The sequence below is a fragment of the Rhinolophus sinicus genome, chromosome 15, assembly GCF_057876585.1.
Source record: "Rhinolophus sinicus isolate RSI-liver-muscle chromosome 15, RSI-T2T, whole genome shotgun sequence".
Taxonomy (NCBI): Eukaryota; Metazoa; Chordata; class Mammalia; order Chiroptera; family Rhinolophidae; genus Rhinolophus; species Rhinolophus sinicus.
Genome location: NC_142515.1, coordinates 84,856,826 through 84,924,345, shown reverse-complemented (window position 1 = coordinate 84,924,345; position 67,520 = coordinate 84,856,826). Strand labels below are relative to the sequence as shown.

Below are 67,520 nucleotides of genomic sequence, written 5' to 3'. Positions count from 1 at the left end.
TAACCTGAGCCTCAGAAGAAAGTGGCCTTGGACGGGTAGCTCTCTTTTAGCCAAGCCCCCAAAGTCCAGGAACACTGGGGGTCTGAGTCCTTTAATCTTTCAGGGTATTTTTTGTGAGATAGTCTGAGAACTACTCTCTTGGGCAATGGGAAGCCATAGCATGTTCTAGGCAGGGGGAGGACAAACATACACTTGGAAAGGTTCTCTGGCTGCCAGTGTGTGTGTGGGGGGAGGGGCGCAGAACTAGAGGGGGATAGCCTGGGGGCAGAGGGATGGTCTAAGCCTAGAGTATGAGACTCCCCCCTTTTAGTTTAACCCAGATCACCGGGAGGCTGCGCCCCTGAAACTGGGATGCAAAACTGAATGTGTGTTTCTGAGAAACATGTCAGGACTCATTTCCCCAAAGCTGTGCCCTACTCCCCAAGAGTATTGGGGGACCTTCAGAAAAATAAGCACAGCTCGTCCCAGGACTATGTAAGGATGTGAAAACCATATTAACAGGTAGTAATTGAGTGGTGCAGTGTTGTTATTCCTGTCTTATAGGTGAGGAAACAGGCCGAGAGACAGAGGACCCCTGTGAATGCGGGGGGCGCCCCTGCACCACGAGGACGTGGCCTCCAGACTGACGCGTTCCCCCCCTCCCCCCGTATCCCCAGGTGGAGGAGGAGCTGACGCACCTCCAGAAGAAACTGAAGGGGACGGAGGATGAGCTGGACAAATACTCTGAGGACCTGAAGGACGCGCAGGAGAAGCTAGAGCTGACTGAGAAGAAGGCCTCAGACGTACGTGCGCTGGAATGCGGGAGCCCGCGGCGGGGTCCGGCAGAAGCCTCGGGGAGGGAGGGAGGAAGAGGAGAAGGAGGAGAAGGAGGCGGTGCCTCCCGGCGCTTTCTCCAAATAAGTCCCGAAAAGGGGCACTTTCCAGCAGCTGCGGCCAGCGGTGCCGACGTCAGGCCCTCCCCCAGCGGTGCTGACGTCGGCGGCCGGGCCCGGTGACCTCATCGCCCCGACGGCGGCCGGGCCGGGGGCGGGGAGGGGCGGGGGCGGCCCCGGCGCAGGCAAAGGCTCGGGGGCGGCCCCGGCGCAGGCAAAGGCTCGGGGGCCGGGGCGCGGCTGCTGCAGCTCTCGCCGGAGCCGAGTCCAGCCGAGCCCAGCGCCCGCTGCGTGCGCCCCCGCGCCTCTGCGCCATGGCCGGCCTCAACTCCCTGGAGGCGGTGAAACGCAAGATCCAGGCGCTGCAGCAGCAGGCGGACGAGGCGGAGGACCGCGCGCAGGGCCTGCAGCGGGAGCTGGACGGCGAGCGCGAGCGGCGCGAGAAAGTGAGAGCCGCGCCCTGGACCCTCGCCCTGGCCCCGCGCGCCCCTCCGGCCTGGCATGACCCCCGGGCCCGCGCGCCCCCGCCCTGCGCGCCCTCCTTTCTTTCCTTCTCTCCGCGCGGGTCGCTTCCCGCGCTCCCGCTCGCCGCCGCCGCTGTCCACCCCCCATTAGCCCGCCTTCGCGCCCTTGGGCCCTACCGCACCCGATCGCGGGCCCGCACCCCCCTCCGGCTCCGGGCCGGTTTCTGAGACCCCTTCCTCCACAGCTCTCCTCCTTCTCGGGTCTGGGACGGGGGAGGGGGTACCGCAGCCGGGTCGGGCGGGGCCAGCTGAGCGGGAAATGGGGGGATGGGGCAGAGGGGTTGGCGATTCCGGAGGGGGTATGGGGTAGGGGGCACCGCACAGCTACCGACTCGAGGCTGGCGCCGGGGTCCGGAGCCGGGAGGACCTGCGGCTGCACCTAGGAGCGGGGAGTGAGAGGTGGAAACGAGCATCCATTGTCTAGGGTTGAACTGGCCGACTTGACTTGGTGCGGGGGAGGGGGGTTGCGTCGCACTTTCTCGCCTCTTCTGCGGCTTCCCGGCTCGCTAAACTTTCCCAGCTGTTCCCAGGGGCGCGGCGGCGACGTGTCTGCTCCCGGCAAGGGGCGGAAGTTCAACCCTGCGCCGCCGGCCTTAAGCTTCCCAGCTGGTCCTACGGGAACCAGGGCCGCGAAAGGGACCCCGCCTTCCTCCAGGAGACCCTCGGAGTGTTAGCACGGGTCCCTCGATCCCCCCGGATCGCTGTGTGCCTCCTCTGCACGTCTCGGGGGCTGAATGAGAAGGGGGCCTCGTTGCCCTCTCTCCATTCCCTGACTGTCCGTGGGGATGGGACAGATGGTGGCAACCTCTGGGGCTGGGGAGAGATCTGGATTGGTACTTAACCCCTAGGAGGAGTCTCCCCATCTGTAAAGTAGGGGTGATAATAATGGCCACTCTAGGATAGCTAGGAGGCTTCCAGGAGTAATACCTCCCGTCATGGCATTTGGCAAATAGTAGTGTTCGATTTTATTTAATGGGGGTAAGGGGGACAAACACATAAGGCTGATTTGCATCCCAGGGGTCTCTGTTCTGGGAGCATGGCAGGGAAGCAGCCATCCAGTGGGGCTTCAAAATGGAGGTTGAGCAGAGTCTTATGGAATAAATTAGAGTTTTCTAGGACAGGACACTTGGTTGTACGAAGACTCAAAGGCAAGAAAGTTGGGGGAGAGGGTAGGAGCCTAGGGATCCTGAAAGCTGGGTGGGGACCCCAGAAATGAAGAAGATGCCCGGCCAGGTGGAATTGCCATGGGTATGGACAGGTCTGGCCCCACTTTGGGTTTGGCCCAAGTCACAGCCTTTAATTCTGTAAGGGCTGCTCTGACCCCCATGTAAGCCTCCAACAGTAGCTGGTTTGGCCTCTTTCGCGCACGTAACCCTCCCTCTGATCTCATCCCAAGTCATCTCACTGGAGGACAATTACTTCTGCTTAAAAATGGCCCTCAGCCGTGAGCCAAGACAGGAGTGGGATAATCCAGTTGGGAGGAGAGTGTTTTTGGAAAGTTGCAGACTTCTTAAAAAAAAGTTTGCTTTTCAAAGTATGCTTCTCTTGATTAGGAGGGAGAAAGCCTGAAGAAAGTTCCCGGGCAAAGGAATGGAGCCCAGAGGGGAGGAGGGAAACCCTTTCTCAGTCCCTTGTAGAGAAGGCCAAGAGCGGCGTGTGGCAGACTTCTGGGGCTGCCTCCGACAGCTGGTTTCATTTAGATTTTTGTGTGATTAACCGACATCTTCCTGTTCCTTTGCCACATGTATCTAGCAAGCCTCTTTTACCTTATAAGGGAAATCCTTTGTAGAGTGTAGAAGCTTTGATTGCAGGAAGGGGTGGAGCCCAGAATGACTAGCAGTGACTAGCAGTTTTTCAAAAGTATATATATATATATATATATATATATATGTCATAGATGAATGCATCTCAGAGCTCTTTCGATTCAAGATAGCTGAAAATGTGCCCAAAGAGTGGTTGTCAGGACTCAGACTCCCCCACATAAAAGCCGCTCACTTTCTTTTTCTTGAAAAAGCTATCTCCTAAATCAAGCACCTCTGTATGGTCTTAAAAATCAATTCCTTGACTGCTGACAGGTGTGGAGTTTCTTGTTGGGGTGATGAAAATATTCTGGAATTGGTGGTGTTGGTTGCACAATTTTGTGAATGTACTTTAAAAACATTGGGGAGAAATTCAGTTCCTGCCCCAGTTGCTGGAGTAGAGTTTAGATTCATGTAATTTAAAAAGAATAAAAGGCACTCATTGGAAGGAGTGGGTGATGTTTCTTAAAAGAGTTCGTCAGTGGTTTTTAGTGGATTTTTTCAAACTGGTGTTTCAGAGGAGGCTGCCATAAGAAACACTTGTGGGAGCTTCCCCATCTGCTGCTAGGATTCAAGCTGAGAAAAGTTGCCTGATTCTCTGTATTTTTCAGCAACTCTGACCTCATTCTATTCTTTTTTTTTTTTTTTTTTTTTTCTGTGTAAAGGAGCAGAAGGAGCAGTTTCCCACTTTTACAGCCTGCTCCCATTCAGAGATTTTTTTTTTTTTTGACTTGAAGAAGCCCGTGTAGTTTTACGTGGGCCTTCACTTCTCCCCTTGGTTCACCCATTCTCAATATGAATGTGCCTGGCCTCCAAGCCCTGCAGGATTCAGGGCGCAGGTTCAGCGAGGGAAGAGCCCTGGGCTGGGGCACAAGAGGCCATTCCTTACCAACTCTGACACTGAACAGGACTACTTCGCCTTACTGGGCCTCAGTTTGCCCATCTGTAAATGGGTGGGATATGAGAGGATTAAATGAGGCGAAATCCTGGCCATAAGAGCTGCTCTTTAGTGGGACTTCCACGTGCCAGGTGCAACACCTCACCCTTCAATGACAGTCCTCGCAGTGGTGTGGGTGTAAAATAACCAGGACAGGGAAGCTTAGCGTGGTGAAACAACCAGCCCAGCGTCACATGGCTACAAACTGACAAAGCAAGCCAGCTTTGATTCTGGAGTTTTTGCTTTTATGCACCACATTATCGTCCTGGAAAAGCCAGTAACACTGTTCAGACATCTCCTCCATGCCTGTAACCAAGATTTGTTTCTTATATCTTTCTGTCTCATCATCTCTTGGCCAAACTTTGTTAAGTATGGGGGTTCCATCTGGGCTGCTTCCTTCCCCCAGTGTACGGCCACCATTTCACTGAAGGTTCCATATTCTTGGCATTTAGCTTGCCAATGAGGTGACTGGGAGGAGACCTCATTATGTGACAGGGTAAGCCGGGTCACCGGTGGCCTTGTTCTCTAGGAATCCATGCAAGGAGAGGTCAGCACCGTCCTTTCAGCATACGGTGTACTTGTCTGTCTTCCATGTTGATTTGACTTCCCATCCTGTACTGGGACACATCATTGAGTGGCAGGTGTTCACTTGACGTTTTGGGGGATGATCATACAGAAATTCACATTCTCCAAAAAAGAGTGTGAATTTTTTACTGCCTAGATTCCTGGGTGGGCTCTGGCAGGGGAGTCGTGTTAGCTGAAGGGGAGGGCAGCGTGTGAATGGGGGACTTCCGCCACTGGCTGGCCTGTTACCTCCTAACCTGGTTTCACCTCTGACCTCCTCAGGCTGAAGGGGATGTGGCAGCTCTCAATCGACGCATCCAGCTTGTTGAGGAGGAGTTGGACAGGGCTCAAGAACGACTGGCCACAGCCCTGCAGAAGCTGGAGGAGGCAGAAAAGGCTGCTGATGAGAGCGAGAGGTAAGGATGCTTCGAACCTAGTGGTATTGGTGATGACTTCTGGGAAATGGGGCTCTAACTGGGTGGCTGACCTCGCATAGCTGTGGTGAGACGACGTGGAATGAACATGTACACATGCAGACAATGTGTGACAGCACCTTATAAACTGTCCCACTGTGTGTAGAGAGGTGTTTGTCGTTGTGGTGGTGATGGAGAAAAACTCCCACCAGGCAGAGGAAGGCAGAAAATATGGGCAAATAAAACTGCAAGTGTGACTTGCAGAGCCTGAAAGCCACTGTGCATCTCATCCATGTTTTCAAGACATCAACTTCCGGGGTGATGTGAGACGGGGGCAGATAAAAACTGGGAATGGGCCATCTGCGTAGATGATTGTTAACAGTGCTGTTGGGCAGGCTTTGGGCAACAGAACAGTGACAGCAGTATGTCAAGGACATGTGCAAACTGACCCCATTGATGTACTTGCAGCTGACGGTGCCCCTTACTTGTGTGGCATGAATGCTGCATTTTGGGCCTCCAGCAAGGTGCTCCATCCTCGGGAGCATGACAGTTCTCTGAAACAGTTCTCTCACATTGTGATTCACAGAAGCAGCCATCTCCATGTGGTGGAAATGGGTTCCTTGTGTGGCAACAGTGTGGGTCAGGCTGGTGGTCATTGCATGTCTGCCACACGATCCCACCGGCAATCTCACTTGACCCATCCCATCATGGTTGTCCAGGATGAACTCCAAAGGATTCATTCCTGATTGTGCTGTGGTGACTGCAAACCAGAGATTAAAAACCAACTGGGAAATCTTGGAGATTGACTCTGGGAGTTGCCCAAGCAGGAAATTTCTTCTCATGCAGTAGAACAGCCTGTGCCGAGGGCACAGACCCCAGGGCAGGCTCTTAGTAGAGGGAGAGAGGGCAGCCACAGGGGAGTGTGAAGGATCCCGTGACACGGTGCTTGTGGCGGGGTTAGCTGCTGCCCCTGTGCACTGTCAGACTAGCCTGGCCAGATGTCTCACTTCCAGGATGGCCCCAGGGCAAACCCCAAAAGCCTGGGAAGGCCCCTCACTGGTATAATGTCACCAGAAGCTTTTGGTGACACTGTTGTTGGCGGCTGATTATTATTATTATTATTATTTTTTTTTTTTGGTAAAAGGAATTCTATACCAAGGAGCTGGAGAATCTAGGTTCACGTGCTTCCACGTACTACGTGGCCTTGGGCAGATCACTGATTTCTCCAGGGCCACAGAGGGTTTTCTAAGCTTGCTCACCTGCTGATTTTGAGGACTTGTACAGGTGCACAGGGTGTTGTGACAGTCAGTTGAGAATGATAGTGACAGCCCGCATGGAAATATTTACTAGACGACAGAAGTATGTGGCCCTCTGCTCTGGGCAGGCACAACACACATCGATACGTTATCCTGGGTCAGCCTCTTCAGAGGTACTGATCCGACCTGGTCCTCTCCAAGCAGTGCAGGCCAGAGTGAGCGCATCTCATGGTCAGCCAGCTGAGTGGTGCCCGACTTCGGATGGATCCACTGCAGGGTCTCCTCCTCCCTCACCTTGTAGGTACCTGTGTCTTACCTGGGCTTTCCACAGCAATTCACATGGTTTTGGTGGTCACTCACTCCTGTTTTTGAAACTTTCCAGTGGTTCCCTGTCCCTTCAGCATAAAACCCTTAGCATGTTATTCAAGTACCTTGCCTGCGGTCTGGCCACCCTGACCTCCTGCCACGTTGTGTCATTCCTCTGGGGCTTTTTTTGTGTAGCTTCCTCACTGAAGAATAACTTTTCCCTTGTTCACTTGTGGCCTCTCTTTTGGAAAGTCTTCCGTGACACATGCACACCCCCTCCCCCACTGCAGCAGAATTCATCTTTCCCATAGCCAAGATGGCCCAGACCTCTAATCACATGGTAGTAACAATTGGAGTACAAGTACACCATTACTACCGTGTTTCCCCGAAAGTAAGACCTAGCCGGACGATTAGCTCTAATGCATCTTTTGGAGCAAAAGTTAACATAAGACCCAGTGTTATGTTATATTAGACCTGGTGTTATATTATAGTAAAATAAGACCGAGTCTTGTATTAATGTTTGCTCCAAAAGACGCATTAGAGCTGATTGTCCGGCTAGGTCTTATTTTCGGGGAAACACGGTCGTTAGCAGTGGTATAGAATGGAAACCGGGCTCTGGAGCCAGACCCCCAGGTTTGGGTCCCAGCTCTGCACTTACTGTGTATGTAACCTTGACCTGCTCACTCAGCCTGTCTGTGAAATGGGGTCCGTGTACCTACTAACTACTTCATGGGGCGTTTGTGAAGTGTGAGGCACTTAGAGCAGTGCATGTGGGCAGCTCCACACTTTCCTCTTTGGAGTCTGGTTCCCGGCAGATGTCCGGGACATTTTTTAGATGCGCAGGTGTGTGATGAGGCGATGCTGTGTACGTAACAACCAGGTTACTCCTTGTAGAGGAATGAAGGTGATAGAAAACCGGGCCATGAAAGATGAGGAGAAGATGGAGATCCAGGAGTTGCAGCTCAAAGAGGCTAAGCACATTGCAGAGGAGGCCGACCGAAAATACGAGGAGGTGAGTGGGCCTGTCAGATGGCGGCAGCAGCAGGAAGTGGGGAGGAAATGGACGTGTGATAGGGAGACCCCAGGGCCGCCCAAAGGAAGCTCCCGGTTAGGTCAGCTGGCCATCTGCATCCACATCTGTTTTTCCAGAGACGCCATTTGGCTGGGAACTTGATCTTCCACAATGCCAAAAGGTCCTGGGGAATTCTGTGACGCTTGTCTGACTTGGTGGGGAAACCAACTGACCAGATCGCTTTTTGTCCTGCAGCTGTGTGTTTCAGCGCAGTTTGGCTAAAATTGGGAATCGTGGTCCCCGGCCGTGGGTCTTGCCAATAAGAGCTCAGTCCCCCGCCTGCCTGCCTCCATAGTCTCAGCTCTTCCTTCCTCTCTCCTGTCTGCCTCACTCCTGGGGCCCAAGAGAGAGAGGTTAGGTGTCGTCCAGGACTGAGGGCAAGCAGCAGCAGAAAGCCCCACGCTGGTAGACAGTCTGAGCACGGCCTTGCTGTCTGTACCGGGAGGGCATCCAACTAGAGGTGGCTGTTGCGGGTCAGTCTCTGACCATCCTTTCTGTCTCTGCAGGTAGCTCGTAAGTTGGTCATCCTGGAGGGCGAGCTGGAGAGGGCGGAGGAGCGTGCCGAGGTGTCTGAACTGTGAGTGGCAGAACAAGACTGAGCGGCCCAGCTCAGCTCCTGGGGCGGGCGGGAGGCAGTTGGTTGACACCAACCAGGGCCTCTGTTCAAGCGGATGGGCATCTGGGACTCATTGCTCGGTCCCTCCTCTTGGCCTCTGGGGCTGACAAAGAGAGATGGTGACTGTCCTTGCTGCGCACATGTTGACTCTTCCCACCAAGGTATTGGGAAGTAAGAGGGAGACAGCTGGTAGCAGAGAAGCCCAGAAGTCTCATTCTCCCAGAGAGGGTATCTCAGGAGGCTGTGCCCTCTTAACAGAAAGCTGACCATGGAAGGCAGACTGCTCCCCACCCACATACCCCTCCCCCCCCAGTGTTTAAATGCTTTGCTCCTGATGTCATTATTTGGCCATGACACGTTTCTGGGGTAGGGGGTGGGGTGAGAAGCCTGACCAGAATCCCACAAGCTCCAGAAAAACAAAACTCCTCTCCCCTGGGCCCTCCAGTGCCATGGAGCATCCCGCATCCCACAGCACTGAGAGGCATCCAGTTTCGCAAATCCATTCGGAGCTTGCTTCCTGGAGTGTCCGGTGTAAACTCTGGTTGCAGTCTCCCAGCCTCCTGCTCTCCATTTCATTGCTGCACCTTCCGGAGTTCAGAGTCGGCCTCATCAATCATAGATTCCGCAAGTCCCTGTTGCCTCAGACTTGGCAGGAGCCCAGGAGCATTCTACAAACCTTCCAAATATCCTCAGCCCGCCTGCCGCGCCTTCGCCTGGCACGATAGGGTTTTGATAAGTACACAGCGCTCAGCTCAGAAAAGGCCATTAACATTCCCCCCCCACCCCACCCCCACCCCCGCATTCCTTGTGGGGGCCCCAGGCAGTGTCGTGCCCTTCTTTGGAAAACTGCTTTTAGGGGAATCGCCTGCTGTAAGGGAGGATAAGACACAAGCATCCTTTGTCTTTGTGCAGAAAATGTGGTGATCTGGAAGAAGAACTCAAGAATGTCACTAACAACCTGAAGTCGCTGGAGGCTGCCTCTGAAAAGGTTGGTTGGCTTGAGTTGGAGGGTGATTGGCTAGACTTGCTTCATTTCTTCCCCCAGGGTACACAGGAGCAGGCTGTGGTGTTCAGCCTCAGTAGCTTTGGTCCCCAGCAGCTGGGTTTTCCCCCACAGAAATAGGTATTCGGTGGATTTCCCTCTTCTGTGGGGTCTTAGCACCGTCTTTGATCTCCACTTCGTATGAGGGTGAAGGTGGAATGTGAGATTGGTGCCTAGTCAGGCTCCTCTTGGGGACATCTGAGCATAATACTAGAAGTACAGAGCCCTGCTCTCACTTGAATCCCCTGGTTCTGCCAGAAATACCTGCTTGAAGATCATGCAGCAGATATCAGAGGTGGACTCGGGCTTTTTAGTTTGAAACAGTACCCAGAGCAGTCACTACAGGATAGAGTCACATTAGGAGTCTTCCGTGGCTCACCCCGCCGAATTCTCCATCCTCATCGCTTCCTCACGCCCCCCCCCCAGTTGCATTGAACTTCGGTTTCCCAAACATTCCGTGTTCTCTCGTCACCTCCAGTTCTTTGAACCTGCTGTCCACTGTAGCCTGGAGTGACCTTTCCTTTTCTCTTTGTTTGATAAACTCCTATTCATGTTTTAGGCCTCAGCGTAACCCTTTTGCTGCAATGCGTGGATGTATCCGAATGAGTATATCTGAAATTTTTATACATAAAAATAATGTCATTTATGTACAAAGCAGCTCAAATCGTTGTTATTAAATGCATAAAATAGTCAAAATATCAACTTTTTGTTTTTTTGTGGATTTCTGACACATTTTGGGGAAAAAACTTTGAAATCAATTAACGCAACAAAATTCAATAGCACTTCTGCTGAGAAGCCTTCCCTGATTGCTCATCTAGGTTAGGCGTTTCTCGGCTGTGTAACCCCACCTATGTCTTTTCCTATCATGATGGTTGATGACATTTATCATGATTACTCAATTGCATGTCTTTCTTGCTAGATAGTACACTTTAAGGACAGGGTCCATATCTGACTGTTAAGAGATGTATCATTAATCCTAGCCTTGTGCCTGGCTTATATTTGATACTAGAATATTTGATGAATAAATACGGTCCAGGTGTTCCCACGGTACCATATGGCCTCTGCTCCTGTGAGAGCTCAGAGCTGAGTGGAAGAGACTGACAAGAGAACAAGGTGCTTTGGGACTTCAACAGGGGGACCTTGGAAAGCTGGGAAAGGTGTCACGAGGCAGTGACCTTTAAAAAGGCCTGATGATGGCCAGGAGCTCAAATTCCAGGGTCAAGTTCCAGCCGAGGCTGGGTCACTTGATAGCCATGTGACCCTAAACACGTTTCCTGACTCTTTACTCATCTGTAAAATGGGATTGAGGGTCTCTCTGGCAACATAGCGAGCAGTTGATAAATGTCAGCTCATATTAATCCAACGTAAGCCTTGAAAGACATACGTAATTTCTTTTTTAAATAACATTTATTAAAACAGTACGAAATCATTTTTTATTTCGTGAAGAAAAATTTTTTTATTAGTTCAGGTGACACGTAATCCTGACAGGGAGTAATGGGGAAAGGAACATTCTGTCTTGGAGGACCCCAACACAGACAAGGGCTGGGAGACCAGAGGGTACACAGAATCTATTGATGTGACTTGGGGAAGTTGGCAGGAAATGGGGTGGAAGCATGGATGGGGAGGACCTTGAGTAGCATGTATTTCCATTCAATCGGCCCACCTACCTCACACTTTTATCTCAAGTTATCCACTCAGGCCTTTGGATCAGTACCGTCTCAGAGGGATCACCCAAAGAGTCTGAGTTTTGCACACATTTCTTCTGCCTGGAAAGGTGCCTGCCTCTACTTTGCTTCTTAGGCGTGTTCAAGCACACGCTTTTCTCCAAGGAGCAGGGAACCGGTGTTCTTTGATGCTTTGCTTTTGTCTCCTTTTTCTAAAAGCAGTGTTTTGGTTTCTCCCACAGTATTCTGAAAAGGAGGATAAATATGAAGAAGAAATTAAACTTCTGTCTGACAAACTGAAAGAGGTGAGTGATCACACCCAGCTGGTCAGGTTTCTCCTGGGGCTGGTCTTGAAGCAATCACAGCGACTCCTGTCTTTTTCTTTAGGCTGAGACCCGTGCTGAATTTGCAGAGAGAACGGTTGCAAAACTGGAAAAGACGATTGACGACCTGGAAGGTATGAAATTACCATGAATTATGTTTGCTCTGCCTCCCCTGTCCGACACATCCACAGAGAGTTGCAGGAGATGTGTGTAGAGGCTGGGTTCGGCTTTGTTTGCCTTAGGATAGTAAAGTGCGTCGTGACGTCATACCTGGAAGTCTGGAGCACTGGAATTGGATAGTGCAAATCAGACTCAGACTTGGGTTGCTATTTTTTGAGAAGTAAACTGACTCTGGTTAATTAGCTCCACGTGTGAGTACAGAGACAAATATGGCTGATTTAAAAAAAAAATCTTTAGAATTGCCTTCTATTTTCCTCATTTCTGAGAGATGCCTTGCATTTTTTAGATGCCTTGCATTTTTTACAGAAGCTCTCTCCCAGAGACCTCAGAGCTTATCACCAGATGAGAAAACGGAAATATAGAGAATGTAGAGACTAAATAAAGACTCCAGTCTGCAAGCCTGGTGCCCACTGAGCCCAGAATTTCTTGTAGAGTTCCAACTTTTTATAAAAATTCTGTCCCGTTTATCTTCATAAAATAATTCGGGAATTGCAGATCTTGGGTTTCATACGGAATCTCTCAAGCTGCCTATTCCACCCAGAAAGGGTGCAAAACTCTCAGATGACTTGTCCCGTGTTTGGTTTGGGAAGTGAGGTTTCCATATAAGGGGAATGCCCCTGGTCCACAGTATGACCTTTGAACCAGGTGACATCATTGAAAATCCGAAACAACGCAGGGTAGGAAACTGGTTAGGAAAAGCTCTGTGCATTTCCTGCTGCCATTCCTAAAGGTTCATTATGGCTAATCCCCTGTAGAACCTCAAACCACTTAGAAATCACTGTCGATCTTTTGTTTTCTCATTTGTTTTCGATAGGATACAGCTTCCTCTTAGTTCATGCTTTGTTTTCTCACTTTCTTTTCTTCCTTTCATTGCTCATCTGTGGCACACCATTCCGACCCTCGTGTTCTGTCCCCTGTACCTCTTCTTCCGAACTCTCCCTGGGACCTCCGCCCTCTAGACGAGCTGTACGCTCAGAAGCTCAAGTACAAGGCTATCAGCGAAGAGCTAGACCATGCTCTCAACGACATGACCTCTCTCTGAGAGGCAGCAGGGGTGCTGCCCTCTGCCCTAGCAATACTGAAGTCTGCCTTCTCACTGTGGTGCCTACGTTCCCTGGGCTTCTAGAAGCTCCTGTTTCCTGCCTCCTGGTTCGATCCTTCCAGCTGCCTTCTGCTGTGTCTGTGACCAAAATAAAAACAGGCGGTCCTCATCTTCATGTCCTCTCATTCTCATTTTCCCCACTTGCCGCTTTTGAGCCCTAGTAGCAATGATGCCCTTGACAGTGGCTGCAATAGAAAGTGGGTGGTTCAAATGGAGAGCTCGTTTCAGAAAGAAAATTATGCCCACGTGATTCTTTTCTGATGATGTGAAAACAAAAGCTAATTTGGCACTAGCTCTCAGACGCAGGGCTAGCTAACTATATATGACACCAGTAGTGGGTTTTCCTTAAATAGGAATTGTTTTGAGTGCATACTCACTCACCTTCTTAAGCAGCTTCATAGCATTGGCAGAACTCGCAGAAACCAGCAGGCTTGTGTCAAAAGAAAGCTACCCTTGAATGGGGTTTGCTCTACGGATTCAAACAGCGGCAGTGGCATTTTGGTCTCTTGAGTCCTCTTTTTCTCCATTTGTTTCTTTGTGTTACACTCTGAGAATGGTGCCTGGGGTTCCCTATGTCTTCACTGTTCATGAAACATCTATCCACCTCTCAGTCCTGAGAGGACGTTCACTCATGAAGCTCATCTCTCTATACCGTGGCCTTAGAAAACTACCCTACACAGAATTAAAGAGCATTAGCTGGAAAGGGAGTGGAAGCTGCTGGAATGCCAGAGAAAGGAGGCGAGGTGATCCTTTCCTGAGTTCCAGTTGCCTGAGACGCTAAACGAACATTTACCTCCCCTCATACTTGAAATTAACTAGTACCGGGAGCCTTGCTTTGGTTGAGAAAAAGCCCATAAAGTTAGCCTGTGGGTGTTTAAAAGTCATGGTTATAGTGACCAAAAGCTCATAGGTTTTTCCAAGAGAGTCCAAATTTTAAACAGTCTATCCAGTCTTCCCCTGCGCCCCACCACGGCCACCCCAGATTGTCCCAGAAACACTGACATGTTGATGTCCAAGCCACGCCTTCCAGACTGCCCCTTAAACCTGAAAATGGCATGAAAATCTCCAGTTAGAATCATCAATTTTGGGTCCCTATAGCTTTTCATTCCTTATCCTGTAATTTTTTATTCAGGTGGGGACCTATGTCCCGATTCTTTTTTATATTCATTGCTCCAAAATACACCTCCTCTAAACCACCAAGACCCTTCCACACGCAGCCTCTCCCTGTTCCTAACCGCCACCCACTGGGAACTTTGCACACACCGCTCCCTTCACACATTGCCATGCATCCATCCCTGGAAATATTACAGACTGTGTGGGGGTGGATGTTTTCTGTTCACTCTATGTATTCGTTCCTGGTATTTTTCCAGACATTTGTATAGCCTCCACTCTTTGAAAAATAACTGTAGCCCTGCCGCTCCAGTCATTCTGCGTAACTAAGCACCTAAGTAGAACTTGATTGACAAGAGATTTGGGCAATGGGGATCTACTATGACCTCTTGACAGTCCATGGGTCTGTCACGATTCTCAAGGGCAAATAACACTTTCAGGGCAAGTTATTTTATCTCAGACCTAATAACAAAGTAGATGCCAGGAATCTAGTGGCAAGGTGAGGTCAGGATGTGTGGTTGGGATATCTGAGTTTAGATTCTAGCTCTTCCCCATAAGCTGTGTGTCCTTGAACAAGCCATTTAGCTGCAAAATAAAGGTGGCATCTCAGCTATTGCACAGATTAAATGAGATAGTGGAGAAATTGGCTCACACAGTAGTAGGCACTCAATGACCATATGTCTTTCCAGACTGAACAGGCCTGGGTCACTGTTCTCTCTGATGGAATCCTCCCAGATTAGAGTGGCTTGATTTTCTTTTTTTTTAAGTGCCTCATCAAATAAAAGGTTCAGTAGTTGGAGTCGAAAGGCTGCTCTCTTATGCAGTCACTTTTTTTCTTTCTGAAAATTTCCAAGCTGATCCTATCACATTTTATAAGACAATTTGCTTCCCTCCAGTATTTTAATGAGCCTTGGCCTAGTCTCTTATCGGCCATCACTCATGGCAAACCAGTTCTCCCTTGTGCTCTGTCATGCATAGCTCTGAATGGCATCTTACTTTTTTTGTTTGTTTGTTTCATCAGCTCAATCATTTAATAACATACCTATAGTCTGGCTTAAATCTCAGTCATGTTGCGTTTACCTGGGGTCTGACTACATTGCTATGGACACAGACACGGTAACACAATTACGCCTGAGATTTCAACAGCCATTCCCAGAAGCACCAAAGGAAAGATGGGTTACAGGATTATATTTTCCTCCCCAAAGCTCAGGGACTAATTAGCTGGCACTAAGGAGAAACTATATTAAGTCACCCATATCTAGGACTAAAATCTTATGTTTGTGTAGCACTTCATAAGTCCTGAAGCATTTCTCATTCTCATAATAACCCCCATACCACACGTTGGTATTGTTACTGCCATTTGACAGATGAGGAAACTGAGACCTAGAAAGGTTCAATGGCTTACTTCAGTAGCACAGCTGGGGCTTAAATCTAGGTGTTCTGTCTCTAAAACCAGTATTGCCAGATTTAGCAGATTAAAATATAGGACGCCTGCTTAAATTTGAATTTCAGATAGGCACTGAATAATTTTTTGGCTTATCTCATGCAGCGTTTGGGATATATCTACCATACTTAAATTTTATTTATCTGAAATTCAAATTTAATGAACACCCTGTATTTTATCCTGCTATCCTATCTGACTCCCAAATTTTATACTTGATCTCTAGTATTCCATCATGTTCTATTACAATTAAGATGCAAAGTACTTTCTCTGCTATGACTTTTGCTCTGGCAGTGAGGAGTTTAGAAAACTTTTTTGCCCTTTAACAAATGTGCTTATTAATTTATTTTTCTCCCACTCTTTTATTTAATTCTCACCAGAAAAACTTGCCCAGGCCAAAGAAGAGAATGTGGGCTTACATCAGACACTGGATCAGACACTAAATGAACTTAATTGTATATAACCAAAACAGAAGAGTTGTTCCAACAGAAGCTCCAGACCTCCGTGTCTTTCTCTTCTCTTGTAAGAAGTTTCTTTTGTTACTGCATCTGCGCTTTGCTGGAAATGTCAAGCAAATTATGAATACGTGACCAAATATTTTGTATCAGAGAAGCTTTGAGCACCAGTTAAATCTAATTCCTTTTTTTTTTTTTTTTTTTCCAAATGGCACCAGCTTTTTCAGCTCTATTTTTATTCTTAAATTGCATTTATCACTAAGGTAGGCAGGGTGTTTCCTATTGAACATAGTCTCTTAAGACTGAGGGCATTTGGTTCCTGGGAGATTAGACAACACCACAGTTTCAAAACACAGACTCCAATATCTAGTCACTGGTCAATTTAAAAGGTTAAAGAATAGAACCTCTGAGCCACCAGTGGACACACTACAGGAGGCCAGGGACCATCACATAAAAATGGGTGGGGGTTTTCCATCCAGAGCAAAAGGAGGGCGGTGCTATTGTGGGAAGTCATAAACCACAGATAGATTAACCTACTCACCCTGGCTTTTTTCCACATTCTACCATGCAGAACAAACATCTGAGCAGTCAGCATGAGAATGCTGGGGAAATAGTCATAATACTCTGATAAGAAGCCACCCACTCAGCAGGAATGAATATGGTAGAATTTAGTCCTGTTCATGGGAGCTATATCAAAAAGACTGGTCACCATCAATAATTTAGCAAAAGCATTTTTCTATTAATAAATATTGGTCAGAAAAGGCCTCTCTGGCAGCAGAGATAAAGTAACTGGCCTAACTTCATCTCCTCTGTACTTTAGGGAATGGTACATTGAAGATTTAGGTGTCTAAGATTTTAATTCCTTCTTAGGACCAAGTTAATAAAAGACCAGGAAACTCCTGATTAAACTGGATATGGAGTATTTTGTAGACAGGGCTGCACATGTTAGCTTTGTTATTTCTCGCTTTCTCGGTTAACATCTCAGAGCTGAAACATTCCATATTCCCCAGCAGTGGGTGGGGGGGGGGGGCCAGTTTACAATTTTGACTAAAAATCACCCTGCTTCTAGCTTATCCGACTCCTCTGCCCCTCACTCCTATTTATTACACATCACACTACCCAGGAGATACACTAGCAAATTGTGCAATTGAATAGAACCCACACTTTTCATTTAGATTCTTGCAGCTGTATCATATGTAATACGTAGTATCACTTTTTCTACATTTTGGTCAAATAAATTTTTACAGAAACTATAATTTGTGTGACTTTTAGAATGCGTGGAGACATAGAAGGCATTTTGGTTCATTGAATGAATGGGATGCGGAGATAACTGTGCCACAAACTTAGCAAATTTTATTTGGCTTTATACCACAACTTCATGATGTGAGGATTATGACCTCTTTATTACAGGTGAGAACACTTTGCCTCAGTAACTCAAAAGCTCCTGTCCTTTGTTATTCCCCGGTCCTGCTGAGCCAGGCTGTGAAGAATGAGTAAGGTTTTAATAGATGAGATAGGAGCAGGAAAGATGGTCCCTGTTGCTTGAGTCAGGAAAGCATAGGCCTGCCTGGGTAAGGTCTTCTGTGTGTTGTGTATATAAAGGAAAGAAATCCACGTTGATGAGAACCTAATTTGGTCAGGAGTAGAAAGCCCCTGACATTGGGAAAACCCACTTAGCATTCATTTTCAGGAAGGGCTCTTCATAGAATGGAGGAAACTAGTGGCAGGAAAACCAGTGAGGAAGATGTTTCCATTAATCCAGGGAAGCGTTGGCTGTGGAATCAGAAGGAAGAAGTGATCTGCAGGAAGTAATCTTAAGATTTAGCTGACTGGATGGTAGAGAACTTAAAAGTGTCAAAGGTGACTGCAGTTTCACTACCTGAATTGCTTTGGTATTTGCCTCAAGATCTGATATTGGGACAGGCGGGTAGGGAATCAAAAAGAGAAATGAAAACATTGATGAGAAATGAAAGCCTTGAAAACATTGCTGCATTATGCAAACAATTTTTTTGTTACCAAGTACAACTGAAAACATTTCCTGCTATTCAACATTTAGCTGACACTGAGCTCGTTTAGATGGCGGTTGAGAATGTCAAAATATAATTTAAGTGCCTTACCATCATTACTACGGTTGAAGTTCTTTCTCCCTCCTACCCACCTCCTTGGGCTGTAATCTAATCTCAGGAAATTGTTTTAGTCATCCTTGTGCCTCGGCTCTTAACACAAATATTCAGTGTTTATTTAACTGACCTGTCTGGGCTCTTTTGGAGTTCCCAGGCCCATGAAGTGTGGGTGGAACACCAGATGAGGTTAGGACTGGGTTGTGAGGACTTTATCCTGCCCATAGACCATGGATGGATAGTGGGTGTTTTAGAATGGGCACACTGCAGGGTAGAATCTGGATTAGAGAATGATCGGGGAGACCATTGGAGAGATGTGATGATCTCATGGGTGATGGAAATAGAAAAGCAAGATCCAAGAGCTATTTAGAACCTCCTTGAGAACCAGGATGTGAGGGATGAAAGAAAAGGCTCAAACTTATTATATTCAGTAAGAAGGTAATGCGGGACAAGCTAGTGTGAGTAGAAGACGTCAAGCTCAGTTGTGGATATGATGAATTTGAAGTCTCTTTTACAAATCCAAAGGCAGATGTCAAGAAAGTTAGACATTGAAGGATGGCTGGGCGGGCGATGGGTTCTCTAAGAAGTGAAAATCACCAGTGTGGTTTCACTAGAAGCCACAGGAAGTAAGATCACTCAGAAAGTGGGAACAGATAGGAAGAACCATGAGGAACATGAACATCTAGGGGACAAGCAGTAACCCCCCCCCCCAAAAAAAAAAGACTGCAAAGGAATCTGAGAAGCAGCACCCAGAGAAAGGGAAGTGGACGTAGCAGGTAAAGAAACAGGCAATTAAAATGGGGGGGGGGGGGGGTGCCAAGAAACAGAATTGCCAGGGAAGGTGGTCAATAGCATCAAATACGGGGGGTGGAGGGGGGGCGCTTACAAGGTGTTCATGGCTCTGGATGAAGCTTTTTGGAAACATTAATAGAATGAGCTGAAATGCAAGGTTGGAGAGCCCCCGGGGCCGCTCTGATGGCCCAGAATGAGGGTTTGGCCCATCTCTGAGAAGCAGGAAATCCTAGTGATCAAGAACTTGGCCTCTGAAGCTTCCCGGTCTGAATTCAAAACCCAACTTCCCACTTTGGGGTCCGAGAAAGTCACTTAGCCTCTGTGGCCTCGGTTTTCTCACCACAAATCGTGGTTAAACAGCAATACCTACCCCATAGTGGGTTGGGGTGGCGATGAAATATTTTGGTATTAAAGTGTTGACACCACTGGTGGACACAGAACCAGTGTTCCTCAATATACCTGTAATTCTCATTCTAAATCCCTCGGCGGGTTCTGGACCTCAGAGGGCTGACTGGGTTGGGGTGGGCAGGCTCCAGGAGAAGAACTGAAGGCAAAAAGCGGTCTGGACAACCTCTAATTAGGTCCGAGGGCATGTCGTGAGTTGTCTTAGCGCGCTCAGGTGGCGAAGGCCTGGGGATCTCTAAATAGGTCCCCTGGCCAGAGCCGGGATCCCGGAGCACGTCTCGGGGGCCCTCGCTTCGACTGTGACGATCTCTCTTCAATCCTTTCCTCTTCGGCTCACCCAGGCCTGACGTGGAGGCCCCCAGAAAACACCGCCAAAACCAACGCACCTTCCCCCTCTCGCCCTAGCGCCTACTGAGCCTGTGCGGGGCGAGAGGGCGGGAGCCAGAGACCAACCCCACGAGCGTGCGCCCTCTGCTGGCGCCTAACGGTCTCCCCGGCGCGCGTGCGCGCGAGCCCCAGGCCCCGCCCCCAGGCTGCGGGCGCGGAGAACCGTTGGTGCCGCTCCCCGCGCTTCCCCGCCCCTCGGGGGCGGGACGGGGCCTCCCCAGAATCGGTGAGAGAAGGCGGGGACCCAGGATGCCACGCCCCCTATCTGGTCTTCATTTGAAGCCCCTCGACTCCTCACCGCTGGCCAATCGTAGCCCGCCCTGTCCCGAGCGTCGGCCAATGAGCGGCGCTCTCGGGCTTCTTCCGGCTCCGTGCCCCGCTCGCCCCTTCCCCAGATCTCCCCGCGACGGGCGGAGCACTGTGGCGGGCGTCGGCCGCGGTGACGCGCGGCGGGCCGGGAGCCAATGGGAGGTGGGCTGGGTGCTGATGGACGGGGCCAGCAGCCAGTGGTGAGGCGCTGGCTGCACTTCCCGTCGGGGACAGAGTGTAATATGGCGAAGACCTACGATTACCTGTTCAAGCTGCTGCTGATCGGGGACTCGGGGGTGGGGAAGACCTGTGTCCTGTTCCGCTTCTCCGAGGACGCTTTCAACTCCACTTTCATCTCCACCATAGGTAGCGGGGCTGGGGAGCGGCCGGGGTCTCCGGAGGCCCGGGTTGGGCGCGCCCCTGAGGGGCAGGGGCTGAGGGAGGGGCCGAGCCGGACGGACCCAGGGATCTGAGGTGGTCGATGGGGTCTGAGGGGGGAAAGAGCAGCCGCCTCCGCTAGCATTCGGGCGTTCCCGGGTCATGTGGGGGAAACCAAGTGCCCATTTTGCAGATGAGGAGACTGAGGCCCCGATCCTCAGCCCGCTGTTAAGTGAGTGTATGTCCTGGGCTGGGGTCTTGGCGTGTGTCATTTCGTTCTGTCCTTACAGCAGCCCTTAAAGCAGTTCTTTTGGGGTCCCCGTCTTGCAGAAGTGAAACTCAGGCATGGGGAGTTGGCTGTGGGTAAAGACCCCTGACATCTGACTTTATTGAGAATTTACTGTGTGCCAGGCACTGTATGTGCATTATCACACTCTTCAGTTCTCTATATTAGGTCTGTTGTGAGCCCATCTCACAGATGGTGAATTTGAAGGTCAGGGAGGCGTGGGACTTACCTAAGGTCATACAGTCTTCAGGTGACAGCGATGGGATTTGAATCCATATGTGCCTGACCCCAAAACTCAAGGCTCAGCCATCCCAGAGAGTGGGAGCACAGGACAAGAACAGCTGATCCACCTTGGAGCCAGGACTCTAACCTAGACCTCTCCTGTTCCTTCTTCAGGAATAATCAGGGGTTAAGCCTCTAATCCCTGACCCTATGTCCCCCATAGGTGAATTTCCTCTAGAAGGAATGGTGAGGAGTCCAGAGCCTTTCCCTGCTCTGCCTCCCATCCCACTCAAGGGTCACAGCTTTGGCAGGTGACAGCTGCCTTCCCTGGGACCTGTCATCCCCAAGGAGATACCTGATAAAAAGCTTCAGTGAGAAACCAAAATCAGCCACTGCCACTGCCAGCCCGGACTTCCCTATCGTGAGGCCCAGGACACCGGTTGTCACTTTGCAGATCAGCCTTTCCCACAAAGCCAGCCCACATTGTGGATGAACAGAATTGGCTTGTTGCTTTTCAGTTCTGACGGCCACAAAAATGGAGCTGACTTCTCCTCATGCCACACAAATAGCTATTGCCCACGTGAAAAGGTTTGACCTGGGAGTAATACTGATCTATACAGCCTTGCTCCGCAGTGGAGAAGCTGGAGACTGTTGCCAAGCCCAGGAGTTGATTCTGAATGGAGAAACTCTAGGGAACAGGCTCTGCTTTACCCCAGTGTAACATGAACCCAATGAACTCATCTCCTGAACCCCATGATGAGCTGCTGATTGCCCTCCTTCAGGAGCTGCATTTTGCAAAACAATCAGGTGCCAGGTGCAAAGTAAAGGAAATTGTTCTGCTTGATTTCCAGCTGCTGTTCACCCTTGAACAATCACTTCACCTTTCTGAGCCTTGTTTCTTTAGTTTAGGAGTAGTGCTCTCTGCAGAGGCCTGGGTGGTTAAGGATCAGAACTGTACAATGAATAGAAGGTTGTCTGCCAGGGTCTGTCTAGAGGAAGCAGAGTGACTCCTGTAGTGATAGCGTCCCTCCTTGGGGCACAGGTGTTTCTGATTCTTCCCCTCCCCTGCTCCAAGCTTGAACCTTGGGATAACCCTTGAACCCCCACCAATCACTTAACACCTGGCAGGCTGTGGGTCGCTCAACACAGATCTCACTTTCCCAGTGTCAGGATCTTCCTGTTCAGCACCAGTGCTACTGCGATCAGTGCCAGGGTGGGTTTTTGTTTGGTTTCTGATTCTTGACCAGAAAATCCAGGCTGGCATGCTAGGGCTCCGAGCAGGCTGGCCTCCACTTGCAGAGGAGCCCATGACTTGGGCAAAGTCACCTAGGTAGGTGGAGGTGGCACTTGAACCCAGGATCCCTGCCACCCACTCTGTATTGGTTTCATGATACTTGTGGCCTTCCTGCAGGCCTCTGTCTTCTAGGAAAGTTTATTTCACCCTGACCTTGAAGTTACGGCCTCATAATTCTTAGGTCTCATAAAGTTTATACTTCCTAATTAAATTTGGTGTGTTAATAAAACACGGGAGGAGGATAGGGCCGAGTCACGTGGGGCTCTGCCAACTGAATGGTGCTTCTTGATTTCATAGGTCCCTTGCATCTATGATGAGGTGGGGGTTGTTCTAGAAAGAGATGACACTGGGCCACTTAGTTTTGAAAGACAACCTAATGCATAAAGGGGATTCTCTATTGGCACTGAGTATACCTCTGGGTTTTCTTTATAGATCAGGAATTAAGTGGCTCTTCATTTTCTGCCCAGGTTATGTTTGCCAAAGTCTGTTTTTGTAAGCTCCATTGATTGTACGTGGTGTGAATTTGGCTCTGTGGCTGCAGGAATTGGTTCTCCCCAGCCTGGCTTGGCCCTCACTACCTCCTCAGGGCCTCATTCATTCATTCCCTCAGGGAGACGGATGATGTTGGTGAAAGTGCTTTTTAAACCATGCAACGCCATGTAGGTCCCGTTTCTCTTAATTCTTTCATTCAACCATCTTTCTCTGATGTCCGCTGTGTGCCTTGGTACGGGGGCTACAGAGATGACTCGGATGAATCAGAGAGAAGCAGAACTGTAACAAGGCCTGTGGTCAAGGTGTGTGTGCAGGACTAGGCAGTTGGCTTCTAGAAAATAGGTATTCAGCCCCTGCCACACTTAGTCACTGGATATGTGGCCATAAAACTTTTTGAGTCCCTGTCCTCATGTATCTTATGGCCTAGTGGGCACAATTCAAGTGCAGGCTTATATTCTTTGTGGTCCCCAGGACAGCTCCTGAGACAGGGAGGGATGAATTAGCATCACCGTCATGGATTCTGAGGGGTCAAACCAGGCCTGAGACTCGGAGCTTCACAGGCATTGATTTAGAACAAACTCCCAGGGCAGAGACTGGGTTTGGCTGTTTCCTCTCCTTGCAGGCCATTCAGATCAGCAGGTTTTGCTTCTAACGTTCACGGAGCAAAGAAGCAAATAGACAATGTCAGGGATAAGCGTGTGAAAAGAAAAAACAGGTAAGAGGACAGAAGAGGATGGTCAGGAAGGGTCCCTGGAGGAGATGCCTGGAATAGGGACCTGAGTAAAGGGAGGGGGGAGCCGGGTGACCGTGGAAGGAAAGAACGTTCCAAGAGAGGGAAGAGCAAGCACAAAAGCACTGAGGCCAGATCCTGCTTGGGATGGTTAGGAAATAGCCACGTGGGCAATGTGGCCAAGGTGTGGCCCGAGAGGAGGGCATAAACCATGGGTACCGAGAGTTGACAAGGTTAGGCTAGACCTTGGAGCACACAGGCAACTGTTTTCACTTTATTCTGGGGCTGAAGGGATGGTGGGAAGCTATGGGAAGAGGTTTGGGTTTTTGTAACAGTTTTATTGAAATAAAATTCACAAACCATATAACTCACCCATTTAAAATGTATGATTTGGTGGCTTTGAGTCTATTCACAGAGTTGTGCAACCATCACCACCATCGATTCCAGAACATTTTTATTATGCCAAAAAGGAACCCCAAGCCCCTTAGTTACACCACCATCCCAGCGCCCCATCTCCTCATTCTTTCTCTAGCCCCTGGCAACTGCTAATTTCATTTCTGTCTCTGGATTTACCTGTTCTGGACATTTCCTATAAATGAAATCATACACTGTGTGGTGTTTTGTGTCTGGCTTCTTCCACTCCACATGATGGCTTCAGGGCTCATCTATGTTGTAGTGTGTGTCAGTGCTTTACTCCTTCTCATGGCTGAGTAATATTCCATTGCATGGATGGACCACATTTCGTTTATCCATTCATCCGTTGGGGGACACACTGGAAGGTTTGGAGTTGAGGTTAGCTTTGCGACGTGGTTGAGTTGGTGTTTTTGGAAGCTGGGGAGGGGATTAAGGGAGCAACGGTCATAGCCTGGAGAGGAGCTGAGGACGCTGAGCGGTCACCCTGGTCCTGGAGAAGAGGACTAAAGCCGGTGGGTGGGAGAGAGGAAGGCAGGGTCAGGAAGGCTTCTTTGGCGGTGACCTGTGAGTGGCTCTTAAAGGAGAGAGGTTTGCCAGGCTGACAGGTGGGGAGGGTGGGGACCACCGCAGAGAAGGAACAGTGTGTGCGAAAGCTGGAGGCCCACCTGTATCAGGAGCCTCTTGGGGCTTAGTGCTGGGAGGGCCAGGGGCGCAGGAAGCGTGGGTCTCTGGCCTGCAAAGGGCCCTGTTGGGCCCACTCTGCTAGGTGCCTGTTGGGGGAGGAAAGAGAGCAAGGCTTTGGCACCTGAGCTACCTGGGTTTGCCCGCCAGCTCTGCCAGCTCCCAGCTTCACTCCAGGCAGCTCCTGTCCGCCCTCTGAGCCTCAGTTTCCCCTTCTGTGAGAGGAGAAAGCTCTCCGGATGCGTCCACATTTGTTGTGGGGGATTCCAAGACCCACCCAACGTGCCCAGCGCCAACCAGATGCTCCATCAGCTGTGGCCACTAACACCTGCACAGGTTGGCAGTGCGCGTCTTAGACGCAGCTTGGGAAATGGCCTGACAATGATGTGCCTTTTTTTTTTTAATTTTCTTTCAGGAATTGACTTTAAAATTAGGACCATAGAGCTCGATGGCAAGAGAATTAAACTACAGATATGGTAAGTCATTGCTTTCATCAGTGTCTTCCCCTGGTGACGCTTCGAGCAGAGGCCCCGGTGTCCCCACCCCGTGCCCATGCCCTCGGCCTCCCTTTCTCTGTGCCCAACCCAGACACTTTCTTCAGAAGCCCCCGGAGCTGTCCTCTGCTGGCTGCTGGGGCCCAGAGTCTATGTCAGCACCTTCTGGGGACATAGCTGCAAGTCGCCATCAGCTTAGCATTTGGGTTTGGGCACAGCCTGGCTCTGGGCTTCAGAGTGGCCTGCTCCCATTGAATGTGGAGAGAGCCCTCTGTGGCTGCGAGGACGGCGAGATTCCCTGGCCTGGCAGTTCCCTCTGAGCCTGTCAGCTCCCCGAGGAGGCCGCCATCACTTCCTCTTTTCTGTCCTGGGGCCGCCCAGGTCTCACTTCCTAACACTCAGACCTGAAACCCCAGAACCAAATATAAGCTGAGGCTGGGCCTCATGGTGGTACCGGTTTTCATTCCACTCACCTGGGGCCGACTTCTGTACCACAGAAAATGGAGGAAGTATGAGTCCCCGGCACTCATGCTGACTGGTCTGCAGCCCACGGTGCTGGGAGCTCAGGCTGAGCTCAGGTGGTCAGATGTAGGGCCGTCCTGCCCTGTAGCCACATACTTGCGGGAAGCATGAGCCCTGAGCAAAATAAAGAGAAGTCATGTTTGAGAGGGTGGCACCATCCCTGCGGTCCAGATGAGCTCCTGTGGGGGGTGGAAGGGTGCACTGAGTGGGCTGCAAAGCCACCCCCACCTCCCCGCTGCAGCTCAGTCCCCCGCTCAAGTCTCAGAGTGTGAGCGTCACCCCAGCCTGCTTCTCAGCTTCCCTTGACTTCCGTGGTGTTTACCTCTGAGTCTGATTGCAGAACCAGAATTTGGATGAGGCCTAACACCTTGTCATCCTGCAGAGCTCCTAGTCAGTCAGCTCTGGCTGCCTTACAAGTTACCACCTTGTGAGTTATAAGCCAGACAAGTTCCTCCACTTCCAACCGTGGCTCCCCAGCCACCTCAGTGCCCAAGTCCAAAGTGACACTGTACTGGCAAGCAGAGTTTCGCTTTCCTTTCCTCCAGTCTTCCTGCTTCGGCTCTTAGGAATCTCAGTGGGGTTAGTGACTTTCTTAAAACCTTTCTAGACTAGACCACGGTTGAGAATAAAGTGGCTGTAACCATGAATGTCGCCTGCTGTTGGCATCAGAAAGTCAACTGAGCCCCCAGCGAGGCGTTCTGTGCAGGCCAGACATGCAGAACCCTCCATGCAGGACGGGAGATGAGGTGTGCAGAGTCGCAGGGGAAGCCCTGGGCCCGGAGACAAAAGACATGGCCCTGGCTCTGCCACCCATCTGTTAAGTCACCTTGAAGCCAAACACGGAACACGCTCCATGCTAGGAGCTAGGCTCGCCCGAGCCTGTCTTACCCAGGTGTCGCCTCTATGCCAGTGAGGAAGGACTTGCCCCCTGGCCTCCACTGAGATGGCGTGAAGGTGCTTCCTGAATCTCCCCCGCTGAGGTCACCCAGCAGCTCAGCCCATCAGCGAGAGCTGTGTTCCCAGGCCACACGACCAGTCCCTTCCATACACACAGCCCCGGAATTACACAAATAATAACATCCAACTGTGGCTCTCCTAACCCAGAAACTCTGGGAAGGACCCCCAGGAAGCAGAGGTACGGAAGATGGTGGCTTTGCTGCGTCCCCAGCTGGGAGACATTGGCAGGTCCTCTGAGCCACACTTTTTCTCTGACAGAATAATAGCGTAGGGGGCACTGCCCACAGCAGGATGACAAATCAGAGGTGGCCCGTGAGAAACCTGGGCATCCATCCTGGGTTAATGCCCTTGTTCCCACTGTGACAGCACCACTAATTTCCCTTCTCCTTCTCATCTTTAGGGACACAGCTGGCCAGGAACGGTTTCGGACAATCACAACAGCCTACTACAGGGGCGCAATGGTATGGTTTAGTGTTTTTTGTTTTTTAAAGTCAAAATGGATGTCACTGCTTGGATACCAAAACCTGGCCATTTCTGAAGGAGCCCCAGGCTCTGGCTCCTCAGGGGTCCGTAGTCCCAGGTTAGTTTTAGGAAAAGGCTGTGTGGTGTGCTCCTCCCCCACGTACATACAGCTCCTTCTGGCTCCAGAGACAATGCAGGGTTTAAGGAAACCTAATTCTTTGGGAATGAAGGAAGACACAGGAAGCCGGTTCTTCCAGGTGAGGTCAGTGAAATCGGAGCCGGCATGCCCCAACACTTAGGAGTATTCACACGGCCCGCGTCAGGCTCTGTGGAATTTGCTACTGAAAACTTGACGATGGTCCAGGAGCTGACTTGCTCTGGGCCGTTGGCTGTTAAATTCGTTGCCTGGGCCTGAGGTGGCGTGCTGTGATCAGGAGACTATCTCATCATCCCGCAAGTATTTTTCCCGAGTGCCTTGTCCAGGCCAGGCTTGAACTGGGTGCAGGGGGAGACCTGGAATGGGCCGGGGTCCTGCCCTTGAGGGCCGAGCAGGTCATGCACATGTGAGGTCTCTACAAAGCGGGTGCTCAGGGGCCAGAGGGAACAGACAGATCCCCAGGACCTGACTGGGCAGCCTGCGTCAGCTTCTGAACTCCGTCTCCTTACTTGGAAAGTGGAACCGAGAACAGGAGGACTATGTCCCAGGCAGCTGAGAGGCCACATGGCCGTCTCTCCATTTCCAGACCCCATCACACCCTGCCCTCTCCATGGCACACCCCATCATTTCACTGTGAAGACACCTGTTTTGTCCGTGAAGCCGTACGCTCCGGGAGGGCTGGGCCGCGTCTTGGTCACTCCTGCCACATGCCCTGTGCCTGGGCCTGTGCTGAGAATGTGGTGAGAGCTCAGGAAGTGCTGCTGGATGGCAGACATGAATGGGGACATTAAGTATTTAGAGTGGCCCACTCTGTGTCTGAAACATCATGGAAACTCAGTCACAAGGGTGGCAACCTTAGCACTGCCCATTAAAATTAGTTTACTGATTTTCCCCTCATCTTGCTGTACTCTGGTGGGTCAGGGGCCTCGGGGCACTCGGGTCCTGGGGGAGCTTCTGCTGTGTGGCCTCAGGCAGGCCCCGTCCCTTTATGGGCTGAAATAGAGCTCCCCACCCCCACCCTGCACCCCCTTCCCTGTGCCAGGCACTGGACCCAGGTCTTGCCATAATCCCAACTCCCCTCGCGGCGGTGCCGTGGTTATCCCCACTATACAGATCGGGAAGCTGAGGCTCAGTGCCATTCCATAGCCAGCTTAAGTTCACACAGAGGATACGTGTCGGGGCGGGTCCTAGCGGCTCTCTCTAGCGCCCACATCTTCAGCCCACCCCTGGCCAGGCTGGACTGAGCCATTTGTAAGACCTTGTCCAGCCCCAAGGGAATTGTGGTCTGTGATCCTCCTAGACCGGCACTGCCCGTACAGAAGCCACCAGCTATTTGAATTTAAATTGGTTAAAATAGGAAACCTAGCCCTGCAGTCTCCCCAGCCATCCTCCAGGTGCCCAGAGCCGTGTCTGGCCAGGAGTGATCTCACAGGACAGTCAGAGGACATTGCCAGCACTGCAGCCCCATCATCAGCTCTGTCCATGTGGTACTGGACGGTGGGGTCTCAAACGGGAACATTGGATGTGTGTTGTCCCTTTGTGAGCCTACAAACAGCTATGGGGAGCTGTCTCCAGACGGGCCAGGAAAACGGTCCCTGGGAGCCCTGCGGGCAGTTTCAGGGAGGACCTGGAATAAGGTGACACTATGTTTTCCAGGTACTTCTGCTCTTTTCCAATAGCTCTATCCACTGCCCTGCCCTCTACCTCCCCATGAGTAAAAATCTGGAACGCTGTAATCTTGGCACATGGTGCCAACTTAATGGTGGCAGCAGGCATCCTAGGCCAGCAGAACAGCCAGTCCCTGGAGAAAGGGGTCTCACAGCCCTGTGGCGTTCCTGCCCCGGCAGCGGGAGGACAGGGGCTAGGCAGAGGCCTGACTGTGGAGTCTGCCCACCAGCATCTTCTGCCTATGCTGGCTTTGGCTGGGGTGACGCAGACATCGTGACCACTGGAACTTCCCAGGCCTCTGTCAGCAGTCTTTATTCAGGCTCGCCAGGAGACCCCTGAATCAGGGCTCCAGATGGCATATTTTTGAGGGGTCGTGGCCGTGGCAGGCTGTAAGGCCACTGTGTATATCCTTAAAGTCACGGGCCGGGGGGTTGGAAGTGCTCTGGCTTTCTTGCCTTGTCTCCATGGTGTTGTCACACACCCTTGCCCCCACAGTTCTCTGCCCAGCACACACGGCCCGTGTTCTTACTCTGCAAACTAAGCGGCCTCAGAGACAAGGGTCTCGGCCACAGCAGAGGTTGTGGATGCAGGGTTGGGGCCTGGGAGCAGGTAGCAGAAGGGAATGGAGTGAGCCGAGCCTAGGCGGCTCAGCTGAGGCCGCGTGCCTTGGAGCCCAGGTACTGGGCTGCACAGGGGGCTTGTGGTAGCGCTACAGGCTGGCTCGCTGTGGGCACCCTTCAAGGCGTCCGGGGCGGCCTGAGGACCATCCAAGGGTCGTCCTAAGGAGGCCCCGACAGCTTCCTCGTGGGAGCTAGCTAACCTCACCTGGGCTTGAATCTTAAAGGTCACCTCTCTGCACCTCAGTTTCCCTTCTAACAAATGGGGATATTTGCCCCTCACAGTAATGAGATCGTGGGCTCAGATGGAGGCAGGGTCCCTCTGCAGCTCTTTCGGGACCTACAGACTGCCCAGGTGTGCACACATTGATTATGGAACCACAGGGGCATCAGTGCTGCCTGGCTCTGAGCTCGAAGCCAGGCCCCGCTCTGGGGGGGTCCCGAGAAGGCGCAAGGGTGTCGGGTCAGGATGCCCAGGGTGCAGACCCCAGCTGTGCCTTTGACTGTCCTGTGGGACCGGAGACAGGACCTGTCCACCCCACCCTCCAGCCTCAGGTTCCCCATCCGCAGAGTGGAGATGACAGGGTCATCTGACCTGGGCCTGTGAGGTTTCAGGAAGACCCCAGTACAGTGCCTGGCACAAAGTAGGTGCCAGACAAGGGGCCATGCTGAGGCCCCCAGCAGAGGCAGTGCTGGCCGAGCCCAGGAGATGACTTAGGCCAGGGCGGGGGGGGTGAGTGAGGGTGGCAGAAGCTGAGCACAGCAGAGGTAGTCGGTGTGGGAGGGGAGCATCGTGGGCGCTGGGGCCGTGGAACATGGTGTTGAGGGAGCTGCAGGGCATGAGGCTGGGAGGTTGGTGGACCTCGGGGGCTGCCGGGGTGAGCAGGCCGTACTTTTCGTGCCTGCAGTCGGGAGCCAGCAAACCCACTTGTGAGCATGGGTGTGGGGTGGTCTGGCCTGTCGGGTGGAGGCTCACCTCCATGGGTGGCTGAGGGGCAGGACCGGAGCGTGGGAGGCCACTGAGAGGCTGGTGCTGGAGCCACCAGAGGAGCCCCAGGGATGGAGAGGAGGGAGCTGTGGGGAGAGAGGTCATGTCGGGGGCCTCCCATTCCGAGAGCTCGCAGCTTGTCCAGAGTGTGTCTCTGTCTCCCCTGCTCAGGGCATCATGCTGGTCTATGACATCACCAATGAGAAATCCTTTGACAACATCCGGAACTGGATTCGGAACATTGAGGAGGTAAGGCTTGTGGGCTCCATCCACGCACGACGACCTTCCCATCTGTCCTCTCCTTGGTCCTCACCCTGGAGCCCCTGGTTTACAGATGAGATCGCTGATGCACAAAGACACCCACTGGGAAGTTGCCCAGAGTCCCGTTTGCTAGGAACATAGCCAGAGTGGGGCCTGGAGGAGTGGGGTGGTCGGTCCTGGAGACCACGCTGGCCGGGCCGCTTCACAGAGCGGCTCTGAGAGCCCATTTCCCCAGCTGGGCTGTTGGGTTGGGTGATGTCTTGGTTATGAAAGAGGTGATACTCAAGCTCTTGGTCACCACGAATGTTTGTTGCTTTCTAGAAAAGGAAGGTTCTAGAATTGGCATGACCCTTATATTTGGAGGGTGTGGTGAGAAGCTGTGTCAGGTGTACTTTGAGCCATAGCGGAGCAGGGTGTGAGCTGGTGTGTGAGCTCCTCGTGTTCAGGCCAGCAGCACTCAGACTGTAGCTGGCTGTGAAGGGAGACCTTGAACCGTAGCGCGAGCAGAAGGTGCCAGCCCTGCCTGCCCGTCCCAAAGCCAGTGTCATCACCTTTGTAATCTCCAAAGAACTCCTCACCCCTGAAGCCGTCCTGGATGATGGCGCATGTAGCTTTTGGTGACTCACCAGGTCGGGTGTACGGTCTGAGGCGTGGCCAGAGGACTTTCCCCTCCTGGACTCACTGCCGGCCTGAGGCTTGAGCAGGTGCACAGGGCCACCTCCCTGATGACAACAGTTTGCTGGTGGGAGGCTGCATGTGGCTGAGGAGCAGGAACTTCCATTCTCACGGCAGTCTCTGTGGAAGCGCCATTTCTGGCCAGCAGGCGGGAGGGCCCTTTGGTTGGCAGGAAATCAGGAAGGAAGCCATGCAGGGCATTTCAGTGAGACCAGGTCTGAGCTGCAGCAAGCAGGTCCTGTCCGGTGCTTTCAGGAAGCCAGGGCCACTGCCCTGAGCAGGGGCTCGTACAAAGGTGCCATTTTCAGGCAGAGTTAAGGGACCACCAGGGGCTGGCGAAGCACCAGGGCTGCCCCCCCTCCCCCCCCCCCCCAGGCACAACCAGAGCCCAAAGAGAGAGCTGGAGCAAGGCAGAAGCTCCCAGGACAGCAGCTGAGGCCCCCAGCAGAGGAGCCTGGGAGGGAAAGAGAGAGGTGAGCAGGGATACCTCCCACAGATCCCGCCAGGACAGACACAGGAGCCTGGTTGGCGCAGCCCATAGAGAAGCCGTCCTCAGCAGCCAGAACCCCGGACTCGGCCCTGGCTTTGGCTGTGTGACATCAGAAAGGCCACTCAGCCTCTCTGAGCTTCAGCATGTCATCTGCACAAGGGTGTGTCTAGCAGTCCTGACCCCACCATTCTGATTTCGGGGGTCAGGCTGCAAGTGGGGCTTGAGCCAGTCTCACCATGCGTCTCCTCTCCCCTGTCTGCCCCTCTGCCCCCAGCACGCCTCTGCAGACGTCGAAAAGATGATACTTGGGAACAAGTGCGACGTGAATGACAAGAGACAAGTTTCCAAGGAACGGGGAGAGAAGGTAGGCGTGGCATTGCCAGGCACCCTGGGGCAGAGGGACCTCGGGATTTAAGGGTTCTCTACATGGAGGCCAGCCATGCCCTGCCTCACAGGGCCGCCCGATTGCTTGCTGATGGGAAGGCCGACTTTGGGTTAGAACTCCTCAGAATCTTCATGAGCATAAGGTGACCCACCATCCTGGCTTGTTCAAGACGGCGGGTCCTAGGACAAGGAACTCGACCGGGCAAAAGGAACAAGTCAGCCCCTTCCATGGGGCACATGGCATGGGAAGAATGAGTGGGAAACATGCCCAATCGAGCTTCAGGCTAAAGACTGCCAGCAGTGAGGGCTTTTAGGCTGTGCTCTGCATTGTCCGGCGTGGTGTCTCGGGAACCACAGGAAGCAGAGGGTGGAGCCGTGGTGTGAGCCAGGCCCCCTCCAAACTCCTGCCAGGGACAGTTGCCACCTGCTGTCCCCTGGTGACTCAGAGGAGCAATTCCACAGCCCTGGACCTGTCCCCCTATTGCTGTTCCCTCCTTAGGGTGCTTCCTGGGGGTCAGGGGCTCCTGGCGGCTGACGTGTGCGTGTGTGTCTCCCTCACAGCTAGCTCTGGACTATGGAATCAAGTTCATGGAGACCAGTGCAAAGGCCAACATCAACGTGGAGAATGTGAGTCCTAGGCCCACGGTGCCGGCCCCTTCGGGCTGCGGATCGAGCTGTCCCCTCCAGGGAGGCTCTGCCACAGGGAATGGCCACAGGCTCTGGGCTGTCCTGTCGGCCATCCGTCCAAGAGGCACTTCCTGGGCAGGGCTGTGTGTGAGGCCCAGGTGGCCCTAGGGGAAATTACCCCCGTGTTCTGATGTCAGTAGGTGCAGGCCTTGGCTAGGCACTCAGGACATCATCTCACTGGCTCTTGGGGAGCCCTGGGCAGTAGGCAGGGGTTTACAGATGGGGAAACTGAGGCCCAGAGAGTCCCAGCTGGCTGGTGCCCAGGCCAATTCCGGGTTGGTGCTCTTGGCCATGCCACCCACACAGAACGGTCCCAATCACAGGCCTAGATGAAGCAGGGAATCCAGGCCAACCTCTCTTCTTCACAGTGACGCCAGCCTTGCAGTCGACCTGGTGGGTCCATCCCATCACCCCAGTGATCTTTCCAAAACCGGTCATCCACGGCACTCCCACCCTAACCCCCTACATCTGTCTCAGAAGGCCCTCCCTATCCGGCCCCACCTGGTGTGTGCCGCCCATAGATCAGGCCTTACCCACCCCTCTCCATCCCAGGCCGCCTCCAAGCGTTTGCTTATGGTCCCTTCCCTTGCACCCCCTCTTCTGTCGCCTCTCCCCAAGGAATCCTCTAGCTCTGATAGGGATGGCTCACCGCTTTGGGTCCCCAGCACCCCCAGCCCCCCTCCATGACAGAACTTTCCTCCTCGTGGGGGTTTGCTGAGACTGCCCCTCCCACCAAACTAGGAGGCCCTCAAGTGCAAGTGCCGAGGGTGAGTCATCCCTGTATGAGGCCCAGGGGATGGAGTGGGGTTTGTCAGTATTCACTGATAGAGCAGACAAAGGAAGGGAAGAAAGGGTCAAGAGGCTGCGACAGGGGCAGCAGCCTGGGGTCAGGCCAGCTCGCGCCTTCGCCATCCTTGGAAGATGACTCTTTCACCCCATCCCAGCCCTTCCAGGCCCCTCTCCCGGGCCAGGACCCAAAATGAAACTTGTTTGGACAAAGAGCTGCTTGTCTTTCGCTGCCCTACCCCTGACCATCAGAAAGGGGGCAAAGTGGGCGACAGTGCAGGAGTCAGGCACAGGTTCTCTTCCTGCATTCTTCCAGATTGGTCAGTTAACCGCTGGGTGCTTTGGGCCAAGTCACTTGGCTCCTCCGAGCCCCAGTTTCTTCCCTGACCCCACCTCCCAGGGTCACTGATGGGGCCGAACAGGTGAGACCCACCCCCCGCGCCGCGCTGTCCTACCACAGCCACTCCACAGTGGTGCCTAGAACCAGCAAGGCCCATTGGCTGCTCATCTCTGGGTGCTAACAACATCCTTATTCCACAGGCATTTTTCACTCTCGCCAGAGACATCAAAGCAAAAATGGACAAAAAATTGGTGAGTGTGTGTCTTTCCTGATCTCCTCATGGCTCCCTGTGGAGCCTGCCATCCTCTGTCTCGAGTATAATGCAGCCCTGGGCACGTCCTGCGTTTCAGGGCCCAGTTGGACCCGGTAAGGCATGGCTGGGAAGGACCAAGACATAGCAGGTGTGGTTGGGACATCAGCCCCTGGACACGCTCATCTGCTCGCTCCTTCCTCATGGCCCAGAGTTACGCAGCTCCAGGCTGTGCCCAGGCAGACGAGGCCCTGCCTACTGAGCTCACAGGCCAGCCGGGGACACACAGACAATGGCCCCCAGCAGCACCCATCCTGATGAGTGTGGCGGTGAAAAGCCGTTTCCCCTCCCCCCAACCCTCCAGCCCCAAATTCTGCAGGTTGTGACAGCTTGACAGCCTTCAATGGGTCCCAGAGTTCTGAAACCCCCAGGAGGTCCTGCCTGAATCCCTCCCATGCACCCTTTCATTTATTTCTGGGGTTTTTTTACTCACCACGGGAGTACTTCATAGTTCCTAGCACTCTGCTTAACTAATGCTTTCTTGGTCAAGTTTGAATGCTCAGCTGTACTTCAGGCACGTTTAGCGCCTAAACGGTATCATGAGTGTTGCTCGGTTCCAGTGGTCATTCTTTCCCGGCCAGGTGACCCTCCCCGGTCTCACAGGAGGATAAAGTGCTGTGTTTGTGGAGCGTTTTACATCTTGTCACACAAGAGTACACATAAAACAAAAAGTGCCAGTCAAGTAGTTCACACCTGATTTAAAAAGAGTATATTTTCATAATTCTAAGATATCATAAATTGAATCACAAGTAAAAATTGATTTAATAGCAGCTCTTTGGCCAAAACGGGAAACAGCCCACGGAAACCAATGTACTTTTACAAAAACATTTCTTACAACTGATTTTCTTACAGTTCTTTTTCTCTTCAGGCTAATGTTACATTTTTGATTCTTAACGATCCTTCTGACGCACTTGTGTCCACTGGCAGCTACGCTGAGCATCACGGTGCCCTTGGCCTGTGTTTTTGATACTGGCCCGTTGATTGCTCCAGAATGTGCCGTATCCTTCCAGGGCACAGATTTCAATGTACAATGTGCAGCCGTCATCCTTGTGATTTCGCGTTTTCTGAAGTGAATCACAAATCACTGACCGTCAAATTCCTACCCATTTCCTACCACCTTTGTTAAATGCAGCCATTTCATATCGATCTTTTTTTAAATTTCTTTAATTGACATATAAGAGACATGCAACGTTCTGTAAGTTTGAGGGGTACAATGTGACTTGATACATTAGTGCAGGGGTGTCCAAACTGTGGCCTGCGGGCCAACTGCGGCCCATAATCCATTGTTAATTGGCCCGCAGCAAATTCCAAAAGTATATTTAGTTTGCTTAAATAAAGCAGGTGAGGCAATACGTACTTCACCTCGAGTGAGTGGCCCGGCTGTTTGTATGTTTTACCGCATATGGCCCTTGGTGAAAAACGTTGAAAAAAGTTTGGACACCCCTGCATTAGTGTATTGCCGTGTGATTACCGTGGTCGCGTTAGCTGACACCTCTGTCACGTCACACAATTATCGTTTCCTTTTTGTGTTGAGAACAGTTAAGATCTGGTCTCTTAGCAACTGTGCAGTTGGTAGCACAGTATTGCTGACTGTAATCACAGTCCTCTTCACTGGCTCCCGGGGGTTGTTTATCTACCAGTTGCAAGTTGTGTCTGTCTTTTCCTCCACTGATATGGCCGGCTCTTCCCGCCCACATCGTCTCTCTTGAAAGTGTTGCAGAAAGCCGACCTCTGCCGATGCCCACCCCAGCTCTGGACCTCTGGCGTTCTCCCCCTCAGCACGACCTTGTGCGTCTCACTGCACACCCCGGGCCAGCGTCCCTTTCATGGCCACCTGGCCTCGTGCTCTGGCTGCTGCCACCCACTCTACCTTGTCACCTTGCTGTTACGCTGCCTCCTGTGCTCCAGCCACACTGGTCTTTTCTTGTTCTTGGAGCACCCCAATATTGGTTTGGATTTCCTTTCCCCTCCATCTGGGGTGCCATCCCCTTACTAGTTTCCTAGGCCTCCATAACAAATTCCTGAAACGAACTTCACAGCTTGCACCACATACACTCATTGTCTTCATGTCCTGTAGGTGAGGAGTCTGCTAGGGGCCTCACGGGGCTCAGATCAAAGTGTCGGCCGGGCTGTATTCATTTCTGGAGGCTCCAGGGGAGAACCCATTGCCTTGCTTGTCCAACTTGTAGAGGGCACTGCATCCCTGGCCTTATAACCACTTCCTCCGTCTTCAAAGCCAGCCACTCAGCATCATTCTGACCCTGCTTCCATCATCACCTCTCTTTCTTGGACCGCAGCTGAGAAGGTGTCTCTGCCTTTGAGGATTCGCGGGATTAGAGGGAGCCCCCCGGGGTGATCCAGCCTATTCTCCCCATCTCCCCTGAGTCACATCTGCAGAATCCCTCCTGCCACGCCTGGTACCATAGTCACAGGTTCCGGGGCTTAGGACACATGTCTTTGGGGGCATCTCTGCTGACCCACACCTGGACTGTCTCAGGCGTCGCTCCCTCACTCCCTGAGGTCTCTGTTCACACGTCATCACCATCAAAACACTTCCACCCCTCCCCCTGCCTTTTCCTTACTGCTCCCCACCAGGAAGTCACCGCTTGTTTGTTTACCTGCGTGATTTCCGTCTCCCATACAGTGTGCTTCCCAAGGCAGGGGGCTCTTACCCGCCACTGCATGCCCAGCGACACAAAAGTGCCCGACGCAGCGTGTGCACTCAAGATTCCTGTTAACTAAATTCAGGTTTTACCTAAGAGCTGAAAGAGGGGAAGGAGTTAGTCAAAGAAGAGAGGCTGAACGTTTTCAAACAGGGTGACATGGGAGGAAATAGGATTTATGTTCCCCGGGTCGGCAGGGGCCAGATCACAGAGGCTCCGAATGCTGGGTGACTGATGCGGACAGTCCTCTGAAACCAGTGTGGGGCACTGGTGTATTCTCAGTGAGGCTTACATGGGCAAGGTTAGGGTTTAGGGTTAAATTAATATCACCCACAGCGGGGTGGCAGGTGCACTGGGGGAGGAGGTGGTAAGCCAGAGCCTCAGCACAGAGACATGGGGACCCGCCAGGTATGCGTGGCTTTAGGACCTTGAACCCCAGCCCCGCCCCCCAAATCCTAAGGAACAGTCTTTCTGCTGCCCCTTGGCTACTTCACTGATAGGTGCTCGGCACATAAGAGGGACAGAAATAAGGAGGGAAGGGTGGGTGAGTGGAGAGAAGGAAGTAGGGAAAAGTGAGATGGGTGAATAAATGGAAAGATGTTGATGGGATGAATGGAAAGGGCTAGTTGGGTAGGTAAATAAGTGATTGAAAGAATGAATGTGGTAGAAAGGGTGGGTGGGTAGTAGATGAAAAGCACATCTGGGTTTGTGAAAGATGAATTGTCAGTTGGAAGGGACAGTTGGATGGGTGATGGAAGGGGATAGCTGGATAAATAATCGTTGGATGGAAGGATATAGACTGATGTATGGTTGGTAGGAAGGGAATGGATGGATGGTTGGTCGATGGAAGGGGATGGATGGATGGTTGGTTGGTTGGTTCCTTAGTTGGCTGGTTGCTTAAAAGACGTAAGAGACGTAGTGCTGATGCTCAGCCGTAATCTCAGGAAACCTTTTGTGACTTCAGGAAGGCAACAGCCCCCAGGGGAGCAACCAGGGAGTGAAAATCACGTCAGACCAGCAGAAGAAGACCAGCTTTTTCCGATGTGTTCTTCTGTGAGGAACGCCGCCTTACGCTGAGCCTCGCTCAGCCGAGCTGACTGTGCCTGCCCTGAGTGAGCCCCTCACTCAGCCGGGGCCCTCCCCCCACAACGTCCCCGCCGTGGCCACCGGGCTCACGGCCACCAGAACACAATTGAGAAATTGTTTATTTTAGTAACTGTCTAATCTTTTTCAACTTTGAAGATGGAATAAGTTAAGGATTTGCTATTTTTCCTGTGACGTCCGCTGACTGGCCCACGCATCGTGTACCTGGAGAGGAAGGTGGAGACGAGGTGAGCCTCCATCTCCGGGGCGTGACGCAACTCAAACCGCAACAGAAAGCCCATCTACATCCCCCACCGCAGAAGTGAGGTCCCCAAAGGCCAGTGATGATTCCCGGACTGCCCCACTCTGCACCATCAGCGAGGTGACCCACACCAGGCGCTGGAAGCATCTGCTGACACAGCTGACTCCCACTTTCACCTTGTCTCTCAGTTTTGGACAAGTGACAAAATCCGTTGTTTCTTTTTCCCATTCTCTTTGACTCTCAAACCAAAGGGAAGCACAAATTAAGGAAATCCTGTGAAAAGTGTTGAGAAGGAAAGCGGAGTGGAGCGGCCTTTCCTGTGCACAGCCGGCAGCAGTCTGGAGTGCAGCCAGGCCTCGGGCGTGGTCGGCGGGCTCTCGGCAGCCCCCGTCTGGTCACCGAGGGGACCCTGCGTCCCACGGGTAACCCCGAAAGTACGACCATACACTGTCCACCCGCGATTGGGGTGTCTGCCTTCTCAGCCCCCAGACAGCCTCCACTCTTCTTTGTCTTCCCACAGTCTCTAAATTGGACATTCTTTCTAGCTGAGATTTTTATTTTTCCAGATCGGTAGTGCCATGAAGTGATTCTGTCTTTGATTTCCAGTGGCAAACCCAGGTGACTGGGACAGGTGCACACCTATGGCTGGATGTGGCCGAGAGCTCGAAGCGTCCCTGGTGACAGACTGACCGCAGAGCCATCTGGGCTGGTTTTTTTGACTCCCATCACTGGTTTTGTTTTGACAGCTCTGCCTTCCCATAGAGAGTATGCAGTTGGGACCAGGTCACCAGGTCTGAGGGGTGTCACCAGGGAGCCTTTCTTTTTCTTTTTCTTACCCTCCCCCCAAGCTGCTGTCAACCCAAGCCACTGGCGTCATAATTTCTTTTTTGAATTAAAACCAACATACCAGCCATAGTCTGCTCTCCCCTGAAATCTCGTAACATGCTCTGTGTACATCGATAAACGCACTTAAGGAAAACAAACGAGTTAGAGCTCATTTTAAAGTTCACAGATTTTCATGTCCACAGTTTCCCTGTAGGTAGATGTGACCAGGTATTGTGTTGGGGTTCACAGGTTGCCCATTTAAAATACAGCCCAGGCTGGTTGGGGCCTTGGGTCTGGACAGGCTCAAAGTGGAGGCAGTGGGTACCCCAGGCTCTGAGGAGATAACAGTGTTATCAAAAGACTGACTTGGAAAATTAAGCTTCCCACTGCCCCCCCAGCTCTACCCCAGCCCGCAGGTAAACGTGTCCCTACTCCTAGCACCACTTGGGTTTATCATGTGCCCTGCTGAACCCACCCAGTCAACTTCAGGCCACATGATGCCACCAAGATTCTCTCATCTTGTTCCCGCTGACACCCATTCGGCAAGTTACACACTCAGCTATGAGCCCCCTTCCTCACCTCTCGGGAGCACACCCCCCAATTCTCCTGGCTTCTAGCACATGGCTTGGCCACTGCCTCTTCAGACTGGCCCTGCAGCAGGTTTCCTCCACTCTGTTGGGGTCCCCAAGACCACCCCCTGGTCAGTGATTCGCTGGGATTCAGCATATAGTTGATGTATTCCAGCCAAAGGACACAAAAGGAAAATGGGCTCAGGGAAAAAGTGGAAACCAGGTGGAAGACTCCAGGAGTACTCTCCATGTGGGACGCACTTAACTCCTTCATTGCAAAGCTGTGACAACCCATGGGAAGTGTCTGCCAGGGTGCCCAGGGGGCTGGTCATGTGGGCAGCTCTGCCTGGCATGTGCCAAAACTCCAGCAGCCCAGACAGCAGGTGCTTAGTGTAAACCACATCATTTGTACAAACATGTAGGCGCTGTTGTGAGCCACTCTTCACGTAGGGAAGGTTTCATATCAGCGTGGGGAATTTCACCCTACAAGTTCCTGAATGCCAGCCAATGGCCAGTCTGGCCAGCAAGGCCCTTAGCCATGCCAGTGACTTCTACACTGCAGATCTAACCCAGACTCCAGTCTGAGCTCCAGAGACCCACGTCCACCTGCCTGCTGTCTATTCTAATTCAGATAAATGTCATAGCTAAGACAGAGCTCTTATCTTGGCCTCCATGCTCCATCGTGCCCTGTAGCCATCCCTTCCCACACTGGAGCCATTACCCACTTGACCTCTTTCCCAGCCTCTCCTTTGTCTTTCAGTCTGTTTTCAGGGTATCCTTAAGAAATAGAAATAAGATGGCACCTCTAACTCCCCGTTGTATTCAGATACAACTCATACTCCACCATGGGCCACTAGTCCCTGCATGCTGTAGCCTTGCTCACCTTTTCCCTTTTCTCTGCCGTCATCCCCTGGCTCACCATCCCAGCCCTCTCCTGCTTTATTCCATGCTTGCTGCTGCCCCAGTGCCTTTGCACCTGCTGCACCCTTAATCTGGCAGTCCTCTGAAATCCGCACAGGCCACTTGTCCATGAGGTCATGACCATCCAGGGCTGCCTCTGCAGAGAGGCCCCCCCCAAACCTTCCCCCCTCTCCTCCCACCTCATCATAGCATCTATGGGAACTCACTTCTCATGGCCAACTCTTATTTCCCCTTCATGGAAGCTGCACAGGCCTGACTTCTCCATGCCTGACATCCACGGCGAGATTGCTTTGTAGTCACCTACCCCAAGGGCCATCGCACATAGGGCCGTGGAAGCCCGGATCACCACCTGAGGCCCCAGTGAGAAGTCCTGGTGTCGGAGGGCGGGGGACCTTGCAGTCCCAGCCCCAGATCTCCCTGCTCGTCCCCTTCCGGAAGTTCCTCTGGGGGCTGCCTGTCCATTCTCGGGTTCAAGGACAGGTCACAGAGAAGTGGAGGGGACAATTGTGTTGTGACATTCTCAGGGGTGATGTTAGTTTGTGGGAGACCACATCCCCAAGCAGGTCCGAGGAGTCGGGTGGAGCCCTCTGTAGTGGGGCCTCGGGGCGCCAGGCCAGAGATGGACGGAAAGGCCCCGTGTTCCTGGAGGCTGAACTCGAGGCCAATGAGACCCTGATGGCCAGGCTTTCTCAGTGACAAGGTTGCTTGAGCACTTAGATCCCCTCCCCAGCAGTGTTGCTCCTCGTCATTGAGGCTGGGAGCCGGCCTGTTGGGTTGTGGAGGGCATGGAGGATCAGAGAGGGAAGTGAGTTGCCCAAGGTGGCCCAGCCTGGGAGGTCTGGAGCCCAAGCCTGCGTCTCCCCAGCCAGATGCAAAAGCATCAGATTAAGTCAGTGAAGAGTCCTGATATTACTCTTAACTGAGGCCAGTGCAAGTGCCTGAAGGTTGTCTGGCTTATCATCATCACATGTCTGAGGAGGGCTATGCTCGTGCAACTTCATAGGTGAGGAAACTGAGACCCAGAGAGGTTGAGCAACTCATCCAAGGCCACACAGTGAGTGAGTGACAAACAGGTTCGTTTGTGTCTCCTACTTGGGGCTTATTGCCCCTTAGACTCCAGACAGAACCCCTCCGTAGAGCAGGGGGCGGTGGAGGTTCCCAGCTTGAGGCCTGCAATGAGGTTATCTAGACCTGCTGGGCCAGGGTGATAAGTCTGCAGGGAGGGCCCCCCCCCCGCCCCCCCGCCCCCCCGCCCCCAGCTTAGCTATGAGGATCTGGGCCATTCTGCCTGAAAGAGGAGGAGGAAGTGGTTTTGCCCATGTGCTGTAGAAGGAGGGGGGGCAGCCAGCACACATCCGGGGCCAGTTGATCCGTTAGGCGCAGGTTCCTATATTCATGGCCCACAATGTATGTAGGGCCCCCAAAATGTGTTTTAAAATCAGGAGAATAAAACAAATACAGTAATAATGAATATATAATAATGATACCGACACAGTCATAATTTTAAACGGTTTGGGTTTTGTTTTTGTTTTTTTTACAGAAGTCGTAATGTGGACCTGTGTACACAGTGAGTGAGGCCCAGCCTGCCCAGGCTGATGCTGCCTCAGGCCCTTTTTCTGTGCTGCTCCCTCCACCTAAAGCAGTCTGCTGCCCCCTCCCCCCACCCTGCCCCAATCAGGTTGACTCCTACCTGTCCCCAAGTTCCCCTTCCTCAGATAATTAGGTCCCCTCTGAGGCGGTTCTTGCAATTCCAGTCCCCACTTCCTGACCAGTTGTTCACTTTTAAACAAGGGCATTAATAATTTCTTCCTCTTCATTGCTGACTAGTATAGATGCCGGGGTGGGGGTGGGGTGGGGGGCACCTGTGCCTGTCTTGGAGTCTCCTCTCTCCCTGAGGATCTGGCTCACAACAGGTGCTCAATAAAGGCTTGCTGAGGTCTGGGTCGAGCGAGGGTGCCCCTCCACCTGCAGCTAGCTCAGTGGCTTTGTCAAAGTTCACACAGAGGGCCACTGGGCTTGTCCGGTCCCGCCCTGGGGCTCACCTGCTTAAGGAAACAGGAACCGCCCCAGGGCGACACCCCGCCCCGCTGACGTGTGGACCCTGAAATGAAACCTAACCTTGTACAGGCGCAGGGCACAGCCAGAGCGAAGGCCTCCCAGGGGTCTCCCAGGTATGTGCCCCGGGTGGGGACGCCTCAGTCAACCACATGCCCACTCCTGGGCCTGCCCCCACTCCACCCCAGAACCTCAGCCCCATCCTGGCCCTTTAGAAGACAGAGCCTGGGGACCAGGCTGGGCCAGAGGGAGGGACAGGTCTGTGGAGGACCAGAGATACGTGGGGAGTTTTCTGGAAGCACTGAGAGGGGACAATTGGAAAAGAGCCGGAGCTGGGGAAAGGGCATTCCCGGCAGGGAACTGTAAGGGCAAAAGTGTGGAGGGGAGAAAGAGCTTGGTAGTTTTGGGGAGAGCAAGGATGCTGTTAGGGCTGGAGCATGGGCCATGAGGAGGTGGGGGAGACCCTAATACTAGGGTAAGGAGTTTGAAACTTAGTATGGCTTCATCCATCAGTGCACGATCTATTCATCAGCACACACCCTGCACCCTCCTCTGTGCCCGCCCAACTCCAGGTGATGCTGTGGAACCAGAAAAATCCAAAAGAACCGAGCCCTGGTCCCAGACCCTGGGAGCCCCTAATATGGGAGACACAGAACCAGACACAGACACTCCAGCTCCATGAGGCAAGGCTGGGCCTGAGGCAAGAACAGTGGGGAACGTGGGGGACAGAAAATGTCGCCAGGGCTTTGTTTAGGAGAAGAGGAAGGAAAGCTTTTCCCCTAGAGAGGGGGACTTTTTTTTTGCGAGGTCTTGAATGATAAGTAGGAGGTCTCGCAGGTAGAAGAAAGAACAAGCCTGTAAACATTACCCCACGCTGGGTCATTACTGGACTCATGAATATTTATTATATACATAGAGGTGTTTTGTGCTGGTCTCAGCCTATCAATAACCAATGGTGTGGCTGGACCAGCCCTTGTGGTTCTTGTTATGATTTCAAGATGCTCTTCAGCAATAACCATCAGAAAACTTAAAAATAATGATCATAAAGGTTTGTTTATTACTTATAGGACCTGGGAATTATACAACACATGTGGGACCGCACAGCGAGATCACAGGTAGAGAGAACAAGCGTACATGGGTAAGTAGCCCAAATGGTCAATTACTGAAATCAACCAAGATCTCCCAAACAAAGGAGCTTCAGTGGGGGAAGGCAGCCTGACTCTTTAGTCATGTGGCTGGCAATGTTTATTCGAGGTTGCTCTCACTGAAGTGGATTGCCTCAGCAATCAAAGCCTAAACCAGATACTCTCATTACAAAAAAGGAAAAGAACACACACTGCCAGGGCTTAACTACACCAGGTAAATATCATCATTATCCCCAAATTGCAGTTGAAAATATAGGCACAGAGAGGTTTAAGTTGACTGGCCCAAGGTCACACAGCAGCTAAGTGGGAAAGCTGGGGTTTGAACCCAGGCTGTCTGGCTCCGATTCCAGGCTCTTAACCGCTTTGCCACCCTGCTTTATTAAACATTTCTTAATAGATTTAATTGCACTTGCCCCAGAATTCCTTTGGGCCGCTCCCTGGAGGGTGTGCTTGACATCTGTTTTCTGGCAGGAGAAAGTCAATATTGACTGAGTTGGTCAACAGGCCCTTTTCTGTGGAAACAGCTTGGTAGCAAGAACCTTGTGCAATATTGAAAAATTAGACAGGGACAGTATGGGGGGGGTAGTGCAGGGCCAGTTTGGGGACAGAATTAAGGATGAATATGAGGGGTCAACGCAGCAGGGCACAAGGGTTTTGCTAGCTTTCCACTGACTTTGTACTGCTTTGCAAATTGGTGCTGGTTTCTTTCTGTTTTTCTTTATGTCTAGTGGTAACTGAACTTGAAATTGTCGAGAATGAATGTGAATTAACCAGCTACCTGACACATTATAGGTGTGCCATCAGTGTCAATGGCAGAAGCAACTGTTTGGGGGCATATCTCTGTGGTGTTTAAGGAAACCATGGCAACCCTTTCTGGCACCCACTGCATGTCCACTATTTCCTTCATTCACTTACCATTTTGCCATTTCCACATTCCTCTGGGGACATTGGTAGTTACTTAATATTTAAATAAACTCAGTTCTTAAATGTAAATACATATGTTTATAAAGGGAATTTTCCAACACTTGTAGTTATGGCCTAATAAGAATAAAAGGAAAAATCCTTGGAGGATTTTTAGGAGGAATCAATGAATAAATGTGCATAAAGTGCCGGCACATAGTAGCTGCTCAAGAAACACAAGCCGGTTTCAAGCCTGTTCCTCTTTCCAGCTTGGAGGACTTCTCAAAAGAGGAGACAAGGACAGAACAAAGGTGGGAGGTGGACCAAGCTTGATTCTCTCCTTCTTCCTGCTCCCAGGTGACATCATCCCCAGGAAGCCATGACAGAGGCCAGAAAGCTGCCCCCGCCTCTGCCCCCACGACTGGACTGGTTCGTGCAGACACAGGTGGAGCAGCTGGCCCAAGGAGGGGTCCCTGCATGGTTCCACGGTGCCATCTCGAGAGAGTGAGGACCCACACACCATCCACCCTGCCCTTCACCCTCTTTCTTTGTCTGCCTCCACCCTGGGCAGGTTTTCACTGTGGAATTCTGGGTTCAGCTCAGCTAAGTGTGTTAAGAGGGTGAAAAGAGCTCTGGAGTCCTGGGCTTGAATCCTGCCTCTTCTGTGAACTCGCTGTGTGCCCTTGGGCAAGTTACTCTCCCTCTCTGGACCTCAGTTTTCTCTATACAAGTGGCCACCAGACCTGCACTGCCAGGACCTGGCAGGCCCCCACATTCCCCATTGTCCAGGCCAGGAATCATCAGTCAATGACGGCAGGATGCAGCCTCAGAATTCTTAACACAGTGCCCCAAACAGCTGCTCTTAATACATCAGGTGTACAACTAATGTGCATTTTTTATCTCAGACTGAGCTCTGAGGAGATGAACAAACTCACGTAGTTAGTCACCCCCAGGGCCTGGCTCTGTATAAATGGAGTAAAGAACATTTATTGTGACCCATGGCATGTAGGAAATCACGAGAATATTGTAAAAGCTGTGTTCTGCAAAAAGGCATAATGTTGTGTGGTTTCTGAGTTCTAGGGCGTGCCAATAATATATGTGAGCCACACACTGCAATTTTTATATTTTCAGTAGCTCTATGAAAAGAAGCGAAAGGAAACAATTAGAATTAATTTAATCATATATTTTATTAACCTGTTATTATCATGTCAACATGTAATCAGTACTAAAAAACCATTCATAAGACAGTATATATACATATTCCTCTACTTGTACTGTCTTTAAATAATTAATTAATTTTTTATCATAAAAAATTTTTTCAATTACAGTTGACGTACAATATTATTAGTTTCATATGTGCAGCCTAGTGATTAGACATTTATATAACTACCGAAGTGAGAACCGTGATAAGTCAATATAGTTATCACAACATTATTGACTATATTCCCTATTCTGTGTATTCAGTCTTCACAATCTGGTGCGTATTGTACGTTAAAATCACGTCTGGAGATAGACCAGCCACACTTTAAGTGCTCAGTAACCGCGCATTTGTAGTGGCCTCTGTACTGGGCAATGTGGGTCCAAATGGTGTGGCTTATCCTATAGAAGGCCACCTTACTCTCTGTGAAACCCAGAAAATAGTAGTACTAGTCATAGTAAATGACAGTAATACAGTTGACGCTTGAACAACGCAGAGTTTAGGGGCACCAATTCCCTGTGCAGTTGAAAATCCCTATAGAACTTTGACTCCCCCAAAACTTAACTACAATTGGCCTTCGGAATCCATGGGGGACTGGTTTCAGGACACCCCATGGATACGAAAGTCTGCGGTGCTCAAGTCCTCTATATAAAATGGCGGAGAACAATCCATGCAGTCAGCCCTCCACGTCCATGGATTCCCAACCGTGGATGGAAAATCCTATACATACGGCCAATTTGTATATTTATTGAAAAAAATCCACCCATAAGTGGCCCTGGCAGTTCAAACCGTGTTGTTCAAGGATCAACTACAATAACAGTGAGCCTTAGGGAGCACGTACCAGCTAGAAGTTCCCACACTCATGTTGTCCCCACATTGGCCCTGGGAGTGAGAGTTTACTGGCCCCTTGAGGAAGCTGAGGTCAGAAAGGGACTGACCCTCGTCAGGGTGTCACACAGTGAATGAACAGCAGAGCTGGGTTTTGATCTCAGATGCATCTGGGAACAACTCCTGCTTTACGTGTCACACCCAAAGGTGCTTTCCTGGGGGTATTCCAGGCGTTGGGAAGGCGGGCAGAGGCTGTGGGAGATGGGAGGTCAGCCCGGGGTCAAGGTCATCAGAGGCCTCTGCCACCTTTGTGGGAACATGTCCCGGAATATCCCAAGGTCTGAAACAACTAAGAAAAAAATGCTTTTCGGTTGTTTGCTTAGTCCTGGGATGTCTGGTGCAGCAGGGGTCTGGGCAGTACGCGGGCTGCCTGGGCCTCAGCCATCTCCCCCCTGTGTGTGCCCTTTCAGGGAGGCAGAGGACTTGCTGGAGTCACAGCCACTGGGATCCTTTCTCATCAGGGTCAGTCATACCCACGTGGGCTACACACTCTCTTACAAGTAAGGCCTGGGCTAGGGGGCAGGGCAGGGGCAGGAGGGCGCTGGGGCTTCCATGGAGGGGGCAAGGGCTGCTTCATACCATAACTTCTCAGAGAGCAACTAGTGTGACGTTCTGGCTGAAGAGTGTGCAGCTGCAGCTGTGGCTGTCACCAGTCCACTCGGGCCTGATGGTAACTGAGACTTTGCGTCTGAGAACAGGGACTGCTGGCGGCCTGAGAGTGAGTGGCTGCTGCCCTTCGCCTAACCACCCCTCTCCCTTCCAGCATCTACTTGGCAACTGTCTGGCTCCACCCAGGAGGACATGTTCGGGAAAGTCAGGGCCTTCCAGCTCCTTGAGTCCTCCAAGTCTGATCTGGCTCCCAGTTAGTGGATTTCATAGTACAAACTACTTTTCAAAAGGATACCAGACCAAAGGAATAAAAGAAAAGAAAAATCCAATGGCAGTGTTACAGTTACCCACAGTGGGGCGCGGGGGTGGGGGGGGAGCTTGGGCACTGAGTCACACAGCCCCAGGCCAGTCCTGCTACTACACACTGTGTGACCTTGGACAAGTTACTCAGTCTTTTTGTAACTTCCTTAAGTCCTCCTCTCTAACATAGGAATGCTCAAATTAATTCAGTCTTGATGTGAGGATTAAAAGATACGTTAGCACGTAGTAGGCCATTAATAAATGCATCCATTCATTAATGGAGCTCTGGGGCCTGACGCAAATTTTCATTATCATTTCTATTGATCATTTACCCCTAGCCAGGCACTTAGCGAAGCTTTTCCTTTAGTAGTTTGTTTCACCTTCACGAGAACTGCTGAGGTCAGCCTTCGTAGCCCCGTGTGATAGATGGGGAAACTGAGACGCAGTGTGGTTAGTCAGCTACCAAGTAACATGGCTAATGAGTGGAGAAGGCTGCGTGGGAACCTGGGCAGTTGGGCTGCAGCCATTGAGGGCTGGGGGGTGGAATGAGGGGACTGAGATGTGGGGAGTGAGATGTCCCAGCCCTGGCGGTGTTTCTACAGAGCCCAAAGCTGCTGCCGTCACTTCATGGTGAAGCTCCTGGATGATGGCAGCTTCGTGATCCCTGGGGAGAAGAGCGTCCACGCCTCACTGGATGCACTGGTCACCTTCCACCAGCAGCAGCCCATGAGGCCACACGGGGAGCTGCTGAGGCAGCCCTGTGGGCAGGTAAGCGTTGGGACTCTGGTGGGGTGGGACGTAGCTGTCCTCCCAGGGGTCAAATCCCCCGACTCATGTTGCTCCCACCCGTCCCTTTCAGCCTCTTGTGGACTCTGTCCTCCTCACGTCCCTGGCCCCAGCTCCACCCCTCCTGGTCCTTGCCCGCCCCCCAGCTGATTTTTCACAAGGATTCACATGCAGGGTATATCCTTGGCTGATCTATAAGAATAGCACATTTCCTTATAAGCTTCAGTGGGTGGGGTCTAGTCCTCAGAAGCTGCTGTGGGAGGGGCATATTTCCTTATAAGGATCAGTGGGTGGGGTCCTCAGAAGTTACTGTGAGAAAGGCACACTTCCTTATAAGGGTTTGGGGCATGTCCAAGGCCCACATACATCTCTGTGGGCGGGGCCTAGGCCCTGAGAAGCATCTGTTGGGGGGACATGCTTCCTTAGAAGGTTTGTAGGTGGAGCAGCCCTAAATACCAAGGTCTGGGGACGCCAGCCCTGTCCCTGACCCCTCCTTGGGGCTGAGCGGCTGGTCCCCTCTGCCCCACAGAAGGATCCAGCAAACGTGGACTATGAAGAGCTCTTCCTTTACTCCAGTGCCTTGGCTGAGGAAGCTGCCAGCCCAGCCCACGACCCCAGCAAACATCAGAGTCCTTCCTCCCGACCTGTGGCTGCACCCAAGGAGGTACGTGACAGAGAGCTGGCACCTCTTACCTGGGAGAGGGGCAGCGGCAGAGCTGGCCAACAGCTGCCAGAGGAGACTTTCTAGAATGAAGATTATGTCCTGTAGCTCCAAGCTTAAAACCTTCCAGCGATTTCCCAAGGCACCGAGATGAAAATCCTAACTGTGACTTCAGCTCCTCCTCCTGTCCATCACCAGCTCCGCTTCAGCCCCTCCGCCATCTCTTCTGTTGTTCAGACACGTCGAGCTAACCTCAGGGCCTTTGCACATGCCGTGTGCTCTGCCTCTAGATTTCCCATGCTTGGCTTCTTCCATCAGTTCTTCAAGTGTTTCCCTTCCATCTCTAGACCTACAATTGGTCCCCCTGCCTTCTCCATCACATCACCCTGCTTATCTGTAACAGAGCACACCTTGAAATTTGAAAGCCTTGTTCATTTATGGGTTTTCATGTTTCCTGTCTGCCTATTCCCTCAGTTATCACCCCTTAGGGGTGAGGGACTTGGGGTATTTATCCTTCAACTTCCATCAATCAATGGTCAAGTGCTATTCCTCAGAGATTTTGATTCTTTGGTACTTCTGGTCTGCCATATGGACACAGTGGGCACTGGTGGCCAGAGAAGGCCCTCAGGCAGAGTCCCCAGGGCTAGCATTTGGGAGTAGAGCTGGGAGCACTGACGTGCTCAGGGCAAAGGGGATATGGTTGGGCCATCAACAGCATCTGCCACACATGAAACCCAAGATTTGGCCTGAACAACCAGGTAGATTAGGGGTCAGCAAACTATGGCTTGAGGGCCACATCCAATCTACTGCCTGTTTCTGTATGGCCCATGAGCTAAGCATGGCATTGAAAAAAATCAGAAAAAAAATAATTATTTCACGGCCTGTGAAAATCAGATGAAACTCAGATATCTGTGTCCATAAAATTTTATTAGAATGTGGGCCCACTCGCTTGACAACAGCAGAGCTGAGTAATGAGACAGAGACTGTATGGCCTGCAATGCAGAAAATATTTGCTCCCTGGCCCTTTAGAGACAAGGTGTGCCGTTTACTGAGATGGGAAGGATGGGCCATGAGATTAGTTTTGGGGGTTCACACGGGGATGGTTGTCGGCCCCAGGGCGTATGGGTGGGACCCAGATCCCAATTTCTGGTGCAGATTCAGAGCTCTGGTGGGCGTGTTGGCCTCAGGCCTCATCTGCTCTCGGTTTCAGGCCTCTGCAAAACCAGTCCTGCTTCATTGGCCAAAGGAAAGGAAGCCGTCGGAAGAGATGGGCAGAATGCCCACAGAGGAAGCCACTTCCTCCTGCCCCCCAAAGCCCCCTCTTGAAGAGGCCTGCAACAAACTCTGGAAGAACCTCAAGACGCTCCCTCAGACTGGCAAGAGGGTCCAGCAGCAGTTGAAATCCCACCTAGCAGCCATGAGCTTGTCATCGCTCCGGGACTCCAGGAAACTGGAGGTGACTCATGACTCAGGAGCCGAGGCAGGTGACGTGGCTAGAGATGATAACATCTGCACATACCCCTCTGTGGCCACCTCACTCACAAGCCCCTCACAGCCCCAGGTTCTAAGAGACAAAAAGGACTCCTCCAGGATGGACTCAAGGTCGGCAAGCTGGAGCGAGGAGACCCTGCAGGCCAGAGGTTGGCACAAGGTGGTTGTGAGGGCCCTGTCCTCACAGGTGTGCAAACCTGAGCCAAGGGGGTTTGCAGAACCCCAAGAGGACTGGCTCCCTGAGGAGTACCGTCCACCACCACCCTTTGCCCCTGGGTATGGCTAGAAAAGAAGTTCGCCCTGGCTCTGGGATCCTTGTGGTAAGGGGCTGCTCACACCTGGACCCCTTGTTCTTTGCCCACTAGCCCTCTAGACCCTGAGAAATACAATAAAGACATTGCTTGAGTCTGGTCCTGCGATTGCCAATGGGGTTATCTGGATAATAATAATCAGTTACAGCAAGGGTCTAGGGCACCTATTTCTTTTACACCGCTGAGTAGGCCCATCAGATAGGCTCTTTCTGCACATATTAAAGAAGAGACTGAGGTACAGAGAGGAGGAGAGGCGTGGCCGGTCACATGGCTATGGGGTGGAGGGTGTCCGAGCCAGGATTGGAAGTCATGTCATTTGGAGCCCTTTCCTCCTGTACTCGGGCTCAACCCCCAGTATGTCCTGGCCATGCCTTCCTCCAGGGTTCTCGTGCAAACAAAGGAGATGAGACACGTGGGAGGCTTAACGCACAGTAGACACTCCCGACACCAACATCCGCTTTAAGAGAAGCATCTGTGTCATTTGCTTTAAAAGGGAGAGAGGGCCCAGGGCCATGATTGGGGAGAGCTCAGGGGGCATCCTGGATCGCAGGGCTGTGTGACCTTTGGAAAGTCACTAGACCTCTCTGGGCCTGTTTCCTCATCTAGAAAATGGGGAGAAGAGTAGTCCCTCTTCCTCAGGATGAAGCAGCAGTATGTGCAGAAAACCTGGAGCTTTGGTGCACAGTAGGCACTTAATAAATGGGGGTTAGGGTGGGAGTGGGTTCTCTAGAAATGATACCCATTGGGAATGTCTGGGAAGGTCCCTGAGGCTGCTCTCAGCTGCAGGAATGACTGTTCTTTGGGGCCATAGATGGGGCCCCGTTGCGTGACCGCTGGTGGAATGGGTGTGGGGCTTCCCAAATCCACAAAGTATAAAGGTCTGGGATCTGGGGTGAGCCGGGCCTGGGGTCTAGTCTGCCTCTGCAGATGGCTTGAGGTGTGGCCTTGGGTAAGTCACTCTGTTCCCTCTGAATGAAGTGTGACTGGTCCTTGGCCAGCCCTGCTGGGATGTCACAGGCAGCCAATGTGATGGCAGAGGGGCAGGTGGTTTAATTAACTGTAAAGTACTATGCCTGCCTCAGTCAATGACATTCCTACCAACCCCTCAGAGGTCTCCCCGGCAGCATGAATGAATCAGCAAGGAGTTAAGCCTTCAGTGCCTTTGAGGAATTCCGGGATTGAGGGGAAAGGGGACTCCGGGATTGAGCAGTTGGGGATAGGGTTTGGTCTTGGTCTTGGGGGGCCGTAGGGTAGGACAGCATGGGCCTCATCTCCACACCTCATCTTTGCCCACTGAGACCCACACCGAAACATCCAGCCCTCACAGTAGAGAGAGATCTAAGTCAGCCTGTTCCTTGTACAAACGGGCCGATAGTGGCCCAGAGAGGGTGCAGCCACACCCAGGGTCACGCAGGGAGGGCAGAGATGAGACCCCAGGCCTCTTCCCTCCCCTCTGCCAGGTTTAAGTGGAAAACATGTCGTCCCAGGAGGTGTGACTCAATGATGTGTGTTTATTCCCAGAGCCCAGATTCCATGGTGGGGAGAGGTGTCACCCTACCCTCCTCTGGCCCGGCTCTTCCTCCATGGTGTCTTCAGATGCGGATGTGGAAGGTGCTGTGTGCAAAGAGGAAGGGAGTCAGTGTCATCAGGCAGAGGGCAACCCCTGCATCCTCCTCCCCTACACTCCAGCCGTGAGTCTCCGAGGCAGGTCAGGAGCCACGTGGGGAGATGGCCTCCCCACCCCCCGCATGAAGCCCCAGGCTGTAGATCTCCTGAGTTCCCCCAGGGGTTGGGAACACATCTCTTTGGATCAAAGTTGATATTCTGGACTTGCTGTGGGACTCTGAGTGAGTGACTGCCCCTCTCTGGGCCTCAGTTTACTCCCTCATGAAATGAGGATAACAGCTGTCTCTCCTTCATTGGGCTATATAGAGGGCGGAGAGTGGGACACACAGAGGGTGCTCCATCATCCTGGTTGTCATTCTTTGTGTCTCCATCTGCTAGGAGACCAGCCTTGCTTATCCAGGCCCTTTGTGCAAGCAAGGACACCACAATAACAGCCACCCCGGCAACCACAACACACAATTATTGAACACCAACTGCATGCCAGGCACTGCTCTAAATTCATTCCATGTACTAACTCAGGGGTCAGTCAACTTTTTTCTGGAAAAGACCAAATAGTTGATATTTCCAACTTGGCACAACTCAACCCTGCCTTGTAGCCCGAAAGCAGCCACAGACAATACAGACACGAATGGGCATGGCTGTGTGCCAGTAAAACTATTGATGGGACTGGAAATATCAATTTCACATCACTTTCAAGTGTTGTGGAGTATTATTATTCTTTGATTTCCCCCCCGCAACCATTTAAAAATATAATTTAAAAACTATTCTTGGGAAGTACAAAAACAGGTGGCGGGCCACCCCCTGTACTAACTCATGTAACCCTCACTATCCAACATACAGTGGGGGGGTCTGATTCTCCCCAGGGTTGCCAAGTACAGTTGTGCAGTCTGTTCACTGCAAAATGTTCAGGCAAGGGAGGGCTGAAGTTCAGCCATGTTCTACTCCTCCAAAGAGCTGTGACCACCCACAGGAGGTGCCCACGGGGTCCCTAATTATCCCCATTTTAAAGATGCAGGCCATTTTAAAGACTGAGGCCAGGGAGGTTGTGCAAGTTCCCCAAGGTCACAAATGAATGAATAAAGGAGCTTTGACAAACCAAGTCTGTGAACTCAGATCCCTTCTCACACGTGGAAGTGGATTGTGCAGGGCGGCGGGGTGTCACCTGAGGAAGTCGGGTGCCCGCAGGATCATGTTCTGGAAGTCCTCCAGGGACAGCCGCCCGTCATGGTCTCCATCGGCCTCATCCAGCACCTTTTCGCACACCAGGCTCACCTCCTCAGCGCTCAGCTCCCCCCGTGTCAGCTTGGTCACCGTCTGCTCCAGGTCCCGCATACAGATGTAGTCGTCGTCGTTAAAGTCTGAGCAGTAGGATAGATGGGGATGTGGGGTGGGCAGACACAGGAGGAAGGGCGGCTGGGCCAGGGGGGGCATACCTTATATCCATGTCACAGAGGAGGAAACTGAGGCACTGGAGGGAACCCAAGACCCTGGGGGAGAAGCTGGGTCTTCCTTTTGAATTGGGCTGGGACAAGTTCATTCATCCATTTAACAAGTATTTATTGAGTACCTACTATGTGCCAGGCCCCATGACGACCGTTATTCATTCATTCATTCACTCACTCAACAAGTATTCATCGAGTGACTATTGTGTGCCAGGCACTGTGATAAATTTTTATTCATTCATTCAACAAGCATTTATTGAGCACCTATTATGTGCCAGACATAAGAGACAGATGGTGAACCAAACAGACACTTACTGCCCTGGGTCTCCTCAGAGAGAAGGTCGATAAGAAGTGAACAGATCAATGCACAAGAAATTAAGCAGCATTGCTCCATGCTAGGACAGAAATAGGAAGGGGGCGGTGAATGACTGGGGGTGGGGGCCACTTCTGACCTAGACTTCAAGGTAGGAAGGAGCCAGGGGAGAGGTGTTCTGGGCAGATAGAGGCAGAGGTCTGGAGGCAGAAAGAATTTGGTGTGTTGGAGGAAGAGCGTGGCTAGAATGGAGTGACCAAGGAGATGAGATCAGGAGATAGGGGGTAGCGTAGAGAAAAAGGCCAAGCTGGGCCTTGAAGCCCTTGGGGAGACACTGTGACAGCAGAGCAGCCCCTAGCCCCAGGCCTGGTCTTGTTCCCACTCTTTACCCCACAGTCCCCAACCCCGGGTTCTGCACGCACCATAGATTTTAAACGCATAGTAAGCTTTGAGGTCACGGGGAGCCATTTCGCTCATCACAGAAAACATATCCAGGAAGTTGTCCAAGGTCATGTGGCCGTCCCCATCCTCGGAGAAGACCTGGGCGATCCTCTGGCGGAACGGGTTGTCCTGGGAACAGGAAGCAGGGAGGCCATCCCTGGCCAGGGTCTCAGGGGCTCCATGGGGTCTCACTCTCAGCACCCACCTTCCCGGGAACCTCCAAGTAATCCCCACAAAGACTCCCTCCTTCCCGTGGTCCCTGGACAGAACTTCAGACAACTCCACACTCTGTCCCTGTGGTCTGGGTGGTGTTGACCTCACTTCCATCTGCAGCAGCAGCCACATGACCTTGGTGAGGCCAATCAGAGATTTCCATTTACCTGGCAACTGTGATTGGCTCTAGGATAGGCACATGACTCAAACTAGCCAATTGGAGGCTGCCCTGGGAGGTTTTCTGAAGAAATTGGGATGGAGGGACCTGCTTTCTGCTGGTTGTAGAGCTGACAGGAGGAAACCTGGGGCCTCTGAGGGTTCCATTCACTACCTCGAATGCCATACACACTGCCTGAGAATGAGGCCTCTTCCTGGGAGGAGCTGAGAGATGGAAAGAGATTCTCAGAGACCGTGGTTTCAGCCATACCTGATGCTAGGATGCTAGCCCGGCCCCTGGATTTTTTGCTCATGCGATATAATCCATTGCGTCCCTCTTGAATAACCTTTCTGTCCCTTGTGACACAATAATCTCTAGGCACAGTCACTCACTTCACAAGTCCCCTTCAAACCATGTGTTGAACATCCAGTTAAGAAGAACCCGTATTTAGCAGCTCATACTATGAAAAAAACTAACGTTCCCTGAGTACTTGCCATACAACAAACCCTGTGCTAAGTATGATCTCATCTCATCCTCCCAACAACCCAGGGTTTGAATCCTGTCTCTGTCATGTCCTGGCTTCGTGGCCATGAAAAAGTGTCTTGACCTCTCTGTACTTCAGTTTTCTCGTCTGTAAAATGGGAATCATTGCAGCACTCACCTCATTGGAATGCAGCAAAGGAATTGTAGTATTTTTCCCCTGCCTGCGCTATGACCCAGACATACCTTCAGCTCAGGCATGCTGCCGATGAGCTCATAGGGCACCTTCACATCAGGGCAGTTGGTATAGTCGAGGGGGACAAGCTGGGGGGCCAGGTCCTGGTAGCGATAGAAGAGCCTAGTGTAGGGAGGGAAATACCAGGAAGGGCTGGGAGGTGGGAGAGAGGGGACTTGTCCCTCTTCTCTCACTCTTGCAGCTACTCACTCCATACTGAAGGATATTGGGTCCCTAAGAGCCATCAGTCCTAGGCCCAGCCTTCAGGCACACAGAGCAACACACAGGCACCTCTATCTCCCTGGGAACAAAGGCAAGGTCGAGAGACAGTCCCAGAGCTTGGGGAGACCAGACTCGGGGAAGCAAGCCAGGGAGGATGAAGGACTTCCTGGAAGAGGGGTCATTGGTGCTGGGTTTTGAAGCATGACTAGGAGCTCACCAGGTATATGGGCTTGACAGAAGGGAGAGTGCTTAGGGCAAGATCATTTCACAATAAGCATTGAGAGAATCTGAACCAACCTATGAATCTCTGGACGTCATCACTTTATCAGCAAGACCATGCTTTTAAAGACCCTCATCCTCATTTTCCCTCTCCCCCTCCATAATGGGAGGCAGGATTCCCTCAATGAGGCAGAGCAGAGACAAAGGCTAATATTCAGGCTTTTCAAAAGGGTAACTGAAAGGCATTTTGGAAAACACCAAATGCCATACACACTACCTAGACTGGGAGGCCAGCTCTCAACTATGATGCCCTCACCTGGTGATGCCATTCCTTCATAGGGCATGTTGAGCAGCAGCCTTATAGAGATTATCCTGATGAGTCAGAGGTCCCCAAGCTGCTAGAGACTGTCTCAGAAGGGGACAGGAGCCTTTGGGTCATATGGCGACTAGGAACTCAAGGAAGGGAGTATCTGGAATCCGCTCTTGACCACCAGTTCCCTATATGGGTCCCCTCCAGGAACAGCCCGAGTTTGAGTTGCTATATGGCCTCGAGCAAGTCCCTCTTCTCCTTTGAGCCTCAGTTAGTCTGTCTGACAAGCGAGAAGCTTGGGATAGACGAAATATCCGCCCTCAAACTCGTTGGGACTCATCCCATCTGCAGAGTTGGGGTCAGCCTCCCCTGTCTGAGCCTCAGTTTCCCATCAGTAATTCGATCATCATAGCCAGGGTGACCCTGCGAGCTGTCTTTGCCCAGACAATGGGGCTCACTGGTGAAAGGTGTGCCCATCAATAATGGATGTCCGTTGCCCACACAATTGGGCCCTTGGCCCCGATCACTCTGCAGCCGAACCCCGGCCAGCTTGGGTTTCACAGCTCCAAGTTCCTGGGTCAGGGCCTCTGGACAATGGCTCCCTGGGCCAAGTGATGATGTGGGATACCCATTTATGCCTGTCTCGCTCACACCAGGGACCTGAAACAGCCTCAGGGCGCCTCCCTGTACCCTCCCCTTGATGTCAACCCCACAGCCCAGAGCTGCCTCTTGACTCTGCTGCTGTGCTCCCAGCCTCTAGTCTCAGCCTCTTCACACAGGCATGGGGTGGGGGGGGATTCCTTCTAACATGCTGACCTGTCTCTCCCCTGCTCACACACTCTCCATGACTCCCTGACACCCTTGGGAGAAAATCCAAGCTCGTCAGCCTACAGGCGTGACAATAAGATCAGATGTGACTTCTCAGCCTCCCCATCTCTGCCTCTGTCCGGTGACCATTAGCTCTCTAACTGTCATGAAGCATTGGCCCTTGTCAAATTCCAGACATCCTCCAGTACCGTACAGAAAGCTGTTTCCGGGTCTTCCTCCCTTCCTCCCCAGACTGACCTCATGATTTCCTTCCTCGTGAAGAAGGTACAGTCCTGGGGAGAGAGACATTGGCTTGGCCCAGCCGCTACCCAGGCTTCCTCTCCCCGCCTCCCCATGCTCATCTCTGCCAATGCCACACACAGAGCTGCACCAGGAACCCTTGCTGACTGCCCACCCAGGACCAAGGGATGCTGTCCCCATTCCTCAGGCCAGGAAACCAAGGCTGCCCCACACATTACGCCCACCTGATACGCTTCCAGCTGCTCATGAGTAAAGACTGTCTGCTTGTTGCCCATGATGAAGGCCACCGCCAGGAACAGGCTCCTGAAGCCCCCAGGTTCCTCAGGGCCACACGGTTGCCAAGCTGCCACGCACCAGTGTCTAGGCAAATCTCCCTGCCCTGGCTGTCACCCGCCCACCCGCCCCATCACCCCAAGCCTGGGTGAGACTCAAGTTACAGCCAAGCTCTCTGGCCAACAGCCTGAGTATGTCCACGGCCACCAGGGCAAGAAGAAAGGCTGTGGGAGGTCACAGAGCCTCAGACCACATCTGCCATCACCAGGTGGGCTTGGGGGGAGGGGGCACCTTCCAGAGACAGGCATGATGGTGGAGAGGCTTCAAGCATACCCCAACTCAAATACTAGTTCTCTACCCACTAGCTGTGTGGCCTCAGGCAAGTCACCTGACCTCTCTGAGCCTCATTTTGTAAGATGGAAATTATTTTTGTACCTACTTCATAGAGTTGTTCTGAAGATCTAATGAGGGCATTAATGCAACCAAAAAATTGGACTTATTAATCACTGGGCATGAAGTTTCAGTTAAACAAGATGAATAAGTTGTACAACATTGTGCCTGTCGTCAACATTAATGTAGTGTACACTTAACAATTTCTGAAGAGGACAGCTCATGTTAAGTGTTCTTGCCACAATCAAATAAAATTACAAAACATGCAACTATCATATGACCCGGCACTTGCACTCTTGGGCAGTCCCAGAGAAATGAAAATTTATGTTCATACAAAAACCTGTAATGAATGTCTTACTCACAATAGCCCCAAATGGGAAACAACTCATATGTCATTTCCCCTTAGAACATAAATTATCAGTGGAGGCAATATTACCCCAAAGGAGTAAAAAAAAATTGGTTCAGGGTGGGGACAAAAAAATCTTAGATATTTGAATGGTTTCTGGCCCTTCCAAGCTCTACCCTCCCTGATAAAATCTTATTCATCAGTATTTAACTTTTCTTATTAAGTGAAATTAAGTTAAAGTGTTCTCTTTAGGTGTTGATAATGAAAAAAAGGTTGAGAAATACTGTCTTAAAGGTTTGTAAAATATTGATACATCTACGATGGATGGCTTCATAGTGTCGTGACAAAAGCAGGGATGGAACAGTCAGCATAGGTTGGATTCCATTTTGTGCCTCAGTTCCTCTAATAAAATCAGGATGGTTTATGTAACAAGGTGGCTGTGAGAGTAAATGAGATGATCCATGTAAATCCATATAAAGTAGTAGCTGTTGTTTTCATCACCCCCATTTTAGGAGGAAAGGGAAACTCAAAGATTTCAAGCCACTTGCTCCAGGGCACACAGTCTTGGAAGCGCTGTAGACGAGCTCCAAAATTGCTGGGTTGGCTGGGGAGAAGAGATTTCTCCAGTTGAGTCTCTCCTGTGTCCCTCTCTGAGGAGTTGATTCTACCATGGACGGACCCACGAGGGAGCTGGCAGAGGCTGGCAGTCCCCGTGGTTCTCTTTTGGCATTCTCATACAATTCTGAAATGCTAAAAGGTGAGACTTTGGCTGGAGAATTGGGCAGCCGCTTGCTACCCCCTGCAGGTAGAACTGGGAAATGCAGGCACCTAGCCCTCCTTTGTCCGGTGTCGTCTAGATTTGGGGATGCTTGCTTTTTCTACCTCCTTCATCGCCTACCTTTCCCACCACCACCCTGCCCAAGTCCCTGGTACAATTTGGGCAACAGTACAAATTAAAAGGCGTATTAACCATTGAACCGTCAAAATATGGCAATAAAAAAGAACAGGCTATCCAAATACATGCAAAACACTCAAAAAGGCGTTGGGTGTTAAGAATTGGAGTTTGTCAAATTGGTTTCAATTGTCTAGAGGAACCCAAAGGCGGAGAAACCGTAAGTGGGCACCAAAGCCGGAAGTGTGGCAGGAGTCAGGGTGCAGAGTGGGCCACAGCGGCTGACTCTGGAGGCTCGGTCCTCAACCCGGAAATGTGGCCAAACACGCATGCGCAACGCCTAGCTGGGCCACTCAAGGCCAAGGGAGGCAGGAGTTCTTCCGGAAACAGTGAACAGGAAGTGTGGCAGTTTACCTGCCGAGCTGCAGACAGGCGCCATGGCGTCCTACGAGCAGGTCCAAAGGGGGCCCTTGAAGCTGAAAGGCGTTGCAGAGGTCGGCGTGACCAAGCGGTGAGTCCCGAAAGCCCGCGGGACTCCATCTTCTGCCCCTTAAGCCTTTTTCCGAGACCCCGGGCTCCTGCTCTCTGACCGCCCTCACTCCATCTCCTGTTTTCCCTCCCAGGAAGAAGAAAAAGAAGGACAAAGACCAGGCGAAACTCCTTGAAGCGATGGGAACGAGCAAAAAGAACGAGGAGGAGAAGCGGCGCGGTCTGGACAAGCGGACCCCGGCCCAGGCGGCCTTCGAGAAGATGCAGGAGAAGCGGGTGAGGCGGGTGGAAAGGCTGGGGGTGCCCCGCGCCGCGGGTCTGGGTCTCCGGGTGGGTGCTTAGGAAAGGCCCGGAGACTCGAAAACGGGAGTCCCGGGATGCTTGGAGGAGGGCGAGCGGTCAGAAATTATCTTAATTCCGGGGAGAAGATGCTGAGCAAGAGGAAGAGTCCGCGTCGGAGGGAGCTCCGACCACGGGAAGGACCTTCAGCCTGAGTGGACAGCAGAGGGGAGAGCTAGAGATGGCGTTGAAAGGAGCCAGAGCTGGAGACCGGGTTTGTCGCTCATTTGCCCTGTGACACTGGGCCAGTGACTCATCTTCTTTCCGTGCCCCCGTTTTCTCATCTGTAGGGGTCAAGACACGTACGTTTTCCTAAGAGGAGTGGGAGCTTTGTGATGGCATGTAAAGCATTTGTCACTAGGTCTGGTATAAAGTCATTGCTCAGTTGATGTTAGCGGTTGATGTTAAATGGTCGTGCTCCCTGCCGTAAGTCACCACAAACTCTGTTCCCATGACGACTTTGTTGGCAGATTCAAATATGTTGTTTTTAGGTGGCTGTTAAGTTATTTCTCTAAATATTGATAAATGTGGGTGGTGGGGCATAGGAGGGGGCAGCGTTAGATAGATGAGCTTGGCCCTTATGCTGGGGGGAGGCAATAATAGGTCTAGGGCAGTGCTTCTCAACTGGGGGCCGTTTTGTCCCCCTACTTCCATTTCCAAGAAGTCATTTGGCAATGTTTGGAGACATTTTTCTTTGTCATAACTCAGGAGGGAAGCTGCTAGCATCTAGTGGGTGGAGGTCAGGATGCTACTCAACATTCTGCAACGCTCAAGATAGTGCCCCTACAGGAAAGAACGCAGTACCCAAAATGTCAAAGCACCAGGCTGAAAACCTCTAATCTTGGTCTGGGTGATTCCATCAAGTGACATGGGGAAAATTTTACTTTTTGCTGTCAGGCTTAATTCAGTAGTACAAAAAAAAAAAAAAAGAGAGCGAGGAAAAAAGATGAGATGCACTGTCTTTGGGTTCCGCTCTTGGTGGTGTAACTCTGGGCACATTGGCTAAGCTCCCACACCTCAGTTTCTTCATCAGAAAAGTGGGGCTTAAGTCCCTACATCATAAGTTTTTGGTGAGGATTTAACAAGTGAATGCACTTAAATCCCTTCCCTAAGGTTATAATGAGAGGCAGGCTTGGGATATAACTCCTGGAGCAGGAATGGAGTGGGGAAGAGGCTAATGCAGCCTACAAAGCGATTGATTAATAGTGGCTTCTTAGAGGTGGGCAGTAATAGTGGAAGCTATGGAAGGTATCGAATTTGGGATAGATTTGGAAGGAAGGACAGCAGAATCAGCTGATGGATTGGGTGTGGGCTGGGAAAGAAGAATCAAGGATGACCAAGATTTTTGGCAGGAGAAGCTGGGTGAAGGAAGGTGCCATTTACTGAGATAGGAAGGGCTGTGGGTGAAGCAGGTTTCTAAAGGGAGGGATCAAGACCCTGGTTTTAGAGAAGTCAACTTTGAGGTCCCTTTTAGAAATCCAAGTGGAGAATTCTCGTGGAGGGTTTGACTTCTGAATCTGCAGTTTAGTGGAGAGGTGTGGACCCCAGATAAACATTGGGGACTTGCTGTAGAACTGGATGACCTCCTCTGAGGAGCAACAGTGACAGAGAAAAGGTATAAGGTCTGACCTCTGGTGATTAGAAGGTGGCAGAGAAGAAATTGCAAAGGATCTCGGGAAGGAGGAAAATCAGGAGAGTGTGTATCCTTAGGAGCCGAGTGGAGAAAGTTTTGGGGAGAAGGAATTGACCAGCCATATCATATCCTGCCAAGACGTCTTGTGGGGTAAGCTCTGAGAGCCTTTTGTTGGCATTTGGAATGAGGAGGAAGAAAGGCTGATTAAATGTAATATTGTATGTCAACTATAATTAAAAATAAAATTTAAAAGGAAAGCTGGATTAGAGTGGATCCACGAGAGGGTGGGGAAACGCAGAGGTGGAAACCAGGAATAGAAATGACTCTTAGAAGATTTACTCTCTAAGGGAACAGAAAAATGGGTCCCATGGAACTGGAGGCGGTAGAAGGTCAAGGGAAAATTTTTGTTCTTGGCATTTAAAACGAGCAGTGCTCTTGAAGGTTTTGATTGACCAAGGAGAGAGAGAGAAGGGGCGGATGAGAGAGAAGGGAGAAGGTGTGGGCAAAAGCTAGGTACAGTTGGGCAATGCAGATTCCCTTGTGGAAGGTGTTTCGTCGAGTGCAGGGAGCATGAAGGCTGGATCGAGTGCAGGGCCCTTGGGGTATGGCCCTGGCCTGGAAGAAGGGATCAGGCCATCAGCTATGTGCACTCTGGTCCTTATTTTCTGTGTGTGAAGTGGAGATGGTGACAGCACCCAAGATACCCTGTGAACCTGATTCATGGAGTTAGGGAGAGAGAAGGCAGAGCCCCACCAAGGGCCTGGCATTGGTGACAGCTGGTGAGGTCAGCGCGGCCTCTTATGGGAAGACATGAGCCTCACGTAGCAGGAAGAGAGGCAAGGACAGACACTTGAGAGGGAGGATCAGCCAGGTGGGAACTGACTGGAGGTAGAAGGAGATCAGGCAGCAAAGGAGGTGAGGGACAGGTGGGAGCAGCCAGGTGGCAGCTGACAGTATTATCTTATGTTTGTAGATTGACCGTGCTCAGCTAGGTGGTTCTGCTGACCTTACTTAGAGTTGCTGCAGTCAGCAGCTGGGGCTGGAGGCCCAACTAGACTGAAACATCCAAGATGGCTTTGCTGTCACATGTCTGATGCCTCAGTGTTCCTTCCATGGCCTCTCTCCCCATATGTCATCTCACCCTCCAGGTCCTTTCTTTCCACTAAGGTCATCAGACTTCCTGCATGATGGCTGGCTTCCAGGGGCACAAAGCAAAAGATGCTAGCTTTCCTTACGGCTTCAGCCCAGCATTGACACTACTTTCTGTTAAGTAAACTGAGACACAGGGCCCGCCCAGAGTCAGTGTGGCAGATGACTGCGCAAGGCCATGAAACCAGGCAACGCAGCTTCCGGGTGTACAGGGAGGGCCGGGCCACCAAAGTGAGGGCCACAGTCACCCAGTTACTAAGGGTAGAACCAGGTATAGCCCCAGGTCTGTCTGGCTCTACATCCCACGCTCCTAACTCTTAACCAGGTACATTCGGGTGTTGGGAATGAGGGGTGGGACAGGTTGTGGTGGTGCTGGATGCATATTCCAGAGTCACTTGTGTTGGGGATTTGGATCTTGCAGCCCTCCTGGCAGTGTCACGCAAGCACCTTCTACGTGCCAGGTCCTTTCCTCATTTATCGTCCTTCCTCAAACCCCATCTGGGACTTTTTTTTCCTGCAAGATGAGATTTCTGTCAATTGCCCAAGGAAGCAGGAAGCACTTGTACAGCTCCCAGCAGTGTCTACCCAAGTCAGTGCTAGTACATTTCCTGCCACTCAGACCAAAGGGCAGCTGACCTGGGTTTCTGGGGGGATGTGTTGTAGCCAAGTGTCTGTCGGATCAGCCTGAGTGCAGCGGAGGGAACTGAGACCGCCAGCAGTTTTAGGTGTGAGAACCAGGCCGGCTAGGGCTCCCATCTTCCATCTTGTGCTGGTCTGGGCTGTGTTGAACACGTGACTCACCTGCATTTCTCTCCTCTCTTCAGCAAATGGAAAGGATCCTGAAGAAAGCATCCAAAACCCACAAGCAAAGAGTGGAGGTAAGTCACATGCCCAGTGCAGGAGGCTGAGCCACGTAAGTCCCAGCTGAGCCCAGAGGCAGAGGATCCATTGGAATGTCAGCCGGGAGGGGGTTTACCCAACCTCTTTGTGGTCATTGAAGAGAGATGGCAGCGTTCTGACTGCTGTAGGGCCTGGTAGCGTGGCTCTGAGAGGAGAGGGCTCACTGAGGGGAGGCAGGGTGTGGAGTAGTACGGGCGGGTAGTGCTACATATCGTTGCATGGTGCTGTGCTGATGTGGGCTTTCTCTTCGGCTTCCCTAGGACTTTAACAGACACTTGGATACACTCACAGAGCACTACGACATTCCCAAAGTCAGCTGGACGAAGTAGCCTCCCCACCTGGGCTATGGAGTGACACCTTGGGGAAACAAGGTCAAGTTGGGTTATATTTGGTGCCTGTGGTATTTTTAAGAAACATTCTTTTATACACACCATGGCGTCTCCTGCTGAGACAGTGCTTTTCAAAGCAGTGTGCCCTCATTCTGGAACTTGATTAAAGTAAGACTATCCTTTTGCTCCATGTTAGTTTCTCAAGAACACATTGAAGATGAAACTTTGTAGTTTGGATTGGAAATTATTGAGAGTTTACCCAGAGATTAAGGTTATTTCTGTTGCATCTAACTCATTTTGACATCCAGCCAGCTATCTTTGTCTGGATGAAACTGACTTCAGAGGAGGAGCTGCAATGTGCAGACACGCATGGAGCCCTGCATGTGGGGCCCTGCATATGCTGCCCTTTTGAGCTCCCTCTAGCTTGGGGCTTATGCTGTTCCCTCCGGGGCCCAGGGAAGCCACTTGCAGCTTGGTGGCCTTCAGATTGCTTCCTCAGCCACCTGGCCAGGGAGAATAACCACCCAAGGCAAGGATGGAACGAATGCCTTGTCCCTTTCTGAGCTGAGCTGGTGGCTGGCATGCAGCCTGTTCCCCCAGTATCCCCGTTCGAGACATGTCCAATGGGTGTTGCCATGGCAGACATTGCCAATCGAGTACCGCATTCTTTGTAATGGAACCCAGACACTGCCTGCCTCACTACCCTCAACCCTGGGCTCCAAGTAGCCCCCTGTGTTTATTCATAGTTGGCACATACATGATACCTATGTGGCATTCCTGGCCTAAGGACACCGCTTGGTGACGGGACCAGGACAGAGCCTTAGCACAGACAGACATGGGTGCATTCAAAGGGGAGGACCCAACTTCCAGTGCTGGAGAGCCAGGATCTGTGAGGGCCTGTATGTCCCCACTGCATGAGAATCAGACTGCATATGCTCCTGGGACAAATGGTCTCTGTTGATAATAGATCTAAAAGAATAACAAAGTCAGAAGAGAAAATCTGAAGTATTGGTTTTGCAGCTCTCACATGTGAACTGCAGAATAAAACAAAAACCAGTTATTAAATATAAGTCTGAGTGTCTTAATTATAGGCTGTTTATCACTAAAAACACTGCCTTTGAATTTATTGCACATGAAAAATATGCGTACTACAAAACTACTGTTTGCCCTCAATTTGGAGAAAATTGGATGACATGTTTCCACCTGTGGTTCGAAACCCACCTAAAAGAGGTGACATACTCTCATTAGCAGTGGGTCCTTTGGGCAGACGCCCCCATTGCCTCGTGGAAAGTCACATTCAGATCTTTTCTGTTCATGAGCCAGCAGTTGGGGTCTGTGAGCATGATGTGCTGTGGAAAGTCAGTATGGTGGAAGATAAATATTCCAATTCTCCCTGCCTAACAAACCGCTCCAAAACGGGTGTCGTTTAAAAACCATAGAATTTCTCTCTTCACTATTCTGTGGGTTGGTTGTGCTCAGCCAGGTGGGTCTTCTGCTCCATGTGGAGTTTAGTTCATTTGTGTAGCTGGGTCGACTTGCCCAGAGCCAGAAAGTCCAAGATGGCATCTCATTCTCCAGAATCTCTCCCCACACAGGCTATTTCATTGCTCAACACAAGTCACATCAAACTCAGTCTGGGCGGGAACTACTCTAGGGCATGAACAACAGGAGACATGGTTTATTGGGAGCCGTCACTGTTACAGCCTACCACAGTGGCTCTCAAATTCTGATATGTTAGACTCGGGGAGCATTAAAAACCACTGACACTGCCTGGAGTGGGGTTCAGTCATTGAGATTTTTCAGAGCTCCCCAGGTGACCCTAATATACGGCAAAGTTTGAGAAACCCTGATCTACCACAGTAAAGTCTTTTCTGAGATGTTGCAGAGGCTAAATCTGGCTTATACTTAAATATAAATGCCAAGGATGAAATTCAGATGTGGCTCTGAATTTCCCCACATAAGGAGCAAAGGACATTACAAATAGTTTATGTGTAAAGTGTTTACTGTGACAGTCCTCTTGGCACTTAGGAGTCTGATTCCTGAAAAAGACGTTTGTCCTCCCAGCCCCTGTGATACTGTATTAAATATCTAAACGCCCAGAGCAAGCTTGAAAATGTTCCATAATGAGAGACATCCCCTCTCCTGGCTGGTTTTTCTTTTTGCCTTATAGGTTTTGGCTTTTTAATTAAAAACAGACATTTTCTAACACTGCCATAAACTGGGCAAAGTATGAGGGTAGGTGCAATAGGGTTTCTTACAAGAAAACTCAAAAAGCCTCTCTTGGCTGCTTTGTGCTAGAATGCTTCCAGCCCAGGATTTACTTAGCAGTGCTCGAATATTCCAGTGTTCTTGTCTGGATTTTCCTGCACTTTCATCTCTATCCTAAGCAGAGGACATATTGCAAAAGCCACCTTTCAAAACCCCAGACAGAGATAGGAGGGAAGCTCAAAAGAGAGTAAATGGTTCTGATATTGCAGGGTTGGGATCCCCAAGGCATTGTGATGGCTTATTGGCACAGAATGCAGGCATTGCTCCACAGCCCAAAAGTTCATGAAAGCAAATGAGATACCATTCAATAGATTAATCGGGTCACGATTTGCATTACCTACAATTGAAGCTGGGCCTGATTGGGACCTCTGTAATAGAGGCCTTGCAACGTCCCACCTTTCCTTGACCAATATATAGCTTAAAAATAGATCATCCCCCTGCGGCTTGAGCTCAGAAAGTACCCTGTCCCACCCAGTTCCCTCCCTGTTTTAGAAAATTACCCTGAAATTTAGGATTAATACCCTTAGGCTTATTGATAACATTCTCATTGGTCTACTGGGCTACTCCCATTTTTTTCCTAGGTTACTGAGTCCACCACCAGAGATTCATGTTGCCAGAGGGAAGGCTTCTTGCAGACCCCCAGAACTTTCATGTAATCTCTAGAGGAACGCCCAGATTTTCTCTTAAATACCCCAAGCTGGTCTGAGAATATTAAGCAATTTTTGGAGGTGTTAACCCGCTGCCTTCTCAGACCACCGGTGCTCTGATAATAAATGATTATTCCAGAACCCAACTCCTGTGTAGGTCTATTGGTTGAGCTAGCCGTGCACGCAGGTGGAGTCCTGGACTCGGTTGGCCCTGGGTCTGGGAGGCACTCTGAGTTCAAGCCGCAGAGGGAAGGCAGCCAGGATGGGGGCAGGGCATCCCGGAGGCATTCTGAGTTCTGGGGGCCCAGCCGGGCCCTGCTTCATCCCCAGTGGCCACTAATTAAAGAACTAAAACCCGTGGTTTTCAGATCATTCCAGGCAATAAACAGGCACACTTGCTCACGAAAGTTGACAGTGACAGGCGACGCTGTCCACCTAGCTCCTGTTGATAAGGGTTGATTGCTATTCAGAGTTGTTTGCCCTCTTTC

General features: G+C 51.5%; 5 protein-coding genes across 11 annotated transcripts in view; 4 read left to right on the top strand and 1 right to left on the bottom strand.

Annotated features, from left to right (window-relative positions):
* The window catches only part of TPM4 (tropomyosin 4), a 21,424-nt gene extending 4,492 nt beyond the window's left edge, over positions 1-16,932 (top strand). The window contains exons 2-9 of one of the 4 annotated variants that reach the window (XM_019737002.3): positions 657-782; positions 4,979-5,112; positions 7,566-7,683; positions 8,250-8,320; positions 9,272-9,347; positions 11,308-11,370; positions 11,453-11,522; positions 15,602-16,932. In XM_019737002.3, coding sequence (XP_019592561.1) covers positions 657-782; positions 4,979-5,112; positions 7,566-7,683; positions 8,250-8,320; positions 9,272-9,347; positions 11,308-11,370; positions 11,453-11,522; positions 15,602-15,684 — 741 coding nt within the window. In that variant the 3' untranslated portion in view covers positions 15,685-16,932. Of the gene's footprint in view, positions 1-656; positions 783-1,072; positions 1,319-4,978; positions 5,113-7,565; positions 7,684-8,249; positions 8,321-9,271; positions 9,348-11,307; positions 11,371-11,452; positions 11,523-12,527; positions 12,780-15,601 lie in introns of those variants that run through there. The other 3 variants (XM_019737003.3, XM_019737004.3, XM_019737005.3) reach the window with 3 other exon arrangements.
* Positions 16,933-19,773: 2,841 nt separating this feature from the next.
* Positions 19,774-42,037, top strand: RAB8A (RAB8A, member RAS oncogene family). Of its 2 annotated transcripts, none has more exons than XM_019737019.3 (8): positions 19,774-20,055; positions 24,602-24,662; positions 26,560-26,620; positions 30,223-30,300; positions 31,752-31,841; positions 32,423-32,488; positions 33,875-33,925; positions 37,612-38,907. In XM_019737019.3, the coding sequence occupies exons 1-8, from the start codon at positions 19,845-19,847 to the stop codon at positions 37,702-37,704; spliced, it is 711 nt and encodes a 236-aa protein (XP_019592578.2). In that variant the 5' UTR covers positions 19,774-19,844; the 3' UTR covers positions 37,705-38,907. The 2 variants fall into 2 exon arrangements, with proteins under 2 accessions (XP_019592578.2, XP_088648528.1); XM_088792402.1 differs by lacking the exon at positions 37,612-38,907 and adding an exon at positions 41,848-42,037 and having other exon boundaries at positions 19,830-20,055.
* A 212-nt stretch (positions 42,038-42,249) lies between these two features.
* HSH2D (hematopoietic SH2 domain containing) lies at positions 42,250-50,750 on the top strand. 2 transcript variants are annotated; one of them, XM_074337993.2, is made up of 8 exons: positions 42,250-42,478; positions 42,935-43,045; positions 43,430-43,500; positions 44,765-44,911; positions 46,904-46,993; positions 48,005-48,170; positions 48,718-48,852; positions 50,060-50,750. In XM_074337993.2, exons 4-8 carry the CDS (start codon positions 44,787-44,789, stop codon positions 50,624-50,626), a joined length of 1,083 nt encoding a protein of 360 aa, XP_074194094.2. In that variant the 5' UTR covers positions 42,250-42,478; positions 42,935-43,045; positions 43,430-43,500; positions 44,765-44,786; the 3' UTR covers positions 50,627-50,750. The 2 variants fall into 2 exon arrangements, with proteins under 2 accessions (XP_074194094.2, XP_019592642.3); XM_019737083.3 differs by lacking the exon at positions 42,935-43,045 and having other exon boundaries at positions 42,252-42,478.
* A 1,391-nt stretch (positions 50,751-52,141) lies between these two features.
* CIB3 (calcium and integrin binding family member 3) lies at positions 52,142-57,736 on the bottom strand. Of its 2 annotated transcripts, XM_019736878.3 has the most exons (6): positions 57,602-57,736; positions 57,375-57,409; positions 55,570-55,681; positions 54,455-54,602; positions 53,440-53,635; positions 52,142-52,265 (listed from the first exon to the last, which is right to left on the bottom strand). In XM_019736878.3, exons 1-6 carry the CDS (start codon positions 57,650-57,652, stop codon positions 52,244-52,246), a joined length of 564 nt encoding a protein of 187 aa, XP_019592437.1. In that variant the 5' UTR covers positions 57,653-57,736; the 3' UTR covers positions 52,142-52,243. The 2 variants fall into 2 exon arrangements, with proteins under 2 accessions (XP_019592437.1, XP_074194097.2); XM_074337996.2 differs by lacking the exon at positions 57,375-57,409.
* Positions 57,737-59,633: 1,897 nt separating this feature from the next.
* FAM32A (family with sequence similarity 32 member A) lies at positions 59,634-64,307 on the top strand. The gene is made up of 4 exons (XM_019736879.3): positions 59,634-59,789; positions 59,902-60,043; positions 63,713-63,766; positions 64,049-64,307. The coding sequence occupies exons 1-4, from the start codon at positions 59,716-59,718 to the stop codon at positions 64,115-64,117; spliced, it is 339 nt and encodes a 112-aa protein (XP_019592438.1). The 5' UTR covers positions 59,634-59,715; the 3' UTR covers positions 64,118-64,307.
* Positions 64,308-67,520: the final 3,213 nt, after the last annotated feature.

Excerpts from the sequence above, each read along its gene's own strand:
- RAB8A (XM_019737019.3), top strand. The coding sequence starts at position 19,845 with ATGGGAGGTGGGCTGGGTGCTGATGGACGGGGCCAGCAGCCAGTGGTG. Across the intron at positions 20,056-24,601 it reads CACTTTCATCTCCACCATAG|GAATTGACTTTAAAATTAGG; the intron begins GTAGCGGGGCTG and ends ATTTTCTTTCAG. Across the intron at positions 33,926-37,611 it reads CAAAAATGGACAAAAAATTG|GAAGGCAACAGCCCCCAGGG; the intron begins GTGAGTGTGTGT and ends TTGTGACTTCAG.
- HSH2D (XM_074337993.2), top strand. The coding sequence starts at position 44,787 with ATGACAGAGGCCAGAAAGCTGCCCCCGCCTCTGCCCCCACGACTGGAC. Across the intron at positions 48,171-48,717 it reads TGAGGCAGCCCTGTGGGCAG|AAGGATCCAGCAAACGTGGA; the intron begins GTAAGCGTTGGG and ends TCTGCCCCACAG. Across the intron at positions 48,853-50,059 it reads CTGTGGCTGCACCCAAGGAG|GCCTCTGCAAAACCAGTCCT; the intron begins GTACGTGACAGA and ends TCTCGGTTTCAG.
- CIB3 (XM_019736878.3), bottom strand. The coding sequence starts at position 57,652 with ATGGGCAACAAGCAGACAGTCTTTACTCATGAGCAGCTGGAAGCGTAT. Across the intron at positions 57,410-57,601 it reads AGCAGCTGGAAGCGTATCAG|GACTGTACCTTCTTCACGAG; the intron begins GTGGGCGTAATG and ends CTCTCTCCCCAG. Across the intron at positions 53,636-54,454 it reads CTATGCGTTTAAAATCTATG|ACTTTAACGACGACGACTAC; the intron begins GTGCGTGCAGAA and ends CCTACTGCTCAG.
- FAM32A (XM_019736879.3), top strand. The coding sequence starts at position 59,716 with ATGGCGTCCTACGAGCAGGTCCAAAGGGGGCCCTTGAAGCTGAAAGGC. Across the intron at positions 59,790-59,901 it reads GAGGTCGGCGTGACCAAGCG|GAAGAAGAAAAAGAAGGACA; the intron begins GTGAGTCCCGAA and ends TTTCCCTCCCAG. Across the intron at positions 63,767-64,048 it reads CCCACAAGCAAAGAGTGGAG|GACTTTAACAGACACTTGGA; the intron begins GTAAGTCACATG and ends CGGCTTCCCTAG.